Consider the following 64,937-nt stretch of genomic DNA (forward strand, 5'->3'; position numbering starts at 1 on the left):
GGGAGTCCTAACCCAATGTAGTACTGTGCTCTGCTGGAACATTTGAATACTTGAGAGTGAGAGAGATACTTATAGGGTGATACAAGCCCCAGCTGTGGTTACCTGGCTGAAGCTAAGTGTCCGAATCTTTCCGGCTATACCTGCATTGCGAGATAGAATATGTAGACCTTCTGGTAGCTTTGTTCTATCCAGGCTAGTTCCTCTTGTGTAGTAGGATACTGCCCTGACTTTTCTCCCTCTTGTAGTACCTAGCACAGCATAGTAGATCTAGTAGATACACTGTAAGAACTGAGTGTCTCTGGTTGCTTCATATACATGTCTTAACCAACTCACTGAACACACTATCTGAACTTGTCCCAGACAATGGTCCGGCACAGACAGACCCTGGCTTGGCTAAAGCAGGGACATCTGCTCTGTGTGTCCTGCTCCCACAAAAATCTGAGGAGAATTGATGCTACACTTCCTCCCACCCAGTGACTACTTCCTACAGGGATATGTAAGAGACTCTGTGGGTGGTGGAAAGTAATGTGCGCAAAAAAAAAGAAGAAAAGTGATAGATTAGAAAGAGCATCTCCACTGGACAATAAAAGTACATAATACATAAGAAAGGGTATGTTGGCTTCAGCTGTGCAATACATAAGAGCTTACAAATAAAATACTGACATCTTGTGGTAAAACTATAAATTACCTTCATCACTACTTAGCTTTGAGTGAGGGGCTTTTGTGACAGGTGTAGGAAACATGAAAGACCCGTGGTGGAACACCACACTTCCTCATCTGCTCAGTTACCAGATTTATCACTGATCCAGCATTTATGATGAGTAGCGTCACAACCTACAGTGTGCAGGATATACGGGCGGAGTAACATCTGTGTTGACTATGCTGCAGGATGCCATACGGGACCTGTATCCTCCATTCACAACCATTCCTCATTCTGTATCCTTTATGTCCAACAGTATCTCATGTTGTATCCAGGCTAGAGGTGCCCAACCATATAGCATATTGTATCCAGACTAGAGGTGGCCAACCGCATCCCATCTTGTATACAGGTTAAAGGCAACCAACTGTATCTCATCTTGTATACAAGCTAAAGGCACCAACAGGGTCCAAGAACCTCGACTCATTTGTACAGTTTTCCATAATAAACTTGTTTTTTAATCGCTTTCATAGATGACCATTACACCACATGCATGACCATTACATCACGCATTGAAAGCTTCATTCCGTTCTAACACAGATCAAACAAACCAAAAATAAAGTGCCCTAAAGGTAGGTAATCTGGATGGTTCAAATACCAAAACAATTTTATAAGGGCCAAAAGCCCAGATCACATCCAGTAAACCTACCACTAAGTAAAACGTAACTTTTAATAACTTTCAAATAGAAATAATAAGTATAAAGTTGTGCTCATTAAAATCACAGAGCTTCCATAACCTTCTACAGTGAATCAACCTATATCTGTATAGTCATAGTAGCTGCAGACTACTGACTACCTCGTAGTATAATACTATCTAACTGGGCTATGAAAGCAATGAATTTAAAATCAACCGCACAGCCCCTCAACTAGTTTCACCCACACATGGGCTTCATCAGGAGGAGCATGATGAAGCCCATGTGTGGGTGAAACTAGTTGAGGGGCTGTGCGGTTGATTTTAAATTCATTGCTTTCATAGCCCAGTTAGATAGTATTATACTACGAGGTAGTCAGTAGTCTGCAGCTACTATGACTATACAGATATAGGTCGATTCACTGTAGAAGGTTATGGAAGCTCTGTGATTTTAATGAGCACAACTTTATACTTATTATTTCTATTTGAAAGTTATTAAAAGTTACGTTTTACTTAGTGGTAGGTTTACTGGATGTGATCTGGGCTTTTGGCCCTTATAAAATTGTTTTGGTTCTAACACAGAGGCACATACTTTTACTCCTGCATCCAAGGGCGCAGCAAAAGATATGGCATACTCCTTGCAAAGATGACGTGCCCATATACTATGTAGTCAATCACTGGGCTCAGCAGTAGATGGCACCCCTGAATCTAGTGACCCAGGTAATTCTGGGCATGGAGGACCAGGTTGGTAGCCATACACATGGCACAGATAAAAAGGTGAGGATAGTGTACTGTAAAAAATAATTGTGGCACTGTGCCCCTTCAAATCATTTAATGATGCCACTGCCATGCCCAAAAGATCTATACCACTGTCCCCTAATAATGTGCCACCATGCCCAAATTAACTATAACACTGTCCCCTAGTATTCTGTGCCACTATCTGCCCCCTCATGTAGTGTGCCACTATCTGCACCCTCGTCTACTGTGTCACTGTCCACACAGCCCGCTCAGCCAATCACAGGCCACGGTGCTGTCCCGTCCTAGTCAGCCTGAGATTGGCTCAGTGCGCCTTCACCACAGAAGACGCCGGGACAGGAACAAAGGGCCACCAGGAGACCCAGGGGGACCATGGACAGGTGAGAATATGTTTATTTTTAATTTTTTTAACATAAGCTGCCCCATTTTCCCAAACCCCTCTGAACCTTGGTACGGTTTGAGTGGCTCGGTTCGCTCATCTTTAATTTTAGTTTTTTAAAATAGGCCTAAATTTATGGAAAGTGCATCTGATTTGATTTGGATTTATCTATTGCCTTTTGGCAAGTTTATCATCACAGGACTACTATGTTGTAAAATCGTGGCCAATAAAATGTTGGCATTCAAAAGACCTGTGGTATAGTGACACAAGGAGGCTGCTCAGTTGTCCGGAAATTTATCTGTGCTGCTGAACATGGTTGTCTACATGTGCAATGATAAGCACAGCCATGAAAAACATGGATGATTGCTACATAACAATAAGAATAACAAGTCTATAGAGTAGTTGGAAAATAGAAAATTGTGGTCAGTGTCAGCGCTGTATATAGAGATACTACAGGTAATCTGAAAGTCTTGTCTAAACTTACGCAACGTTGTGCTAGTGATGGAAGCGATAGTCATCAGACTTTTAAGCACATGATGACGTGGGTGTATATTAGGAGTTTATATTCGAGTTGGTACATAGGAATACTTTCAGACACTTTAATTTAATGTCTCAGACAAGGATTTAAAAAGCCTGTGCGGTTTTCTCCCTCACATGTACAGTACTAATTAGACATTTCCCGGCCTTCAGCTTCTATTTATGACTTCATCCCAAAGTCTAGAACAGTAAATTCATGCTTACTCACCACTGAGGGAGAATAATAAGCATTCACCTGGCAGAATAGAACATGAACACCGGCCTTTCGGGAAGCTTTGGCATTTTTTTTTCTTTGTTCTTTGTATTTATTCTTGCTAAGAAAATGGCTCCCATACATTGCACTAAAGATTCTCCGGCTGTTACCTATACCATGTGTTATATCATTCCATGTTAATTTAAAGGAAACCTATCACACCGAGCAGCCCCCCACCCCACCCAGGGGGCCCTGCATACATACTTACTTCCGGTGTCGGTCCCGCCACAGAGATCTGGCCACGGCTCATCTGCACATTCAATATGCGAATAAGCGGAGATGTGTCCATGGCCATAGGAAATTACTTCTCCACCAGGAGCGGGTATGTATGCAGGGCCCTGTCCAGGGGTCGGGTGGGTTCAGGGGATCTGTCTAGGGTAAAGGTTCCCTTTAAAAGACCTGGAATTTTATCCAGAAATTGTTCGTGTAACCTTATGTTTGTTACTGAATCCTTGCTGTTCGATATCTTATCTACTTCATGTTATATAAAAATTTTAATAAAAACAAAAAAAGAATAAGAGGGGTTCCTTTATATGGAGGTAACACTTTCTTTATCACAAAACTTTTAAGGTGTTAGTATGATTTCCACTAACTTTTGACATGTCATCAGACATGTCAAAAAGTTACTGATTGCACCAGGTCTCTCTCCTGAGTCCTGCTGTGACCCCTGTGCTCTTCACTTCCTCACCAGCAGGGACATCTGACTTGTTTGCTCCATATTATCTGTCACCTTCAGTTCATGGTCCAAACTGCTGACACTTTTAGATAGCTGTTAAAGGCCCTATTCCACCAACAGATCTGACGACAGATTATCTGCCAAAGATTTGAAGCCAAACCCAGGAGTGGATTTGAAGAGAGGAGAAATCTGTCTTTCCTTTATGACCTGTTCTCTGATTATAGTCTGTTCCTGGGTTTGGCTTCAAATCTTTGGCAGATAATCTGTCGTCAGATCTGTTGGTGGAATCGGGCCTTTAGTCTGTGCTGAGGGTTCCCTCGCCGATCCCTGTCCCTGCTTGAATGACAGCCAGCTGGAAGCGTAGCCCTGTTTCTAAGTCTAGTACAGGTTAAATTATTTGTTTCCACAGCACAAGAATAAGGCCTTATTCCCACCTTCCGTGTTTCATGGACGACATGGACGTGGGAGTAAGGGCTATGTGCTCAGGCATAGGGATGGGAGGGGGAGCAAGGAGGTGTATTGCACCCGACAATAATTTCTTTACATTATGGAAGCACACTTGAATATATTAAAATGAAAAATAAATTAAATAAAATTTTCATTTCTACCTTATTTTATCTCCTTATTGTAAAGTGATAAGACGCTGCCCTGGTTTGAATCTCTTTGTCCTCGTGTTCTTGCATATTTCATATGTCATATTCTGGTAATACCCTGATGAACATTGCCAGCTGGTATCATTGCCTTCTGTATGAACAAGTCTCACTGTAACATAAAATTCCTTTCTGCTTATCAGGGAAAAATACCTTTGTTTTCCATCTAGTCCGCCCTTATATTATTTCCTTTAGTTGTATCTTAGGATAGATATATGTTTATCGCAGGCAGGTTTAAATGTACTTGAATCCCACAAGTAGGGATGAGCAAAGTTACAGTAATAACGAAGCAAATCGCTTCCTTATGTCTGCAATCCACTCATCAGCCGGTTGCTGTTTAACTCACTGCTGCTCTGTATCGATCCTCCCCGGTTGCTTGGAAAAGCTGGATCCGATCCTGGGAAACTTCTCCCAGTTTCCCAGGACTGGATCCTGCTTTTCCCAGCTGGAGAGGAGCAGCCGGGAACAGCAGTGAGTTATTAGATGGGCGGCCCGATGGCGGCCCGACCAATACTGTAAACAAGTGCCGATCTGCTAGATCAACGCCCGTTTACTAGGTCTATTACACGGCCCGATAATTTAGCAAGGGGTGCATCGTTAGCAACGTCCATGCAGCTTTTGCCCAAACAGTTCACATTACCTATCCTCGCACCTGGTCTTCTCCTGCACTCTGCTTCCTCCCTGGTCCCACACTGCAGCTTCAGAGTAGCCTGTCTGAGCTGACAGCCGGGACCTCTGCGGCCAGTGATTGGCTAAGGCCCCTGTCAGCTCAGACAGGCTGCTCTGAAGCTGCAGTGCGGGGCTGGGGAGGAAGCAGAGGGCAGGAGAAGACCTGGACAATAGGTAATGTAAACTGTTTGTTCAATCGTCGGCCACACATCGCTATAACGCGTAGCAATGTGCAGTTGGCACCCAATGATTTTAGGTCTGGGCCTAAAGAAAATATCGTTGTCTCTATTACACGGAGCGACAATGGGTCGACTCACCAATCCAGACAATAACACTCAGTAACACTCTTGGATGTCTACAGAAACACAAAGTCCATGCACCTTTTCAAATGTGGCTCACAATGGCAGTAACTGATAAGTAGCTGCAGCTGCCTGCAGTGGTGCTTAAAGTAACATGTGGAAGAAAGTTCATAATCCATTAGCACAAGCCATAGAGGAAAAAAAAAAAAAAGGTGCACAGAATGCGGCACTCACCAAAGCTTGTTGCACTTTATTCAATTCAAACAACAGGCACACATGGGTCCATGAGATGTGAAGGTGGGCTACAACTTTTTCTCTTCCCCTGGTCATCTACCGCTCTAGCCCGTCTTCACATCTCTCGGACACTCTCTCCCTGCCCCATGTGGGCCTATTGTTTGAATTGAATAAAGGTTTAAATTTACTTACTGTGGATTTACCAACCACATCTGCTGAAAGTTTGTTCCTACTATCTACTACTCTTTCAGTAACATAATATTTGCTCATGTTGCTCCTTATCTCACCCCCAACTAACCTCAGATCGTGCCCCCTCGTTTTTTTGTGTTCAGTTTTGTATTAAAAAAAACAACTTTCTCTACTATTTAACCCTTTAAAAGGATTCCATCATGTCACCAGTTCTTCATCTTTTCTCCAGCTTTAGGCCTTTTCTGATATATTTTACGCCTATTGTCTTTGTAGATCTGTCCATGTACAGTAAATATCTCCTTCCATCTAAAGGACAAAGCAATAGACTGAGACCGAATTCCGTCACTTTAACTGTAATTTCCTTAAAGGCGACCTGATATTTAGGAGAGACAATGTTGTAGTGTGTCTACTATGAAAGCTAATGAAATGTTGGGCTTCTGTGCAACCACATGACATCACCCTGCAAGCTAAGCCCTGGTTGGCTGCTAGTATTCAGAAAAACATATTAACATTCATTTTAAGGGCTCAAATATAAGAGTTTATCTCATGAAGTTCCTCATCTAAACCTCTGGAGACGACAGGGAAAAGGAAAGGTAGGTTAAGAATAGTCCCATGTATTTAGATTTAGTGGAACAGTTTATGTATAACCCAATAAGTAGTATTTTTTTAAATAAATACATTTGTTATAATATTTAGATTAGATGATTAATAGAAGAGCAGGTGATAGACCAATCATATAGTCAAAATTATAACAAATCCATATAAATAAGATACAAATGTTTTCCAACAGAGGCTTATAAGCATGAAGACAGCTTTGGTCCTTGTGCTTTGCATAATAAAGTACAGTTCTGCCTATCCAGTAAGTATTGCATGTTTATATTCTATTTATGTATCCGTTAGTCCCAATTAATTTTCCCTGTATATTTAGGTATAGTGATGTCTATAGTATACAATACATCATAGAACAAAGATCAGTTGCTGTGTGAATGAGGGCCAATTGTGTAGTCAGAGAGTTACCAGGTGACTTTTGTGTTTGATCTTGTTACTTACTGACTGGCAAATGTCTCCCTGACTATAGGAGAGGAAAAGAGGGGATGGCTAGATTTGTTATAGTTCTATCTACTGTACAGTAGGGGCAGCAACCAAGCTCTGTGCAGCACCCTGTACACAATATTTTTGCACTGTATCAATTAAAGGGGTACCCCGGCAAAAATATAAATTAAAAAAAAACTTTCAAATCAACTAATGCTAGAAAGTTATGTGGCTTTGTAATTTACTTCTATTTAAACATTTCAAGTCTTCAAGTACTTATCAGCTGCTGTTTGTTCTGCAGGAAGTGGTATTTTCTTTCCAGTGTGATACAGTGCTCTCTGCTGCCACCTCTGTTTGTGACAGGAACTGTTCAAAGCAGGAGAGGTTTGCTACTGCTCTGGACAGTTCCTGTAGTGGACAGAGGTGGCAGCAGAGAGTGTGTCAGACTGGAAAGAATACACCGCTTCCTGCAGGACATAAAGCAGCTGATAAGTACTGGAAGACTGGAGAATTAAATTACAAATCTATATAACTTTCTGACACCGGTTCATCTGAAGGTTAACATTTTTTACCGTAGTTCCCCTTTACTAAAATAAATAGGCAGACAAAGAAAAATGGAGGAGAAAAAAAAAAAGAGTCCCATGTTTTAATCTAGGATGAAATAAAAGAGATTAATTTATATATTTACATGACTTTTTCCAGCACTATTATTTATTTTTGTTCAGCAATATTTATTATTTTTATACGAGCAGCAGCAGGGAATAGCAGAGCGGTGCCAACCCTGCGCACAACACTGCTCCCTGTTCTATGTATCTCTAAATTTCAATACTGGATTCCATATTTGATGTCCATTATTTCTGGTATCAGTTGCAGCATCTAGTAAAGCTATTAAGAGATACATAGCACCGGGTGCAGGGAGGGAGAGTAGTGCTATGCTACACCCACACACAGCGAATTTGAGCTTTGTCCCTGTATTGTGACATTGCTTTGTGCATTACCACATTATCTGGGTATTGTGTGACATTACTGTGCACTTATACCATCTTCTTCTTTAGATTTAGAGAGACCATGAATGGGGTTAACCCGGATTAGAAAAAAGAAATTTAGATCTCTCCTATCCCTATTATATTCCTCCCCAAAGGAATTTGGAACATACTCTGGCTTTAAAATAAATAAAACAAAATCTAAAATAATGCCTTTAACTTCCCTAACACAAACACAATATACTGATCTTAAACAACTAGGATTGGCGATAGCCACCTCTTATATTACTTATTTGGGTATCAAAGTGGGTAGATCTCCCCATTCCTTATACTCATTGAATACAAAAGATCCAAACTGAGCTCTATAGGTGGAATTCCCTCCCTATATCACTACTAGCAAGATGTCATTTAATTAAAATGGCAAGCTTCCCGAAACTCTTGTATCCCTTACAAACGATCCCATTACTCCTTAGGCGGTCAGATATACACACCCTTACTTCTACATTTACTAAGTTCATTTGGGCCGGTGGGAAGGCTAGAATAGCTTTATCCAAACTTATCTTACCCAAGGAAAAGGGAGGAATCAATTTTCCAGATATAAGGAGCTACAATGTGGCGTGCCTTTTCAGACATATATTGGACTGGAAACGTGATACCTGCGTCCACTCCAATACACCTTTGGAAGGGCAACTAGCGGCCCTGTGGAGCCTTATGGCCATCGTTCATGGTCCCCTACCCAATTTGCCGCCGGTCATCAAACACTCCCTCACCCTGAGGGACACTATTTTGGCCTGGAAAATCATGTGCTTGAAATATGGTTTATCTGTGAAATGTTCTAAACACTTTCCATTGTGGAGTATACCGGATTTCTCACCTGGATATGAGAACCCCATGTTTAGACCTTGGAAAATTGCAGGGATTACTGTTTTTGGGATTACTGACTTTTGGGGACTACTGATTGACCCTACCCAAATTATCTACCTTATATAAAATTCCACCTACGAACGTCCTACCATATTCACAAATCGTGTCATACTTTTCCAAAAGGTTGACCAATATATCCTTAGAGGTACCGGAAAAAAATATTTTCGATGGTCTATTCCAAATACCATCTATTAACTCTATTTCCAACCTCTACAAAGTCGTAGGTCCAATATTTCGGCACTCCCATACAACCCAAATAGGGAAAAAATGGGCCTTGGCACTTAATTCTCCACATATTCTTGCTCATCTCCCTACTAGTATACGCGACTTTAGGAAGCACATCGTGAATGAGAAATGGAGAGAAACCCAACTTAAATTGTTACACCATGCTATATACGCCTTTGAACTTCCTCCATCCCCAAAATTGCCACATAGGAAAGCAGAATGCCCTAAATGTAGTGCGCCTAAGACGAACTTATTACATGGCATTTGGCACTGTCCACGTTTAACGCGATATTGGACAGATACTCTTAACGTAATAAAAAAGACCTCTACTTTTACTATGCCACTAACTCCAGTGGAAATTATTTTTCACATTACCCTAGACACAGATGTTCCAGGGGAATCATGTAACCATCTCTCAGCAATGACACATACTATATTAATGATAGCCAAACTGCAATTACTACAATGATGGTTGTCTAACTCTCCTCCGCAGGTCGCTGACGTATTGTCGGCCCTTAGTTCTCTTTTTTATACTGAGCGACGGTTAGCGTTGCGCGATAAGGAACACTTAACTGGGCCTTTGTTCCGAAAATGGAGATCATTTTTATGTCACTATGTGTCAACAACCGAAATAAGAAATATTATGATTCCTTTTCGCCAAGCGACATGGTACCTGGAAGAGGACCTGAAGGGCACCTTGGGCCCTCTTAAGGTTACATGATTCCCCGGACTGGGACATATTGTGGTATTCATATTGTATGTATCAGCTATTTACTGTAGTGGGAAGAATAGTCAGTAATATCCCAATATACATTGTCATACATGCTTCTGGTCATGGGAGGACTTCTAACTTTTTCTCTTTTTTTTATTTTTTTCGGTAAACAGGAGACAAAGTTTGTTTAGATGTTTAGATGTTTATTTGTTGTTAGATTTATTTTATGTATAGTCACAATTGATCAGGATTGTGAGATTTCCAGGTACCTGTCCAATGACAAGCCATAGGTCTAATTAAGCTATATGAATACAGCCGAAACGAGAAACGTGCCACACTAATATTTTCCTTTCTCCCTTGGCATCTAACCCGAACCTGTAAAGGACACGAATAGCGTTTTACCTTCAGCTCCTGCGCCTGTTACATTCGAGTATGTTACCGGATTTTTTATATGTGACAGATTCCTGATGTACATTTTTGTATATATGTATATTGTGACTTTTGCTGAATGAATAAAATTATATATTCAAAAAAAAAGAAAAAAAAAGAAAAAAGAAATAGCAGTTTTTCCAGGAACAGTGCTACTTTTGTGTGTGTCCAGAAGGGGGCGCCTAAATAGCAAATATACTAAAGTAAAAATACTAACAGTCCGGGCAGTTTCTGTGTTATTTAGCTTATTAGATCAATTTAGATCAATTATCTCTGCTCTAATAATCAGATATTCCGAACGTCAAATCATGTTAAAGCATTATAGACATTTTTACCTCATAAAACTGCTGTATTTATTTATTTGAACGCTATTGTATATGATTTATCTTAATTATTTAATGTATAATTTAAAGCAGTATACTTCAATCATTTTTTCAGCTATGGCAGGTAATGCAACTGTACAATACTATAGGAAGGATTCCACAGCAGTCTCAGGTAATGCATCATATTCTATGGATATACCACTGACTTCCTTACCTAAGCCATATTCTTCATATAACACATAATATATTTGATTTTCAAGCTTGTTAATACTGGCTTTGTGATGACACCAGCCCAAGTCTTACAGAAGCAGATCTCACAGATTTTACCAGTACCTCCATTACACCCATATCAGGTAACTATAAGAAGTAGCTGCTGTGTGTACAGTAAGTAGGAGCTCGTACTGTATGTAAGTACTGTATAGCCCATATGCACAACAGACAGTAATTAAAGGGGAAGTGCATCAAAATTTTTTATTAAAGTATTGTATTGCCTCCCAAAAGTTATACAAATCACCAATATACACTTATTATGGGAAATGCTTATAGAGTGCTTTTTTCCCTGTACTTACTACTCCATCAAGGCTTCACTTCCTGGATAACATGGTGATGTCACTTCCTGGATAACATGATGATGTCACTTCCTGGATAACATGGTGATGTCACGACCCGACTCCCAGAGCTGTGCGGGCTGTGGCTGCTGGAGAGGATGATGGCAGGGGGACACTGACGGACACAGGGCACTGGAGGGACACTGAGCATCCCTCTGCCATCATCCTCTCCAGCAGCCACAGCCTGCACAGCTCTGGGAGTCGGGTCGTGACATCACCATTTCATCAAGGAAGTGAAGCCTTGATGCAGTAGTAAGTGCAAGGAAAAAAGCACTTTATAAGCATTTCCCGTAATAAGTGTATATTGGTGATTTGTATAACATTTGGGGGGCAATACAATACTTTAATAAAAATTTTCATCGAACTTCTCCTTTAAGTCAAGTTACTATATAAGGAAATAGAATTATTTCTCTGTGAAATCTAAACTGATGTTTACTTAGCTGACATATAAGGTGAGGCCTAGTAATGACATTTGATCTGCTGGAAACATTCAGATTGCCTGTCTGCTTTAAACTGCTTAAGTGGTATCCTACTAATGGTAAAAAGCTGTATTGTATTTGGAAATAATAACAGCAAACATGTAAAGTGTACCTGCTGTTCTAGCTTTCAAAATTGAAATCATCAATAGATCTGAAATTAAGCAAGTTCGCAATTTACATTTATGTATTTATTTATTTTTATCATGCTTTATAACAAAGCGATACTTATTTCAGGTCCAGTTTCCTGAATGCAGCTTTTTAGTCTTGTGTTGGTTAAAAAAAGAGACTAAACACGGGAAGTTCCAGTCATCTGCTCTCACAGAGAAGGCAGTCATGTGATTAAAGGGGTAGTGCGGCGCTAAACAATAATTCACTAAATAACACACATTATAAAGTTATACAACTTTGTAATGTATGTCATGTTAGTGAATGGCCCCCTTCCCCGTGTTTCCCCCTGCACAGTTATGCTCAGCCAATCGAGGCTGAGCAGCTGATGACGCGGCAGAGGGCGGCCGGTATGAGGGACGGTCAGAGCGGTTCGGCCGGCCGACCGCCCGAAGATTACATCATTGTCGCAAGATGGCGGACGGGGGTCGACACGCGTCAGATGAGTATAGAGCACTACACTTCCGGGTCTAGCGTGGGTGGGGGGAAACACGGGGAAGGGAGCCATTCCCTAACATAACATACATTACAAAGTTGTATAACTTTATAATGTGTGTTATTTAGTGAATAATTGTTTAGCGCCGCACTACCCCTTTAATGGACACATTGAGCTGTGACTCTCTGTACTGGCCAGGACTTCTTGTGTTTAGTTTTTTTTTCAATCAGCACAAGATTAAAAAGCTAGCTTCAGGAGACTGGACCTGGATACAGGTAAGTATAGCTTTGTTATAAAGCATGATAACTAAAAAAAAATGCATACTTGACTTATATCACATCTACTGTTGATATAGATTTTAAAAGTTAAAGGGGTTGGCCACTTTATAGTAATATAGGTCAGTACAAAGTATTAATAAGTGTACTCACTGTATATACTGACAGCAGCTCCCTGTGTACCTCATAGAGCTAAAATCAGACTCCCCACCTCCAGGCTGTGCTGTCCTGCTCTGTTTTGTTTCAGTCCATAAAATGGCTGACATGGAGGAGCATGTGACCATGCCACACCCCCTGTGTCCTCCATTGACACATACAGGCTCAGTGGTGGACACTGGGGTGCGGGGCCTGGTCACATGCTCCTCCATGTCGGCCATCTTATGGACCAAAACACCACAGAGCAGGGCAGCCCAGCCAGAAGGAGGGGAGCCTGATATTAGCTCTATGAGGTACAAAGGGAGCTGCTGTCAGTACACTTACTAATACTATACACTGACCTATTTTACTATAAAGTGGCCAACCCCTTTAAACAACAGTGAAACTATTACTGCAAAATATGCACAAGCCAAATCTTTTCATGTCATCTTTTCATGTCATGTCATTAAAAAAAAACTTTTGATATGTCAGAGTAACATGTTAAAAGTTTTGATCGGTTGTGGTCTGAGAACGAGCCAGAGAATTCCTGCACGCCATGGGTTCACTCCCGGCTCATTGTCATTTTCCGACCGCATAGACTTTGTTGTCAGATAACACAAGGCTGTGAGAGACAGTGCGCCATGTCGACTTCTCACAGCTTGTTCTCCTGAACGGTAGGGGTATGAACACTCAGACCCTGGCCGATCAAAACTTTTGACATGTCACAAGTTTTTAATCATGGCAAGGATCAGCAGATGTGAAAGCAAACACTGATCATCGTATTTCCACATGTTAAATTAAAGGGGTTATCTATCCAGTGTTAAAAAAATGGGCGCTTTCTTCCAGAGACAGCACCACTCTTGTCTCCAGTTTGGCTGTAGGTTTCACAACTCAGTTACATTAAAGCGACTCTGTAACCACAATCTGACCACCCCAAACCACTTGTACTTTCGGATAGCTGCTTTTAATCCAAGATCTGTCCTGTGGTCCGTTCGGCAGGTGATGCACTTATTGTCCTAAAAAAATACTTTTAAACTTGTAGCCCCGTGCCAAACAGGAGTATCTGTGCCCTAACTTTGCACCACCCCTCCGCCCCCCCTCCGCCCCCTCTTCATCATTAGGAATGCCACTGAAACATTTTCTCCATGCTGAACATTGCACAGGTCCTTAACGATCCAGCCCATGTGCCGGGCTGCCACAGGTGGGGAATAGGAGGCAATCTGCCTGGAGCATTCCTAATGATGATGAGGGTGGGGAGGAGGGACGGAGGGGTGGTGCAAAGTTAGGGCACAGATACTCCTGTTTGGTACATGCTGCAAGTTTAAAAGTATTTTTTAGGACAATAACTGTATCACCTGCTGAATGGACCCCAGGACAGATCTTGGATTAAAAGCAACTATCTGAAGGCACAAGCAGTTTGGGGCGGTCAGATTGTGGGTACAGAGTTGCTTTAAAGTGAATGGAGCTTAATTGCAAACCACACCTGAACTGGAGACAAGAGTTGTGCTGTCTCTGGAAGAAAGCGGCCATTTTTACCCTAATGCTGGATAACCACTTTAAATAATTTCCTTCTTTGTTACAGATCTTATCTCAGTATCTTCTTGCTAATCATCTAATGCAGCCAGGAACTGCTCAGACTGCTCCACAGGTAGAAAACCACATTGTCTATGTCTTATTGTACCTTAAAAGGGTGCTCCGGCGGGGGGGCACTTTTTTGGGGGGACCGGGGAGGAGGTGGCTGAAATAAAAGACGTCCACTTACCTCCCCAGTTCCAGCGGCGGGTCCTGCATCACGGCGCTCTGGTCCCCGATTCCCGGCCGCTTCCGGGTGTCTGACGCGGGCCCGAGACGTGACGTCTCAGGGCCGCTCAGCCACTCAGTGAAGGAGGCGAGATCCGTTTGAAGTCCGCTCGGATCCCGCCTCCTTCACTGAGTGGCTGAGCGGCCCTGAGACGTAGCGTCTTGGGCGGCGTCAGACACCCGGAAGCGGCCCAGAACCGGATCGGAGCGCCGCGATGCGGGACCCACCGCTGGAACCGGGCAGGTAAGTGGACGTCTTTTATTTCAGCCACCTCCTCCCCGTTCCCCCCCCAAAAGTGCCCCCACGCTGGAGCACCCCTTTTAGGGTATTACATAGAGATGAGCGAACCTCGAGCATGCTCGAGTTGATCCGAACCCGAACTTTTGGCATTTGATTAGCGGTGGCTGCTGAAGTTGGATGAAGCCCTAAGGCTATGTGGAAAACATGGATATAGTCATTGGCTGTATCCATGTTTTCCAGACAACCTCAGAGCTTTATTCAACTTCAGCAGCCACCGCTAGTCAAATACCGAACGTCCGGGTTCGGATCGACTCGAACCCGTAACCGCTTTGCTCATCTCTAATATTACATGTTTCATTGGCACCCTACCCTAAAATGGTTCTTTTAAACTGAGCGATAATTCGGGCCAATCGATCGTTTAACAATTTTGAGGCAACGATTTTATTTTTATAACAATCAGCGTTTAGACAAAAAGATAAATCGTTTGAAAAAATCATTATTGCAATCATTGTGAGATCACTTAAGCCCATCTCACACATAGGTGGAATATGTGGAAGACATATGTTTACATGAAGCGATCTGAGAAAACAAAGGAGATGATTTTGGCATCCTCCGCTACATTCTCATTGTATAGGATAACAGCCAAATTCCAAGGTGGGAGGAGGTACTTAAATACAAAAATTGCTAAAGCCAAGAGAAGGAAAAGTAAAAATAGAAAAAATTTATGCGCCCTCCTTTTTTTTTTGTAATAAATAGTAATAATCGTGTAAATAATTGTGTAATTCTACAGCTGTTTTTGAGCTTAAAACATACCACCTATATCTAATAATACAGTGGTGCCTTGGATTACGAGCATTATTTGTTCCGGGACAGTGCTTGTAATCCAAATCCACTCTTAAACCAAAGCAGATTTTCCCGTAAGAAATAATTGTATTGCAGACAATTGGTTCCACACCCCAAAAGTAATGATTTTTTATTCAGAATAACGTGTAAAACAAATAAAACAAACAAATTCAGAAACAGCAGAATACGTGATATTATAAGTTACTGTACAGTAATGGAGAGGATGGGAAACACAAGGGCTGACAGAGACTGCAGGGAGCATGAAGGAATAAGCAGGACATATGTGGGCACAGTATAGCAGTACTCTCTGTCCGGGGAGAGAGGGGTTACAGCTATGAAGAGATTACCTCCACAGTCCTGTCCCCTGATGTAAGCCCCAGCCTGATGTGAATCTGCTAGGATTTGTGAGTTGGAAGGTGAGGGAGACTTCCTGGGTCTGTAGACCCCGCTATGCAGACCATGCCCCTCCTCCACCGGCGCTCCCACCCAGTACAGGGAGCTCTTACACCAAAGCAATGCTCTTGAACCAAGGTACAATTTTTAAAAACTGTGAGCTCTTAAACCAAAACGCTCTTAAACCAAGTTACTCTTAAACCAAGGTACCACTGTATTAGATGTAATGAGATTATTACTTGCTAATGTTTTTTTGTTTTCTTCAGATTTCCTCAACATATCCAGTATTTGGAAACTTGCTTCCAATGTCTGTTCCAAACACCCAGGTACTATACAATATTTACTAACTGAATGATGAGATTCACTAAAAATGAAAATCAAGGGAGGAATACTAAAGATTCTGTTTAATATACTGCACTTTTATGCAGCTCTAATTTCACATTCCTCCTGCATTTGCGCCACTAGATTTATCATGGCTTTGCACAAAAATGTGCAACTTTTTGACAGTCTGCTCTAGGCACAGACCTGGATACATCTGCCCCAAAGTCTGTAATAGGGGAATGGTAAAAAATAAGGTGGAAGATATATCAGTATTTTAAAGATAACCTCTACCCAAATGATTTTGAAAGATTAAAAGGCAAAAAAAACCACAATTTTACAATTCACCCAAGTGATTTATTACGAATGGCTGTATGTTTTTATTCTAGGCCCCACTTACAATAAATGGATTGAGGGATGTCCTGATGCTTAAAATTCAAGCAAACAGCTGTAACCTTAGTCTCTGAAGCCAGTTCTGCATTAGTGAGGGGTTCAAAAGGACCCGACGTCATTCCTGGCCTGTCTGTTTTAAAAAATACATACTAAGCCCATTTAAAAAAAATAATAATAATCTGGTTCACCTATTTTTATAGCACTGTGTTGTGTCTTTTCCCAGTAGAAATGTTTGACTTAAAGGAGAAGGGCAGGGAAAATTTTTATTAAAGTATTGTATTGCCCCCCAAAAGTTATACAAATTACCAATATACACTTATTATGGGAAATGCTTATAAAGTGCTTTTTTCCCTGCACTTACTACTGTATCAAGGCTTCACTTCCTGGATAACATGGTGATGTCACTTCCTGGATAAAATGGTGATGTCACTTCCTGGATAAAATGGTGATGTCACTTCCTGGATAACATGGTGATGTCACTTCTTGGATAACATGGTGATGTCATGACCCGACTACCAGAGCTGTGCGGGCTGTGGCTGCTGGAGAGGATGATGGCAGGGGGACACTGAGGGACACAGGGCACTGGAGGGACACTGAGCATCCCTCTGCCATCATCCTCTCCAGCAGCCACAGCCCGCACAGCTCTGGGAGTCGGGTCGTGACATCACCATGTTATCCAGGAAATTAAGCCTTGTTGCAGTAGTAAGTGCAGGGAAAAAAGCACTTTATAAGCATTTCCCGTAATAAGTGTATATTGGTGATTTGTATAACTTTTGGGGGGCAATACAATACTTTGATAAAAATTTTTTACCTGACTTCTTTAATTAAAAATGGTTGTTACAAAGTGGGTGAGTGCCACTATCCAATCAAAGCTGACATTTCCAGATTGTGTAGCGACACGGCCCCAATTGGTAACACCCACTTGGTCATTGAGACATACATTTCTAGGATGCCTAGCAGAGGAACGGCACATCACAGAGACGTAAGAAAAGTTGTTCCAGATATATTATTTCAAAGGGACTACGGTATTTACTACAGTAGACAGGCCAGGAGTGGTGACCGGTTCTCTTATAGATATTTTATCAAGTACAGAAGGGAGCAGGTGGCAGGGATCAATACAACATGGTGGTGCTGGAATAAATACATTTATTTCCTACTAGACTCCAAATTTATTTTAAATATGAGGCGGTCCCTGCTGAGCAAGTCAGTTATTCCGTCTCATAAACCGGTGAGAGAGAACAGCTGTAATTATTAGTAAACAATGAACATGGGAAAAACATCAAGAACCACAAGACAATAGGTCAGTGTCTGCCACTACAGCGGCTTCATTGTCAGGTGGAGTGTCTGGTGTTTGTCTGGAAATAGATGACCTTTATATTCTGGTAGAACACTGCATCCTGTTTGGGAAATTGGAAAGGTAACATCATAATAAAAAGAAACTTCTCATATGAAATAAACTTTTCAATAGTATTCAATCAAATTAAAGATTTGATGGAGAAATAATCCCTAGAATAAACAAATATAACAGATCACCTCTGAATTTTTTTTTTTGTGAACTGCTTCTTTTTTTTTTTTTTGTCCGTCAAACGGAACATAGCCATGCAGTGGTTAGGTGTGTATGGGATGTCCAAGAAAGCTGTGGGAGCTGGAATGGTGGTCAACAACTTTTCCAGAAATAGATATAGCTGAATTAAGATATGAAAAACATTGAACTTATTATCTTGGAAAACACATTTAGGCCATGTTCACACAACGTAAGTTTCGTACTAATCACGGCTGTTGTTGCAACGGCCGGGATTGGTACGGAACCTAGGTTGTGCTGCAGGCCGAGAGAATCAAGGTGTATCCCTAGCAGCACCATAGAAAACTGACATGTCAGTTTTCTGCGGCCGCTATTTATTGAATAGTGGCCGCAGAAAACCCTGTCAGTGAACACTATGGAGCGAGCGTCTCTGGCCGCATGCTCCATAGTGTGCAGTGGGGAGTTCTGATGTGGGTGCACGGATGCACCCGCATCAGAACTCAGCGGTGCTAAAGATTTTTTCTGAGACCGGCCATTCCGTGACCCGGCCGTGAAATTCCTGCCTTTATTTCCCCTGTACTATGACAAAGTACAGGTATAATAAGTACAGTGGTGTCAGTATGGTTTTGTTTTCTAAACTTAAGTCATTACTTAATTATTGGTATTTGATATTTCAGATGCTCCCTATTGTATTTACACAGCAAGTAAGTATCATTATTATCACTGACTAGTTATATCTTTTCACTGTAGTATGGTTATAGTTATACTTATCTATTCATATCTTACTTAAACAGAACTAATTTGAAACTAATAAAAAACATAACATGTCAGATAGATTCCTTCATTAGACCATGTTCACACAATGTAAGTTAAGTATTAATCACGGCCGTTGTTGACGATATGCAACACGGCCGTGATTAATACTTAACTTAAATTGTGTTGCAGCTAGAGGGATGTGTGAGCGCACAGTGATGTGCCCGCATCCCAATTAATCAGAAATGAAGATCATCCGACCGGGACTGCAGTGGGATGATCTTCTCAAACACCAGCCATCCTGTGACCCGGCAGGGTCACAGAACAGCCGGTCTTTTACAAAGTGTAAACATGGCCTTATACCCTGGTCCTTACATTTTAAGGATTCAGTCACATTACCGCTATTGCCATCTTGAATGTACAAGGTTTGAGTAGAGATGAGCGAAGCAAAACCAGCAAAGCTGGATTTGCAGCAAATTTAGGAAAAAATTTCATAGCTGTTTACTAAATAAGTTAAAATTCGCAACGAAAAAAAAAAAGGCTTATTTACCTGTCATCGCTCAGCCAGTGTCCTCTCTCATGTCTTCAGCTACCTCCAGCCCACTCCAGTAATCACTAAGGGACAGTGCCTTGGCCAGCGATTGGTTGAGCGGGTTGTCACTCTCGAGACACAAGGGTGTAAGCCCACTCAGCCAATAACTGGCTACAGCGCTGTCCCTTCTCAGTCAGTCAGTGATTGGCTGAGCAGAGAGTAACAGCCCACTCAGCCAATCACTGACTGACTGAGAAGGGCTGGAGGTGGCTGAAGACATGGAAGAGGACATTGGGGGAACGCAAAGAGGTATGTACGGATTCCTTAAATTCAGTTTGCTAATTTTTACCACAAAATTTATTAACTTCGTGAACAGTGCACCCTTTTTCAGTTTTAATAGATCTTTTGGATTTAATTTTTTTATAGAAGCATAGCTCTGAAGAGTATGCTGTTCTTGCTATCAAAACCATATGGAAATAGAACAGCTCGCTAGTGTTGAGCAGAGATATCAAACTGTTTGTGTTTGGCAACATTCCCCGAACCCGAACGTTCGCCATTTGATGGCTGCAGGCAGCCTGTGTCAGTTGCTGACATGAGCATTGATGGGAGGCTAGCGGAGGCCTTTGGCTCGGACAATGGATTGCCTTCTGGAGAGTATGAGAGCAGCTTGGAGCCGCCATGTATGGAAAAAAAACATCATGGGTTCTTAAGGGGTTAAACTAGAGCAGTAACTTTACTTAAATATTAACTATGATGTTTCTTGAATTTATTCAGGGTCTGTTATCAGGTTCTGATTCTGAAGAAGGGGTAAGTACAACTTACGATATGTTCACAAGGCAAATGTCTGCGGCTGAAACGGCAGAAGTCCTTTTCTATTTTGACCTGTATATTTCCAGCACATTTTTCCGAATTAATATGTCTCTATTTTTAAGTTTCACTCTTTTAGGGTAGGCAAGACAATTTTTACACTTCTGACATGAACAAATAAAACTAAAATTAAAACATTAAAAGGCAACTGGACATGCTAATAACCCCCTATGGATCTAGGTTTCCTGAGAGGATGTGAATAGAGATGAGTGAATGGAATCTTATGAACCAAGATTTGTTTTGAACTTTACAAAAAGTATGGTTCAACAGCGAACTTTGGGAGTGACAGCTTGCTCAGCCAATCACAGACTGAGACAGTACCATGTCCAGTGCTGTCACTCCTGAGAAGAGAGTGACCGCCTGCTCACTGAGTGTGGTGCTGTCACCTCTTAGTGATTAACTGAGTGGGCTCTAGGCCGCTGCTGGGGATTCTGGAGACTGGAGAAGAAGGACATCAGGGGAGTGCGGACAGGTAAGTATTAATGAACAAACTTCATTTTGCCTTAAAACAAACTTTTGAAAAGTTCGCTCATCTGTAGATGTGAAGAAATACTGCAGGTTAGCTCCCAGCAGCAGAAGAAAGTTTCGCCAAACTGGAAGTCCACAAAAAAGGCCCAGACAGCAAAGGGGCATTTGACAATGCTGCTAGCTTAAACTTAGAGTGTAGTAAAGGAAGAATAAGTCCTTCAGGCCAGGGCAAAGTATATGCAGGATATCTTAGCCAGTCCTGACCTGGAGACTGAGAAAGGTTGCTTTCATATAGGGAGCTAAATATATTAACCCTTTCTTTATACTAAAAAGTTCTAGGAAATTCAAGCAATTTAAAGTGTACCTGTCGTTATAACTTACAAAAACCAAATCAACAGTGGATGTGATAAATTTACATTTATTATTTTTTTTTAGTTATCATACTTTATAAGAAAACTATACTTACTTGTATCCAGGCCCAGTCTCCTGAAGGCAGCCTTTTAGTCTTATGCTTGTTGAAAAGTCTCGGCCAGTACAGAAAGTCAAAGCTCAAGGCATCTGTTAATTAAATGACCGCCTTCTTTATGTGCAGATAACCGAGACTTCCTGTGTTTAGTCTTTTTTTTTTTCAAGAGACTAAACACTGGAAGTCACGGTCATCAGTATTCATAGAGAAGGCAGTCATTTGATTAATGGACACATTGACCTGTGACACTCTGTATTGGCCGGGACGTCCTGTGTTGAGTCTTTTTTTTTTTAACCAGCACAAGACTAAAAATCTTCCTTCAGGAGACCTAGATACAAGTATAGCTTTGTTATAAAGCATGAGAACTAAAAAAAAAATAATGAATGTAAATTGCAAACTTACTTTATATCACATCTACTGTTGATTTAGATTTGGAAACCTATAATGACAGTGACACTTTAAAGTACAATGATGTTGCCCACAAGGGGTGGCAGCAAAAAGCAGTAAATGTGTATGCTAATGGGTTTACTCCTTTGTACCTTCTGCCAGTACATGGTAATATATGTAAAGTCAATTTTATTTTAAGGAAAAAATATACTGTCAACTATAAGGTCACGGTGTAAACCTAACTAGGGTGGTCACACAGTCCATCTTTATCCAGACTTAGAAAGACATGGCTGTTTGGCTCCAAATTTGTCTTCAGTTTGGGTGTGGGTTTTAAAGTTTCATTAAAGTAAATTGAGGTGAATTGTAATACCACACACAACCTGAGGACAGGGGTGGCGCTGTTTTTTTGCAGGAACACCTCATGTAAAATTTTACATAATAATGTATTTCTAACATCAAAGTCAGTGCATTTTCTCACTTTTTTACAGATTGTGTCAGGAGTCCTCATGGTTCCTGTAAATACTGGACTACAAGGAGACGTGATCAGCATACACCAGGCTGGAGTCAGCATCAGTGGTCCCGATAGCGCAATATTAATGGGACAACCAGCAATAAACCCAGTTGGCCAGCAAGGAATTAATATAACTATTCAAACAAATGACTCTGTAACAGTACAAAATGAATTACCAGGTATTAAGCATCAGGAGTGGATAAGGGATGATTCACCTGGAGCTGGTATCATTAAGCCAACTAATTCACCCCAAGATAGATTCTGGAGAACTCCATCCCATGTTACTCCTACAGTGCCATCTGATACAGTCAGGGGGGATATTACAGAGACCCCAAGTCCAACAACAGAAAACTGGATACTTTGTAATTCCTACCTACCCAACCATGAAGAATTTCAGGGCCTGATGAGAGGCGACGGACACATTCCCGTAATGGCTCCAGAATATACCGTCATTAAAGAAATATATGAGAGTCCGAACCAAATGGAAAGTGACACCATCTAGGATTCTGCTAGAGTTTGCATATGAGTGTGCTTTACTTAAAGGGGTTGGTCACTTTATAGTAAAATAGTTCAGTGTACAGTATTAGTAAGTGTACTCACTGTACATACTGACAGCAGCTCCCTGTGTGCCTCATAGAGCTAAAATCAGACTCCTCTCCTCCAGGCTTTGCTGTCCAGCTCTGTGGTGTTCCTGTCCATAAAATGGCTGATACGGAGGAGCATGTGACCATGCCCCGCCCCCCCAGTGTCCATCACTGAGCCTGTATATGTCTATGGAGGACACAGGGGGCGGGGCATGGTCACAAGCTCTTCCATGTCGGCCATTTTATGGACAGAAACAAAACAGAGTAGGGCAGCACAGCCTGGAGGAGGGGAGTCTGATTTAAACTCTATGAGGTACACAGAGAGCTGCTGTCAGTATATACAGTGAGTACATGTACTAATACTGTACACTGAGCTATTTTACTATAGAGTGGCCAACCCCCAAAGAAAAAGCATATCTTAGGCTGTGTTCACACAATGTGAAAAGAAGTGCAAACAACGGTCATTATTAATTTTCAAGTTCATTTATAATAGTTGCACTTATTTTTACATTTTATAATCATAGCCTTAGGGACCGTTCACACTATGGAATTGGCTCTGAACCCCCGTGGACACGTCAATTCTTTGAGCGGAGAGGTATGGAGGCACGCAAGGCCTCAATTGAAAGGCATTTGGCGCGGAGTCCGCGGGTGGGGATTCCGAGTGGAATTTCAGCACTGATTTCGTTGTGTAAATTGGCCCTTAGGGAGTTCTGCTCACCTTAGTGATTAAAGCTTACTCTATACTCCAAGATAAGCTTACATTTTAGATGTGAGATGTGGTCTATCCCAATGATATATGGTGGGATATATAAAAAACTGCATAGTGTACATATTTTTTTTAACTGCTCACTGTTCTATGGAATAGCATAGTCTACTGCACTACTCCATATTTTTTGGTATACAGTTGCATTTCAAACCAGTCCTTTTTTGCCTATGGATATGCTTATGTATATACTGGGAGCTTTTCCCAGCACACATGCTAACCATAAATCACTAACTTGATTTGAACACCCCCTTATTGTGCTATTCTTTTAGTATACATTTGGCTGGTATGCCTTGATAATCTGAGATGCTACAATTTCAATACAGGGAAATGCAAAAACACCAAAATTATATAGAATGCATTTAGGGTCCGTTTACACAAAGATTATCTGACAGATTATCTGCCAAAGATTTGAAGCCAAAGCCAGAAACATAGTATAAACAGAGATCAGGTCATAAAGGAAAGACTGAGATTTCTACTCGTTCTAAATCCATTTCTGACTTTGGCTTCAAATCTTTGGCAGATAATCTGTCAGATAATCTTTCTGTGTAAATGGACCCTTAAAGGGGTACTCCAGCGGGGGGGAGGGGTTTCCGATCTGGCCGGGGAGGAAGTGGCTGAGGGCAACGACGTCCACTCACCTCCCTGATTCCAGCAGCGGGTCCCGTATCGCGGTGCTCCGATCCCCGCTGCCCGGCCGCTTCCTGGTCTGGTCTCTGACGCAGACTCGAGTTGTGAAGTTTCAAGTCCGCTCAGCCAGTAAGTGATGGGGCTGGGATCCCGCCTCCGTCACTGACTGGCTGAGCGGACTTGAAACGTCATGTCTGTAGCCCGCTTCAGAGACCAGGAAGCGAGCAGCAGGGCAGCGGGGACCGGAGCACCTCGATACAGGACCCGCCGCTGGAACCGGGGAGGTGAGTGGACGTTGTTGCCCTCAGCCATCTCCATCGGAAAAAAGCCCCCCTGCTGGAGTACCCCTTTAAGTCATTTAATTAGGTGTTAATGGTAGATCAGAATGGGAGTTCAGAATATTTCACATCACACTACCACAAAGTAAAAGATATACCCCCCACCTAAAAAAAATTCTCACTAAAAATAAGCTTTCACACAGCAGTCAACAGTATAAAAAAAATCATTGCAAGAGGAGGGCATCTAAAAGCCAAGAAATGTAAAAATAGAGGAAAGACTTACAAGGTGTGTTTACACAGACAGATTATCTGACAGATTTCTGAAGCCAAAGCCAGGAATGGATTTGAGAAGAGGAGAAATCTTAGTCTTTCCTTAGTCTTTTTTCCTCAGTTTTTAGTCTGTTCCTGACTTTGGTTTCAAACATCAGATAAATCTGTCTATGTAAACTCACCATTACATACATCTAGCCTAGTGTTTCTTTGAGAATTTATTGGTGATAATAATAAACATTATAGGGCAGATTTATTAAACATGGTGTAAAGTGAAACTGGCTCAGTTGCCCCTAGCAACCAATCAGATTCCACCTTTCATTTTCCAAAGAGTCTGTGAGGAAAGGTGGAATCTGATTGGTTGCTAGGGGCAACTGAGCCAGTTTCACTTTACACAATGGGGGAGATTTATCAAACTGGTGTAAAGTTGTCTTAGTTGCCCCTAGCAACCAATCAGATTCCTTCTTTCATTCCTCACAGATTCTTCAGAAATTGAAAGGTGGAATCTGATTGGTTGCTAGGGGCTAGAGATGAGCGAACCCACCGGATTTCTGGTTCGTATGAACCAGAACTCTCGGTTCCTGATCTCTGATTCCTGCTGTCTGTAATAATATTACTGATAATTCCTTCAGTTCACCCAATGCCTCATCCCATTGTAAATCATTATTTTTTGGTTCTAAAAGATAATAAATATGTCACTTTCCAGACTTGTGTTTTTTTCAATCTAATAAAGATATATTGTAGTTTCCACGCAATAAGAACTAATAAAATGGACTAGGCGACTAGATTAAAAACTATCTATATTTTCATTGCTCAACAACATCAGGTAGTATGGGGTAATTCATTTATTGGAGACCCCCAGATAACAAGAGGCCCTCCCACCATTCACCGGAGCCAATATCATCATATGAAGTGTATAATAAGGCCATGTTCACACTACGTACATTTTCATAAAACTGCGGACATTGTTGCATATACGTAAAATTGATGCCTATGGAATCCCGACTGGAGTGTCAGTGTCAGTTTCAGTTTTCTGAGGCCGCTATTCAGTGAATAGCCTGCTCCATAGTGTGCTCCATAGTGTGCTGTGGGGAGTTCTGATGCAGGCGCGAATGTATGCACCCGCATCAGAACCCTGCGGCCCTAAAGATCATCAGGCCGGTACTGCAGTATCGGCCGGGATGATCTTTTCGGAGACCGGCTTCTCCGTAACCTGGTTGGGTCACGGAACGGACGGTCTCTTACGCAGAATGAACATGGCCTAATAGTGTATCATACACAGTGCCGGACTGGCCCACCAGAGGACTAGAGAATCCTCCGGTGGGCCCCCAGCTATAGAACCTGTACTAACATTGATCAACATGTCAGTTCTCACTGGTTCTTCATTGGTGGGCCCCCAGGATCATTTCCTCCGGTGGGCCCCAGATACCCCAGTCCGACACTGATCATACAAGTAATTTTCAATATGGAACTCGTGTCATTAGATTGAAAGATGAACACAGGACACCATTTGCTGCAGAAAAGGTGTCACACAGTAGAGTGACTTACTATGCAGGTTGTATTTTTTACTTAAAAAAATATAAAAAAAAAAACACTGATTATAATGGCATTAAAGGACAAGTGCCATGAAAACCCTTTTCCCAGTAATTGAAGCACATTACAAAGTTATATAACACTGTAATGTACTTCAATCACCTATCTGCCTCCCTTCCCTGTCTTTTCCCCCCTCCACCCCCCACCAGGAAGTGTCCTAACTCACACAGACCTCATTACTGTCGTCACTGTCACCAGGCAGCTCCTTCTTGTGAGGATAAGTCATCAGCAGGAGGGCTGGTCTAGCTCCTGTTACATCAGCCCACCCTCCCCAGTCCAAGTGATGGCTTGCAGTTGTTCAGCCAATGGGAGCTGAGCAAGCTGAGTCACCTGACAAGGCAGGGGAGGGGGGGCTGCTGTAACAGGAGAAGGAGCCGAGAGAACAGCTTGGTGACAGTGACGTCAGTCATTAGGTCTGTGTGAGTTAGGACACTTCCTGGTGGGGGGAGGAGGGGGGAAAAGACAGGGAAGGGAGGGAGATAGGTGATTGAAGCATATTACACAGTTATATAACTTAGTAATGTGCTTCAATTACTGGGAAAAAGTTTTTCATGACACTTGTCCTTTAACCATCAACCAAGTACAAAGGGAATGAAAACGGAATATTATACCTATAAGAAACAGTGTATTGTAGAAAAATTCAGCACTATGTATTCCAACATATCTTGCTTGGGCTGTTAACAGCATTTAGTGATATGCTTTACAGTAAGGACATACTCAAGGACATAGACGACAATAGACAGGATCTGTCCCCTTGAGATAAATTTTACATTCTGGGCATGCTCTGTGACCTTTAAGAGGTCATTCCACATGGAGCAGCTATTGTCTTCTCTACTGGTGTCACATGTGGCTGCAATGCTGCACAGATCACTTTACAGCTGCCTCTACTTATAACTACAGGCAGAACAGGAAGTCTCAGCTTAGTTTTAGCCCTAGTGGAAAGAATGAAAACTGCAAGTTATGAGGATTATTTTATAATTTAAAGCGTAACTATAATTTCAGTAGCCAAAAAATGAAATTCCTCAAATAAAAAGCCCACGTGTTACCCTTTAAAAAGAGCCCTAAACTGTGTTGATAGCATGTGCGCTCGCTGAGATATCCCCAGTTGTTTGGCTCAGAGGAATAAATTAATTTTTCTTCTGGCTGAGAGAAAGTGGGCGTGGCCTATCCCTTATCTCCCTGAGTGACTGAAAGTGGGCGTGGCCTATCCCTCATCTCCCTGGCTGGGTCTCTCCATTCACTGACCAGCACCTTAGCAGATGTATCACACATAGCAGGATCAGATACAGCCCCAGCATACAGTATCACAATGTAAGATTAGATACAGAGCCCCAGCAGATAGTATCACACACAGTGGGATTAGATACAGTCATCTGCTCTCATTACACTGTAGGATATTGTCAGCCATGGCGGTGGGGGCACCTGCTGCAGACATCTGATAGGGAATGTAATATGTACTATGGAAGGACTACAGCTGTGTTGTGCTGGGACTTGTAGTCCTCCCCTCAGTGACTCACCCACTCTCCCTCATGCAGTACATTCGAGTGATGGTGGCACTGGATACACTTGTCCCTCCATCCATCTCCTCCCCTGCGCTGCTCCTCACACACAACACCCTCAGCTCTGCTCAGCTGGCCTTATTTTACGTTGTTTACAAATAATTTTTATTTTCATCGTCCTTTCACCATTATTTATATAACATTTAATAGACATAAAAAAAAGGTTGTTAAAAGCGTTCATCTTGAACCTAAACTTAAAATAATGTACCCACAGGCATCATTGTAACAACAGCCAGAGTCAAAACAACGACCGTATGTAAAACAGCAAGAACACTAAGGCCTATAAGTGGGATATTTCTAAAGAGTACATGAACGGGGTAGTAAATATTGATTTTAACTTTTTCTGTTATAACCTACTGTGTAAAAAAAAAAAAAAAAGTGAATTATAACTAAAATTGACCCCAAAAATTGCAACTTTTAAATTGTACCCCCACTATGCGTTAAATTCTGTGACCCAACTAAAGTGTTAACAAGTTTTACAAATCATGTTCTTTATTCTTTGAGGGGTATCGTTTTTAAAATGGGGGGGTTTATGGAGGGGGGTAACCTACAGCGCTTTGATTTTATTATTAGCTGCTAAACTTCTACACCTTCTGACGTAAAATGATGATTATTGGTTGATACAAACATAAAGTAGACAAACTGTCAATGTGAATATGGCGTGGTGTGATCCAAATTTATCATGAAAGTAAAATGTTGAAATTATCAACAAAAATACACAACGGGCATAAAGTACTATATATTACAAAAAAACAATCTCAGAATCACTGGGATACTTTCTAATTTTTACAAAGTAAAGTGACACAGGTCAGACTTGCAAAATGGGCCTCGGTCATTAAGGCCAAATTTAGCCTGATCCTGAGGGGGTTAAAGGGGTTATCCAGTGCTACAAAAACATGGCCACCTTTCCCCCTCTCTTGTCTCCAATTCAGGTGCAGTTTGCAATTAAGCTCCATTTACTTCAATGGAACTGAGTTTCAAACCCCACCCAATCTGGAGACAACAGTAGGGGGAAAAGTGGCCATGTGTTTGTAGCGCTGGATAACCCGCTCCAAATTTTTTACATAGGTATACATTGAAAAGATAAGATGCTAGCTGCCTGCAGTTGCCAATTGAAAAAGTGTTAAAATAATTTATATTTAAGAAAGCATTAAAGTGAATCTGTGACCCCCTGACTGCCTACTGAGCTGGTGGCACTGCTGGATAGATATAAATAAGAGCATTCAGAACATACATTTGTTGCCTTAGTCTGTGTTTTTATTTCCATTAATAAAAAAACTTTATTTGGGCTGTGAATAGTGTCAAAGTTGTGAATGGGCCCTAGTGCCGCTACACCACACTGTGCGGTATGCCCGCCCCTGCATAATCAGTCAACTACACTCTGCATACAGCATAGTGAGGTGTAGTGGTGGTGGGACATTACGTAATAGTATTTAGCCCAGACATGTCAGCAGTTCTAATCAGACCTCACGCTCTCCTGCACTCACCCATTATAAGATGGCGACACACTCACTTCAAATCTCGACACATGTTTTGGGATTTTGCTTCCTCGAGGAACTCATTCCTAAAGAGGCAAAATCGTGAAAACGAACCTCAGGACATAGAGTGAGTATGTCGCCATCTTATAATGGGTGAGTGCAGGAGAGCGTGAGGTCTGATTAGAGCTGCTGACATATCTGGGCTAAATGCAATTACATATGGGACAGGTACCTATACCAGATAAAGTTGTTCCCAAAAAAACTTCTTCTTTTTTTTACCATCCTCTTACTATCTTTTCAATTAATTTGAATGAACCTTTTAAAATTAGCCCCACCCAAATGGGTCATCATTAACCTGAACTAGAATAGTGTACCATCGGCTGCCATTGTAATGACGGCCACCAAAGTATGTTAAACAACGGCCATCATTTAATACTCAAGATAACAGCCGTTAAAAATGGGTGTGTGAATATGGCCTTATACCGTTTTGCACAGTAATCAAATTTTTCTCAGGGTTATCAGTAAGCAAAGGTTTAACCTAGGTAATCCATGATAAAAAATCATTTTTTTTTTTTCTATTACCCTTCTAAATACTAAAGGAAGTAAATAAAATTTAGTGTTATATCAACCCCAAAATGGTGGCATTAGAAGTACAAACTTAAGTCACAAGCCATTCATCAATCTATAAGCATGAATAGAATCCTTCGGACTCCAAGGTAAGTATACTTCAAATGGATCAACTCCACACAAATCTTCAGCTTTCATTAAAATACATCAACTTTAATTCATATTCTGTATAAAATTAATGAAGCATTTCAGACCCAAATGGTCCTTAGCCAAGGCTCTTTACAATCCTGTGAATCAGTACTTTAAAAAAAAACTAGAAAGTCATCATCCCGTATGTACCAGAGTCTTCAGTATGGTGTGTGGCAATACATGATTTTATACAGAATATGAATTAAAGTTGATGAATTTTAATCAAAGCTGAAGAGTTGTGTGGAGTTGATCCATTTAAAGTATTAAAAAGTACAAGTTGTCCTCCAAGAAAGCAAGAGCTCATGAGAAAAATATAAAAAAAAAAAAATGCACAGCTGGAAGGCGATGATGGAAAAACAAAGAAAATTGCTTGGGCATTCCAGCTCAACATGTATCTGGGGGAAAGGGTTAATAGTAGAACAACATTTTTAAATATTTTGAATTAAATTATATAAAAGTGCATATTGTTAGCTGTGAAAGTCAGGCCCCAAAGGTATTCAACAGTATACGGGGGCACACACCCAGCTGAAACTATTCTATTCTGAATCTATTTTAAGGCACTGAAGTAGTCTTATAGTGACTAGGGTCTATTTTTCATATATTTTGAAAATATTCTTATTTTTTGGAGTTAAAATGTAGTCTACTATACTCTTGAGCCCAACAAAAAATTTATAGATTTGGGAAACAGACCAAACAAAGCCATTGGTAGACTACAATTGAGCTATGAAAGTAAATGAGTCGTGGGATACGTTAAAATTAAAGATATGCAAACCCCCGAGCACGCTTGGGTTAGTCTAAACTCGAACTCTTGGCATTTGATTACCAGTGACTGAAGCCCCATATTTTTCAGGACACCCAAGGGCTGCATTCAACTTTTTCAGCCACCGATTATCAAATGACAAGATTTCGAATTTGGAGGAACACAAGCATGTTGAAAGTTCGCTCATCTCTAGTTATAATATCTCTGAAGGTATTCTAATTAGAGATGAGCGAACCTCGAGCATCCTCGAGTCCATCCGAACCCGAACGTTGGATATTTGATTAGCGGTGGCTGCTGAAGTTGGATAAAGCCCTAAGGCTATGTGGAAAACATGGATATAGTCATTGGCTGTATCCATGTTTTCCAGACAACCTTAGTGCTTTGTCCAAGTTCAGCAGCCACCGCTAATCAAATACCGAATGTTCGGGTTCGGATCGACTCGAACCCGAACCCAGTTCGCTCATCTCTAATTCTAATGTATACTTACACAACAGCAGAGAAATGTGATGTCATTGAGCTTAGTACAGCACTTTTCTTACATATAATGCCTTATATCGTCTAGTCACTGGAACGTCTGCTGAGAAACTATATATTAATAAATACAGTATTCATATATCCAACTTAAATTTTGACCAGTGCTGAACACCTTTTAATGCGGTATCTGGATCTCTCGAGAAGACATAAAATATAGTTTCTTAAACCCAAAAATATGTAAAGGAGAAGTCTAAGGTCAGACCATTTTTGTGATTTAGTTTTCTCATATAAATGTAGCAGAGGGTAAGTACATGTAATTGTTACCTTCTACTGCTGAGTCTCGGTCTACTGTGGGCTGGATATATGCACACTGCTACACTTCAGAAATCTAGTAATTTAGAGAAGGTCTACCACCAGACAGGTATCTGTGTATTAGGACTCGCATTAGACACCTGTATACCATGAAAGGGTTGTCTGCTTTGGGCAATTTGTTTTCATTGAAGGGGCACTAGGTGATACAGCGTAGAAAAAAAGATTAGAATAGAAAATAGATTATGCCATGAATAAGTGGCTAGTCCCCGAAACGCGTCGTCATGTTTTTAACCTGTATGTGAACTTTTAAGATGTTTTTGAATAAAGCCCTAGGGGGAGATTCATCAAAGGGTGTTAATTTTAGACTGGTGCAAACTGCCCACTGCAACCAATCACAGCTCAGCTACCAGCTCTGGTAAAAGGATAGAGGAGCTGTGATTGGTTGCTGTGGCAAGTTTGCACCAGTCTAAATTTTACACCCTTCGATAAATCTCCCCCCTAGTCTTCTATAATCTCCAGAGCTGTGGACTTCTCTGCTATCTTTGACTTGGATTACCCGGGAGATGGCCTGAGACCGCCAGTCCTCTTTGCTCCTAACCTGGGGAACCAGCATTCTGTTTAGGTCATTATTCATATGGTGAGCTGACTTTTATATATCTAGGGATTTATCAAGACCTTCATTTTCGGCACTGATCTTAAAAATCCCCCCAGCAGCGCACAAGCTCACAGGATCCTTGAAGAGGCACAATACATTGACATGAATCCCATGTGCACCAGAGCCCCAATGTGCGTACACAGTGAAAATTATGCCAGCACACAGATTTTATTCTCTTTTTTTCTGACAAAATAATGGTAAATATTGCGCACGAAGAGGCCACAAACCAAGACCACTGTTCCGCCCTCCCTCCACCTCTTTGGCGTTAACGGTGCAGAGGGCAGAGTTGCAAATAATATATGCACAAAACAAGCGTTTGGCATAAATTCACTGGTCAACAGCCAAAAAGGTTCCGACTTGAAAACAGTTGAACCGAACTCATTTTGGGGTGCTAAGATCGAAAATGATGTTCAAATTTTGAAATTGGCTCTAAATTTCAAGATATAGACGTACTTTCTATACTTCTCACAGCCTGTGATACAATACTAGGAAAAGTTTGCATCATCAACTGGTATATTGCATCATCTTAGAATGACCAATAGTTATGGTATAAGGCTAGGTTCACACTGCGTTTTTGCTATCTGTGTTTTTCATCTGTTTTTTGCGAAAAACGGATGAAAAAAACAAATGCATTTGTGTGCATCCGTTTTGATCTGCTTTTCCATCAACTACCATTATAAAAAAAAAACGGATCCTTTTTTTTTAGAGGACACAAAAGTAGTGTCAACACTACTTTTGTGTCCGTTAAAAAACGGATCCGCTTCGATCCGTTTTTTTTATTTTTTATAATGGAAGTCAATGGAAAAACGGATCAAAACGGATGCACACAAATGCGGATTGCAAAAACGCTGTGTGAACCTAGCCTAAGGTATTGGGGTAAATGGAACCCATCAATGCTTGCAGATTACTGTTGGACAGTTATCAGAGACAATCCCATGTATGAATACAAAAGACATGTGTAAATGCACCGAGAAGCCATTGAATAAGGACCTACATTCCAGAGTTCAATAAACATAATTAATTTGTATAAATTATTGGATATGCCTGTAAATTGTAGTTGATTTCAGATAGAACTAAGTTTCCTATGAATATATTTCAAAAGTTTATGAACAGTAAACTTGCTTCCTTATGATTGCAGAAGTAATAAATATGTCGTTTATTATACTGTATTCTATACAATTCACAAAACAGTAACATGAGAACTCTTCCATATCATAGAAACTAAAGCCAATTCACATTTTTCCTTGTGATATTTAAATTCAGCACATAACAATCATTAAGAAATGGATAATTTTATTTCTGAACCAAACAACTTTTGAAAATTTGTTGACCAGTGTTATATTAATATTTGTCACCTGAGCCGCCCTTGCCAGATAATAAAATCCACCCAAGTGTTCAATTCTCCTACATTATCCTCTTGGGAAAAATGGGGCTTGACATGGCTCCAAAGGAAATGAGCTCCCTTCTATTAAAGAGGTACTCTGGGCAAAGTTGAAAAATTTAAGGGGGACAGGATTGGGGACATAATAAAGAAGTACTACTTACCCCTCCCTGTTCCCCCATAGCGCAGCGCCATCAGTTTTCTGATAGCGTCCGGTCTCCTGTATCTTCTGAATTTCTGTTTCGTTATGGCCCCACAGGACCTACCCCCTCAGCCAATCAGTGATTGCAGCAGTGTCCTGTCCAAGTTACTGATCACATCAAACAGCTGATCAGTGAGGTGTTGGGAGTCACTCAACCCACCAAGGATTTAATATTGACATCCTATCCAGATGATAGGCCATCAATTCTTACAGGTTAAATAATCCCTTTAAGCTAGTCAGGCCTTACTTTCCCAAATAAGGCTATGTTCACATGTTGTATGAGACCGGCCGTTCTGTGACCCGGACGGGTCACAGAATGGCCGGTCTCAGATAAGATCATCCTTATCTGTGTAGTGCAGTTCCCAGATGGGGTGCCGTGAAACCCTGCCAGGTGTGCCACGGCATTCCGGTTGGCATTTTCCCTTTAAAGGAAACCAATCAGTCCAACAATTGATATGGCGCTAAGTAAATGTGCCTGTACATCACCAAGCACACTTCCTAAACATATACCTATGCCCCCAGTATAATCAGAAAACGTACTTAGAAAAAGTCCAGCGCTGTATGCAGGCCAACTAGTCATCTGGGCGTTGTGGCTGAGGCGAGCAGTCACGGTCCCCTTGGGGATGCTTGTGCTGTAATCCGCATAACGCATTATTCACAGAGCTGTATCATACGTAGCAGCAGGCGATCTTACAACTGGTGTCATCATCACATGTATCAGCCATACGTAGCAGCAGGCAATCTGGTGTCATCATCACAGTAGACTTGCTGCTGTACTGCGCATGTCCGCAAGTTGGAAGATCCCCTCCTGCAATGTATTGCAATGTATTGCTTGATGAGCAGAGCGCAGATCAAACGAAGTGCTTCGCTTCATTTAGATGAGCGTTTTGCTCATCTCTAATTACCGCAATTGTTTACTTCATCTGATCCCAGCAAATGAAGGAGCAACATGGATTTACACCGCACGATTAGTGAACAAATGTGGAACGAATAGCGAACGATTAACAATGACTTTCTCGTTGGTCGTTTAATTACCTGCATTTACACGAGACAATTATCGTTTAAATTCTAATGATATGATGATAATTTGCACGATAATCATCCCATGTAATAGGGTCCTTAGTCTCACCATGGGCAGTAACATATGAAAAGTTACGTTTAAGTGGAATCCCCCTTTAAGAAGTTTGTCTGGCAGGTTTTGAAGAGATGAATTGTAGGTGGAAGAAATCGTCAGATGAATGATGTCACCTGTGAGTCACGGAATGACGTATTTTGTACAACATTATTTAGTAGGGCTGCTTAAGTAAAAGATTTTTCTAAGGGGGGCCCCGAAGTGGAAATGGTTGACAAATACTGGTATAGTGCATGGAATATTCCAACATCAGAGATGTTACTGAAGAATCCTGAATGCGAGACCCCCAACTGTAAAATCATAATTAGAGATGAGCGAACCGGGTTCGGGTTCGAGTCCATCCGAACCCGAACGATCGGCATTTGACTAGCGGGGGCTGCTGAACTTGGATAAAGCCCTAAGGTTGTCTGGAAAACATGGATACAACCAATGACTATATCCATGTTTTCCACATAGCCTTAGGGCTTTATCCAACTTCAGCAGCCCCCGCTAATCAAATGCCGATCGTTCGGGTTCGGATGGTCTCGAACCCAAACCCGGTTCTTCTCATCTCTACTCATAATCCCTTATATGCAGATATACTCTTAATAAAAATCCTGTCTCTTTAAAAATACTAATGAACATACAGACTTCTTAAATTAGAATGTAACTATGTGTTGTGAAACTGCATATTACATGGAAAAACTGATTATAGTAATGAGACCGTGTGAAATGCTTGGCACGCATGAAAATTCACCTCAACCAGTTACGTCATGAAGTAACAGCTTCTTCCTCTCCCTATTGGCTGTTTTGCGAATTTAAAATGGTTTAAATCGAAGTCTTGGCAGAGAATCTTATGTATTGATGATAGCCCTCACTGGACAGAACAGTACAGAATAGAGACGTAGAAGGAATCGGGAAATTGTACTGTAAGTTGATTAGATTTTCTCCATGCATGAGCTAGCGGACAAGTCGGAGTAGTTTTATATACATCACACTCTTTACATAGAAACTTTTCTGTATATTTGTGTTGCTCATTCTTGACCACTTTTTGACTCCGTCCTAGTGTGTTGTAGTAGACAAATGTTTCATTTGGTATAGCCCAATGTTATTCTCTATTCTATCTGTGATTCTATATAGAAAACCGTAAACAAATCTTCTCTAAAGTCATACCAGTGTAGTCTATTTGTGGTTATTTTGCCTTTCATATTTTTTCTATATAGACACTAAGGGGGAGATTTATCAAACTGGTGTAAAGTAGAACTGGCCCAGTTGCCCCTAGCAACCAATCAGATTCTACTTCTCATTCCTCACAGATTCTTTGGAAAATGAAAGGTGGAATCTGATAGGTTGCTAGGGGCAACAGAGCCAATTCTACTTTACACCATATTTGCCAAATCTCCCCCTAAAATCATATATAGTGATCTGACTCCCACATGTTTGAGACGCGCAAATCTCTAGTTTTAGTCGTTGTGCTATATTAAATAACTTGGTTGTATTCGTATTCATACAAAATCCTGTCTGTGGTCATCACTGGTACATAAAGCATTGTATAATTTATATAAATCTTACAGATATGGCAGAGGTATGGGTGAATATTTAATAATTTAGTATCACGTCACATACATCATCAAATTCTGACCACTGGGATCTGGCCAGGGAGATTCCAATTAAACCTGTGGGGAAATGGTTTGGTTTCAGTTGGTTAAAAGGGTTTTTCCATAAACAACACTCATCACCTAACAAGAGGGACAAGTAGAATGTGTCGTAGTAAGTCATGTGTACAGCCACTATGTATGCCAGCCTCATAGAGGGTAATGGAGGGGTAGTGTGCATGCATGACATCTGCAGCATTTAAACAAGTGGATAAGGAACCCTGTTCTTGTGATAAGTGGGGATGCCACTGATCCGACATGGCCTTATTCATTAAGCAATATGGTTTCTCAATGACTACAGTTCTGTGAAACAGATTCAGTGGAAAACTATGTTAAAGGGGTTCTCCTGGACTTTGGGACAATAACATGAACAACAGAAAATGTATTACTCTGTTATTATAATTAGAGATGAGCGGAACTTTCAGACTTTCGGTCCGAAAGCGGCTCACTCCAGTGCGATGCCTGCGATCTCGGGTGTATAGTTGCGCTCCCAGGAATCTGCGGCCTGGATCTTCCAGGGAATTCAAGATACATTCCCTGGAAACCCAGGGAATGTATCTCGAATTCCCTGGAAGATCCTGTCCGCAGATTCCAGGGAGCGCAACTATGCACCCAGGATCACAGGCATACTAATTGAGTGATTCGCTCATCCCTAATTATAATCTATTACTATAATTATAATCTATTGTTATAATCTGCCAAATGTCATGATGGTGGTCTATGTCGGCCATTGTTTATTTCCTTGGAACAATGACATTCTGTGCTTGCACGTAACACTGGCTTCAGTGGTCTTGTGAGGTACTGTACATGCAAGCATCACAGCTGAGACCAGTGGGTGTAGGATATATAATCACTGCTGAGCCCAGGGGGGGTAGGGTATATAATCACTCTTGAGGTCAGTGGGTGTGGGGTATATAATCACTGCACTGTATATAATCAGTGCACCAAACTGCCTCATTTATATATAACTTAATTGAAAATTTCCCTAAAACAGCACTAAGGATGAAGGTAAGAAAATTCATCCTCAGCACCCAGTGTGCTATGGAAACATAACAGCACTCTAGAGTCTTTTAGTTTCCCTTTAAGCATACATAAGACCATCTAGAGACCATTTAAGACTAACCTATGCAGCACTATATTGGTAAAAGATGAATGGCTGGAGACAGTATTTCTCTAAGGCTAATAGCGTCTGGCTCACCCAATAAGGAGTTTGTATTTAATGTAAACTACAATAATAGTAGCTGACTTACACAATAATAAAAGATCCTGTTAACACTGATTCTAAGAGTTGTGACTGTTGTAGATGTCATCCACCATATAACATCATTGTTTTAATTCTATGCATTTCCTCATATAGATACCTCAAGAGAATGATGGAGGAACTGGCACTGGTTTTGTGCATGTTAGGAACTGTCTTTACCTTTCCAGTAAGTAATTTGGTTGAAAAAATATCTTTTCTGCCATAGGCTATAGGCTTCCTTATGTCCATATGGTCTTAACTATATATTTTGATTCTCAAATGTGCTTCAAGTTCACTTAAAAAAAACTAGTACGTTATTCTCTAATTTTGTAGTTTTGTTGAAGAAATTAATTAGATTGGTTACACTATACCTTCATTGAAGCTGTCTCGTCCACTCTGACATTAGGCGTGGAAAGTAGACTGGTAGTATTGTGCTTGGTCCAATTTCAATTAATAGGACTTACAGTATGTAGGATACTCCCCAGACACAACTCAGACTGTAGTATCGTCTCTTCATGCCCAATGGTTGTGGAGCTTCGATGTAAGTATACTATAAAGCTATGTACCCACAAGGTAAAAATAAGGACAAATAACGTCCATTGATCACAATCATTAATAAGGGCCATTGTTTTGCAATATTGGCTGTTATTTGCCCTTATTTTCGCACTGTGGGAGCATAGCCCAAGGCTAAGTTTACACACCGTCGAAATGACAGACATTTTTATAGGATGGTCCTGTTTAAAAACTGAAGCTGTGCGAATCTTTCCTTTATAATTTTGCCCTGTGAGTCCCACTCCTGATTTTGGTTGAAAAAAGACTGACAGAAATACTATGTGTGAACATAGCCTTTACTTGACATAAAATGGCGGCCATCCAATAAAAATGACCGTCATTTTGACGGTGTGTGAACATAGCCTTAGGGTATGTGCACACTACGGAACCCCGACGGATCACCCGCGGTGGATTCTGCAGCTCGCCCCCGCTCACATACGCCAGTATCTCCGCTGGTCCCATAGGCTTCATTTTATGGTTTGGCAGATTCTACCGCCTGAAGAATGAGAATGGCGGATGATCTGCCAGGATTCCAGAGTGTGGACATACCCTAAGGCTCCATTCCCACAAAGTAAAACGTCGGAATAGAACTAGCTGTAGTCAGATTGGAGCTACGGCACTGTCTCTCCACCGTCTTGCAGAGTGGTAGGATCTGGTTCACCTGGTTTACATCCACAGACTCACGGTGCTCTGCAACTCACAAGGATAGACCTCGAAACATCAACCAAGCAGTGAAAGGAAGCTGCGGCACTTGTGTCCAGTCCAATAATTCTTTATTTAGCCATATTGAAAGGTCAGAGAGTGCACAAAGTAGGCAACTGTCGGAATAGACATGTCCATCCTTCAGCGAGGAGAGAGGAGGCGCACGAGCCTCCCATAGACTCCCAGTATGACACGGAGGCTGAGGGGATTCTCCGCTGCATAATTCCGCCAGTTTTACTTTGTCGGCAGACGACGGGCCTCTTGATGCTTTGCCTGTACACAGCCGCAGAAGGATACATTAGGGTCTTATTTTCAGGGAATCCGTATTTATCCCGTCAAACCTTTTACAAATGAGCATCTTTCTGAATTAAGCCCAAGTCTATTTTTCTTTAATACAGTGACAAACTATGTAAAGAGCTGCGGAATCAGTTGGCACTATACAAATAAAAGCATTATTACAAAAATATTCTTAATTTAACAATTTTTGTATGTATGTTGCCATCTTTTCTTATTGTACCACACAGTTTTTTACAATTTTGGCTGGTCACATGGTCAACATGCTTCCCTGATTGTACTGTATAAAAAAAAATCTTAATTCCAGCAATACTTTTTTTTCTGGATTTTGAATCTCTCTAGACCCAAAATACGGCCTAACAAATATTGTATTTAAGAGCCAAGAATCCAGATGTAATTCTAGTCTTTATGTTGCCTCAGATGTACCCTCAGTCAGCGGGAACACATGGAATGGCCAGTGTGAGCCTAGAGGTAAGTTTATTCATGACGTACAATAGTATATAATAAACTCTAGAAACATATGTTCACAGGAAAAATTCTTCCAGAAATTGCCTAGCCATTGTGTGTCTAGTGGCAAAGATGTTGTCCTGGAGGAGCGATCTCCGTGACTGGTGCCGACCGGGGTCTCCGCCAAAATGGCGCTGATCTCGGCTCGGCATTTGGATGCTTTCGGCTGCAGCAGCCGAAAGCATCCGAGTGCCGATCTCATTGATCTTTGCTGTACAACTATACAGCAAAGATCTCAATGAGAGATCAGAGTGCATATACTAGAAGTCCCCCAGGGGGGCTTCTAGTATAAGTGTAAAAAAAAAAAAAAGTGTTATTAGTAAAAAGCCCCCTCCCCTAATAAAAGTCAGAATCACCCCCCTTTTCCCATGTTTTTAATAAAAGTAAATAAATAAATAAACATGTTTGCTATCGCCGCGTGCATAATCGCCCGAACTATTAATTAATCACATTCCTGATCTCGCACGGTAAACAGTGTAAGTGCAAAAAAATCCCAAAGTGCAAAATTGCGCATTTTTGGTCGCTTCAAATCCAGAAAAAATGTAATAAAAAGCGATCAAAAAGTCGTATATGCACAATCAAGGTACCGATAGAAATGACACCTCACACAGACCCATAGACCAAGGTAAAAAAGCGCTATAAGCCTGGGAATGGAGCGTTTTTAAGGAACATATATTTGTTAACAATGGTTTGAATTTTTTACAAGCCATCAGATAAAAGAAAAGTTATACATGTTATATATCGTTGTAATCGTAACGACTTGAGGAACATGCATAACAAGTCAGTTTTACCCCAGGGCGAATGGCGTAATAACAAATACACCCCCCCAAGTAAAAGAAATGCGTTTTTTGTTTAATTTCACCACACATTAAAAATTTTTCTGGTTTCGCAGTGTACTTTATGCAAAAATTAGACTGTAATTGCAAAGTGCAATTAGTGACGCAAAAAATAAGGGCTCATGTGGGTTTCTAGGTTGAAAAATGCAAGTGCTATGACCTTTTAAACACAAGGAGGAAAAAACAAAAATGCAAAAACGAAAAGTGGCTCCGTCCTTGAGAGCTTAAAGTGTAACTGTCACTGAAAATATTTTTGCTGAAATGAATAGTACAAGCGATTTTAAGACACTCTGCAATAGGTTTTATTAGGTAAAAAAGCCTCTATCTGTACTCAGAAAGCTGTTTTGCAGCCTCCCCCCTCCCTTCTTATCTCTTTATTATCAGGCAAAGTCGTCTACATTAGTGCTTCTCGACTCGACCAACAGGTCATGTTTTGAGGATTTCCTTAGTATTTCGCAGGTGATATAATTATACTCGGTGCATCAGGTATTATCACAGGTGTCCTTTGTATGGGATATCCTCAAAACATAACCTGTTGGGCCATGAGGACTAGAATTGAGAAGAACTGGTTTACATTACAGAGGAGCAAAATGAAGACGGGTTTGCTGTGTCCATTACAACCTAAGTAGGGGAAGGGGCCAAGAGGAAGTGAGCAGGAAGAGGAGACAAATAGCCTTGCAGTTGGGAGACTGTCAGGGAACATAAAAAACTGGATTTACAGGTCAGAAAGGTCAGTGCTGGTCTGGGAACTTGGTGAGATAAGATTGCAGGATGATGTACTGTGCAGGGCTGTCTTTTCTCCTCTCCATACTAACTCATTCCCCTCAGCACCTCCCCCCCTCCATAGACCATAATGGACACAAAACTACTTCTTCTGAAGTGAGGGGGGAGGCTGCAAAACAGCTCCTTGAGTAGAAAGGGAAACTCTTTTGCCTAATAAAACCTATAACAGAGTTTCCTAAAATCGCTTGTACTATTGGTACTTACTTGGTATTTATTTCTGCAAAGTGACGTTTAAATGACAGTTATGCTTTGAAGTGTTTGTGTCAATGAGGATTGCCATAAAGCATGTCACTAAATGCTGTTAAAAACATAATAATGCACTAAAAATAAAAATTTTTAAATTGCAATAAAAAAATAGAAACAAATTATGTGGTGGAATTAAAAAAAAAATCTAGGCATACTGGGAATCTCTATGGTTTTGTGGTTTTCTTTTTTACTATATTTAAATAAAAGAATAATTGTGAATATTGTAATTTATTTTCAAGACACTGCAACAGCAGCAGACTGCCAACAAGCTCACGGCTTTGCCTCAGGTAAGAATTACATGTTTATGGATACGTAAAGGTGTCTATGGAGCCAAATGTTAATGGATTCCCTATAGGGAGGGGAGGGGTAAGTCATGGCCACACAGCTCTATCACCGCCTCATCCCGACACAAAAGTGTTGAACTGCAAAAATCCAGCATGTCCGACCATTTTTTCCACTGATATTACTGACATCATCTGTCAGTGGAAAGTCTGGAGGCTTCATATATCTTATACTGTCGCCCTTCTCTTATCCGTTTATTGACAAAGCTTTTTATGTCAGGCTATATAGGGACACAACTATTGGTGAACTAGCAATTAAATTAAGTATTGTATTGACCCCAATATATACTTATTACGGGAAATGCTTATAAAGTGCCTTTTTCCCTGCACTTACTACTGCATCAAGGTTTCACTTCCTTTATAAAATGGTGATGTCACTTCCTGGATAACATGGTGATGTCACTTCCTGTTTAACATGGTGATGTCACGACCTGACTCCCAGAGCTGTGCGGGCTGTGGCTGCTGGAGAGGATGATGGCAGAGGGATGCTCAGTGTCCCTCCAGTGTCCTGTGTCCCTCATTGTCTCCCTCCAATCATCCTCTCCAGCACTCCCCGGCTGCAGATAGCACTCCCCGGCTGCAGATTGCACTCCTCAGCTTCAGATAGCAGCCGAGAGCGTTGCCGTTCCGAGTGGGGCCCCGGTGGGACCCCTCTCTAAACACCCCTCGGGCCACCATGACGTACCAGGTACGTCATGGGACACTAAGGGGTTAAACGCACTAGTATATGTTATCTAATAGCAATACTATTATAGGATTACAGGATCAGCAGCACATGTTAATAACGAGATGATCGACCAATGAAAGTGGCCATTTAACAGGTAAAATCCCAGTGTTAGTGAAGTGGATGCAGTGACTGCCTGTCGAGTATCCCCTCCCTACAGTACAGAGTGATACTACATGTCCTATACTGCTCTCTCTCTGTACCATAATGAGCTGCTCTTTTGGGCACCAGGTGAGAGCGGCTTCATTTTGTTTTTCTGGGACCCTGTGTGGTCTGTACAGAACCCTGAAAACACTCCCATCTTCCACATAGAAAGTAATTTACAGCTTTCAGTAGCTCTTTCTGACTGTTACATGTAAGGACTTGCTTAATCCATATTAGTTAGCTTCTTGTCTTCCTTTAAATTTTAATTTTTTTCTTATTTTGGAATGACATTTTAGGGGTTCAGAACCAATTATCAGTTTTCCATAGAGTTTTGGTCTCAGAATACAATGGTTGTCCTGGAACCAATTAATATCATATGTTGAGGGACCACTGTATATGTATATATGTCTCATTTTTTTCTCTAGTTTTCAAGATTTGGCTATAATGATCCCTATTCATCTCTGTGGCTGCATGGTCTATTACCGACACATTCCACATTTCCTTGGCTACATCAAAGACCACAAATGCCAGACAACCAACAGGTACCCTTTCTTGTGTTTTACAATAAGTATGATTCTAATGAAATAGTAACTTAGTTTATAAGACTAAAATATGGGACTTCAGCCTGTGAGACAAATCCTGACCCTGACCCTGAACCTCTAATAATGTGACTGTAGTCCGTGAGACAGACCCTGCACCTCTAATGATGTCACTGTATCCTGTGAGACAGACCCTGCACCTCTAATAATGTGACTGCAGCCAGTGAGACAGAGCCTGCAGCTCTAATAATGGGACTGCAGCCTGTGAGACAGAGCCTGCATCTCTAATAATGTGACTGCAGCCAGTGAGACAGAGCCTGCAGCTCTAATAATGGGACTGCAGCCTGTGAGACAGAGCCTGCAGCTCTAATAATGGGACTGCAGCCTGTGAGACAGAGCCTGCATCTCTAATAATGGGACTGCAGCCTGTGACACAGAGCCTGCATCTCTAATAATGTGACTGTATCCTGTGAGACAGACCCTGCACCTCTAATAATGTGACTGTATCCTGTGAGACAGACCCTGCACCTCTAATAGTGTGACTGCAGCCTGTGAGACAGACCCTGCACTTCTAATAGTGTGACTGCAGCCTGTGAGACAGACCCTGCACCTCTAATAGTGTGACTGCAGCCTGTGAGACAGACCCTGCACCTCTAATAATATGAGGGCAGCCTGTGAGACAGACCCTTCATCTCTAATAATGTCACTGTAACCTGTGTGACAAACCCTGCGCCTCTATTAATGGGACTGCAGCCTGTGAGACAGACCCTGCACCTCTAATAATGTGACTGCAGCCTGTGAGACAGACCCTTCACCTCTAATAATATGACTGTAGCCTTTGAGACAGACCCTGCACCTCAAATAATTTGACTGCAGCCTGTGAGACAGACCCTTCACCTCTAATAATTTGACTGCAGCCTGTGAGACAAACCCTGCACCTCTAATAATGTGACTGTGGCCTGTGAGACAGACCCTGCACCTCTAATAATGTGACTGCAGCCTGTGAGACAGACCCTTCACCTCTAATAATATGACTGTAGCCTTTGAGACAGACCCTGCACCTCTAATAATGTGACTGTAGCCTTTGAGACAGACCCTGCACCTCTAATAATGTGACTGCAGCCTGTGAGACAAACCCTGCACCTCTAATAATGTGACTGCAGCCTGTGAGACAGACATTTCTCACTCTCTCTTTTAATGAGCTACCAGATTACAAAGGATGTAAATAATATAGATGAACAGTATTATCTTTATTGAGATGGAAGGGGCATTTTTGTCAAACAATAAACAAATTATTGCTTTGGTAGTATTAGTAGTATTATTATCATTTCTTGGTTCTTATGTTGTAGTTTGAATATGCTGTGCCCATCCACCCTCCACCTTTACCTGGAGTAGCTGATCCAGCTAAACCAAACCAGGATACACAGGCTGGAACACAGAAGCAACCAACTACAGAACAATTCATGCAATCTTTGTTACCTCTGGGTTACCCAAATCCAGCAGATCCGACTCTGACTCCACCAAAGGGAGGTCCAGCTGATGGTCAAATCCAAACGGTAGCATTGTTTATGGTAATCATTACCACTGGAAAGTTTAAGCATACTTTTTATTTAATGCATTTCTAGATACACATACACACAAGCCTATAGAACTTTTAAAGAAAAAGTCCCACGAAAAAAAAAATCATAGGCAGGGGGTGTGGCATTATAATAAAGAAAGCACACTTACCCATCCCTGTACCCCGGCAGCACTACCTTACCAATCTCTGACAGTCGCCCACCTCTCGGAGCTTCTGCTGCTGCAATGTCACATACCCAGCTGATTGATTGCCCAGGAGGCGAATGAGTGATTGGGGTGGGACACTGGCTGAGTGAGCAATCCAGGAAACTGGCCGAAAATGACATCCAGCGGCTGTCTGAGAGCAGTGAGAGTGACGCGACATGGACACAGGGGCGGGTAAGTATACTTTCTTTATTAGTTTCAAACTGAAGAAAAAGTGGTGGGCATTCCCAGATTTAGGGATTACCAATAAGGGGGCAGGGGATTAGGGGATGAAGACTTGCAGGGGTGATTTCTCTCTTGTCAATACAGCCCTAGTAATCCAAGTAAAAAAAGAAGAAGAGAGTGCACTCACCCTAAAAACTTCCTTTATTGTAGTCTTCAGATCTCACCCACAAAAACACCAAAATGGCTGAACACCGGCACCTTCACCTGTTTTGTGTAATCAATACATTTCCTCTCACCGCTGGGCTCTGGGATCTCTTGAGCTGATACGTCACAACCCGGCTGATGGACTGGCCGCTAAGCCAGTCAGTGACTGGGGCGGGATGGGGTGGGCGGGGACAGGCCTTTTCACCCCTGAGTTGTGACTTTACGACTACTCGGAGGAAAATGCCTTCTGGTTGGGTCCCACAGCCATTCCCGCAGGCATAGGGAGAGGTAAGTTAGTGTTTCTCAACTCAACAGTTAGTGATTCTCAGTTCTCAAGCACCCCCAACAGGTTATGTGTTGAGTAGTGCTGAGTGGACTTGAGGAAACTGCCAAGGTTCGGCAAGTTCTCCAAACTGGGCATTCGGCATTTTATTCCAAGCCCTAGGGAGTTTTGGAAAACAAGGTTATAGCCTATGGCCTATGGCTGTTGCCCTGTTTTCCTGGCAGCCCTAGGGTGGCATCCAACCTCTTCAACCACCGATATTCCAAGCATTTAAGTTTGAAGAAGTTTTCTCAATTACACTCAACACTAGTCCTAGTACACTAATACACTAGTATTTCACAGGTGATATATTCAAAGTCAGTGAATCAGGTATCACCATAGGTGTCCTTAGTGAGTGATATTCTGAAATCATTCGGAGGAGTGGAGCAAATGATCACTTATCTGTAATAACAGTATATAAAAAACAAATGATAAATGTAATTACGTTGTATTTTCTTATATATCACTTATTATATTTCATTCGTACGTGTTTAGCCGTAACATCTAATGTCATTTTGAGGAACTCGAACGGAGAAGATGTGATTTAGTGGATGATCATATAGAAAAAAGACATATCTTTATATTTGTACATGACACAAATTTTACTTCTACTTATTTTCTGTCCTCAGTACCAAACAATAATGAATAAATTACTGCAACAAGGAGCAGGAGATCCTGTGCCAGATCCAGCCGCTGGGCCACCCACACAACAACAGCATGTAAGCCTGACCTGTTAAATACGTCAATGAACATCAGGGAAATGTTATGCAGGTCTTGTAGTTGTCAGTTAAAGGAGAAGTCAGGCAAAAAAGTTTTATTAAAGTATTGTATTACCCCCTCAAGAATTATACAAATCCCCAATATACACTTATTACGGGAAATGCACATAAAGTTCTTTTTTCCCTGCACTTACTACTGCATCAAGGCTTCACTTCCTGGATAACATGGTGATGTCACTTCCTGGATAACATGGTGATGTCACTTCCTGGATAAAATGGTGATGTCACTTCCTGGATAAGATGGTGATGTCACGACCTGACTCCCAGAGCTGTGCGGGCTGTGGCTGCTGGAGAGGATAATGGCAGAGGGATGCTCAGTGTCCGTCCAGTGCCCTGTGTCCCTCAGTGTCCCCCTGCCATCATCCTCTCCAGCAGCCACAGCCCGAGAAAAGTCAAAGTTATAGAATTGTATTAAATAAATGAAAACGAAAATCCCCTTTAATATAGGCGCCATCACAACAAATAGCTGGTCAGGCCCCCAAAAAGATGAGTCTGCCAGAGCATTACAAAATGGCATCCACAATGGTAGCCTCCTACTCAGGACAATTAAAATGAATAGCATCTATTCTCCACCTGTCTTTCTATTTAGGTAGTTAGCCATCTAAATATAATATATGGATGTTTCTTATTTTAGCTATACCCTGGACTTTTCTTTATGAATTACGGTGGAGGACCTGGAGTAAGTAAAATGCTTTATTCTTATAAATAAATAAATAAATATATATATATATATATATATATATATATATATATATATATATATATACCAATAATGACATCTGTGGTGCAAATTAGTTATAAATGAGATTAATGTTTGTATAATGGATGTAAGGCTGGGCTCGGCACTCTATTGCTTTCGGCTGCTGCTGCCTATCTCATGGATCTATGCAGTATATCTATACTGCATAGATCTCAATGAGAGATCAGAGCAGAGATACTAGAATAGTATAGTGAATAGTATAGTATGTGTGTAAAAAAATATATATATATTTTTTTTTTATTAATAAAAAAAATCCCCTCCCCTAATAAAAGTTTGAATCACCATTCCACATGGTGGAATTGCCAAAAAATTCCAAAGTGCAAAATTGTGCATTGTACTTTGTAATAAAAAGCGATCAAAAAGTGCAATTAAGGTACCGATAGAAAGTACAGATCATGGCGCAAAAAAGACACCTCACACAGCCCTATAGACTGAAGGATAAAAGCGTTATAAGCATGGGAATAGAGTGATTTTAAGGAACATTTATTTTTTTAAAAAGGTTTTAATTTTTTAAAAGCCATCAAATAAAATAAAAGTTACACAAGTTACATATCGTTGTAATTGTAACAACTTGAAGAACATGCAAAACAAGTCAATTTTACCCTAGGACAAACGGTGTAAACACAAAACCTCCCCAAATTGAAAAAAAAAAGCGTTTTTGTTTTTTTCTCAATTTCACCACACATTAAATTTTTTTTCGGGTTTCACAGCGTACTTTATGCAAAAATTAAGCTTGCCATTGCAAAGTACAATTAGTGGTGCAAAAAATAAGGGCTCATGTGGGTCTGTAGATGAAAACATGCAAGTGCTATGGCCTTTTAATCGTGAGGAGGAAAAAACAAAAGCGCAAAAACGAAAATTAGCCTGGTCTTGAAGGAATTAAAAAAACTGATCCGTTTTGATCCGTTTTTTATAATGGAAGTCAATGGAAAAACGGATCAAAACGGATGCACACAATTGCATCTGTTTTTTTCATCCGTTTTTTTGCAAAAAAGGGATGGAAAAAAAATCGGATTGCGAAAACGTAGTGTGAACCCAGCCTTATCCAGATCTGTTCTACATAGTGACAACTATCTAGCAATGTGGCTCAGTAGCTGTAAATGATGTATTCTACTCATCCACATTTATCTACCCACTATTATTTTAATTAAATAATTTACTATTCAAACCCGAACGTTCGGTATTTGATTAGCGGGGGCTGCTGAACTTGGATAAAGCTCTAAGGTTGTCTGGAAAACATGGATACAGCCAATGACTATATCCATGTTTTCCACATAGTCTTAGGGCTTTATCCAAGTTCAGCAGCCCCAGCTAATCTCATGCTGAAAGTTCGGGTTCGGATGGACTCGAGCATGCTCCAGGTTCGCTCATCTCTATTTAGGATCAATGAAGATACATAGATATTTTGTTAAGCAGTCAATTTAATGCCACCATTTAACTCTAGGTCTAACTAGATCTATAGTGATACATTATGTTAAAATAAAAAAATATTTCATATGCACAAGCATTTTTTAAAATGTATAGTTAGAAAGCTATAGGTTTACCAATCCTCCATGTGCTACTTTGTTCGATAACCTGTTGCCTGACGCGTCCACTAGGTTGGGTCACTCATGACCAATTCAATTGCAGTCACCTGATCTGTCCCATTAGTACTGGCAGTTGGTTTTCACTTTACATTCAAGCCAGGAGGATTGTGGGAAAGTGTCTGCACTGTTACATGGAAACAGCAAAGTCACAGTTTAGAGAGGAAACCAGGAAGTGAATAGATCCATGGGTGAGGAAAATGGTACAGGCATGTAAGTTCCTTTACTAAACACAGCACATGTGATCTCCTTTACATATATGTGGCACACGGCTGATGTTACCTTCTTTGCTTCCTGACACAACCCCTTTATGTTTATTTCCTTACAGGGACCACCTGCTAGGCTTGGAGTCATGAGTTCAGAAGAACTGCAGGTAAAGTACTGCTGGTGAAAACATGCTGTATACTTACATCTGTGCTCACAATTGCACTATAGGGTGAGAGAGATAGAGTGGGACTGAGCTTCCGATTTAACCCCTTGAATCAAAATGATGTCCCGGGACGTTCTGAAAAGCAGTTCATAATGTGCAGGAGCTCTATGATGCGAGCTCAGGAGCTGGGTTCCGATCATGCTGCCGCCCGCCATTAACCCCTTAAACGTTGCAGCATTTAAGCGTCAGTGACCTTTCACTATCTAATCAGGACCCACACAGTCACACTCATTTTTCCTGGCTGCCGCAGATCTGGTACTCCATGCAGTCAGCTCAGTGTTCATCTCAAGATCTCAGATTACACTGATCAATGCTATGCAACAGCAATAAGTGATATAATCTGTCCAGTCTGACACAGTGCTCTCTGCTGCCACCTCTGTCCAAAGCAGAAATAGTTTTCTATGGGGATTTGCTACTACTCTGGACAGTTCCTGTCATGGACATAGGTAGCAACAGAGAGCATTGTGTCAGACTGGAAAGAATACACCACATACACCAGCTGATAAGTACTAAGACAGGATGATCTTAAATAGAAAACATTTATAAAGCTGTGTAATTTTCTGACACCATTTGATTTGAACAATTTTTTTCCCTCCAGAGTACCCTTTTACTGAACATAAAATTATCTTATATATTGTTTATTTATGATAATCCTGTGGTTTTATGTATTTTAGGGTGGACGGGCTGGGGCTGCACATGCCCTGAATTCCTTGTATACAAGTCTTCTAGGAGCAGGGTCTGGACTTGGAAGATTACCGCAGAACCCGGCCTTTGCAGGAGACTTTACTATAGAAGATGATTCTCCTGGAGCAGGAGTGAATCCAGCTGGTCAAGGAGCAGCAAAGAACCCAGCTGAGAATCCTTCCGTTGTAGGGTCGAACCCTCCTATACCTGGGTTAGAAGGGGTACCCCCAGGCCAAGGGGATGCCATGTTATTCCCCAATATGAATCAACCTAACATGGCATTTAATCCCTTAGGACAAAGCATGTTCCCACCAGCCGTCACCCCAGCCTATACCCCCAAAGTAACACTAGATGCAGCTCTGGGATTTGCTCCATATGGTATCGATGAAACCTTAACTTTTGGCGGTCAAAGAGAAATCCCCACTAATGTAGACATGACTCACACAAACAGTGTTATAGATTCCCCCATAATGCATAGTGACATCCACCTACAGCATCATTATTTCCAGGAGCCGTAATTTATTATAAAACACATTCGGAAGGAATGCTCCACCTTAAATGATCCATATGCAGGGCCTGAGGGGGCGATGCCTGACTCAAGGGTTAAAAAACATAACAAATGGAGAATCCCTGCGTCATACACCAGCCCCTTAGGCCCTGAACATTGGTTCTATCTGAAGTGTTCCTTTAACACGTCTCAGCTGCTTTATACTATGAATATGTGCAGTAATTCTAGTTAGTAGTAACTTTAAGCACCTTTTAAAATATATTCTACAAGCCATCAAATGGAATAGTTTGTGTAACATCAGGACTGAGGTACTTAAAGGGTTTTTTAGGTAAAACATATTGATGAGCTATCCTCAGGATCAGTCACTGATGGGCGGAGTGCTGATACTTCTCCGACAATCAGCGGTTTACCATACACAGTGAATGAGGCCGGAAGCAGTTGGCTCTGTTCACAGTGTAGCGGTGAGGATGTGATATTGCAGCTCATTTATGAATGGGATCTTAAGGATAGCATATCAGTATGTTATGCTTGGAAAATCCCTTTAAGATGCATGAATTGAATTTCTAAATATTTTATTCTATTCAAGGCTCTGTTCCCACTGTATTTGAGGCTTAGGCTAGGTTCACCTAACGTTTAACAGCGTCCGTTGCATAGCAATGGACGCTGTTAAACAGCCGGCCGTCGGGCTGCACTCAGCCCGTTCCTGGCACGTTCTTTCTTCACAATTGATTTGCGGGCACCGGCGGCTGTGCCCACAAATCAATTAGCCATTCACTCCAATGCAATGTGCGGCCGCCGCTGCACATTGCGTTCTGTGAACAGCTGATGTTTCCGGACGCTGTTCAGTGAACAGCGGCCGGAAATAATGGACAGGCACATTATTCTAACCCCCGTTCTAAAGATAAGGCGTTAGAATAACGATGTGAGAACACAGCGGGCAGCATTGCAATGACTTCAATGCAATGCCGCCCCTGCAGTAAAGAACGGACGCTAAGGCAATTGCAATCAGTGTCCGTTCTTTACTTAAAAAGAACATTGTGTGAACCTAGCCTTATATTGGAGGTGTAGATTCTGAGTATTTTCAGACCTGTACATCCAACTGGAGCCATTTTTACAGGATGCACCCATATTGAATAATGTACTCAACTATTTCATACAGATGTAAATAAAACCTTGGATTGGGTCGGTTTTGTCTTGTGCCAGGAGATTTCCCAGTGTAGGTCAAACATATATTTTAAAAAAGTTATGTGAACAGTAAACCATAAATACAGTACCAAATACAGTTCATCGGCACTCATAGCACTCACCAAAAGAGATATCACTGGCCCAGATTTATCAAAGGTGTAAAATAAAGACTGGGTAGTTAACTGCCCATAACAACCAATCACAGCTCCTCCTTCATTTTACCAGAGCTGAAAGCTGGGCTGTGATTGGTTGCTGTGGGCAGGTTACACCAGTCTATATTTTACCCCCATTGACGAATCTCCTCCATTGTTTTTAATCCTAATTGCTTTGTCTTGTTTGTGCCAGTCAGTTTATCAGAAAACAATAAAAGTAAATTGGTGAGTGCCACACATGTTTTTGCTCTCTTGTATGGAGTAAGGAAGCAGGGCCTATATTTGTTGGTCTATAGGTCATACAGACATAAGTAACTGGAGCATTCATGCTGATAAATACCCGCTCTGTAGTTTGCTTCAGCATAGACATTAGAAATGTTGCATGATCTAACTATTTATCTGACAATCAGAAAGAAATCGATATAGACTGGCAGAACATTTAGGTCTAGAGTTAGTTATTTTTCATGACATAATATGCCAAATGTGTATATGAAGGGGGCAAGGCAGGGTTAAAGGAGAAGTCCGACAATTTAAAAAAATTGTCAGACGGCAGGGGTGGGGGGAACAAAATAAACAATCATTACTTGCCTCTCCCCGTGCCCGCAAAGTGCCACATCACAGGCCCTGATACCACCTCCAGAAAGCATTTTCATCGAGTTCCACTGACTCAAGGCAAAATGCCTGTCATGGCTGATGGACTGGCCTCTCAGCCAATCAGTAACTGCAATGGCGTCCCTCTCCAGTCACTGGCTGGCTGAGCAGGCAGTCCATCAACCGGGTCGTGACATTGGCTGCAAAGAAGATCCTGGAGCTCCATGGGGGTCCCGGAGCTTTAATCCAGCAATGCAAAGGCACGTAGAGAGGTGAGTAGTGATTGTTTATTATGTCGTCGTCCCCGTCCCCCCCCCCCCCCCCCCCCCCCCGCCCCTGCCATTCACCAGTCTACTCCTTTAATATTTGACACGTGGACACCAGTTTGGCTGACAATAATGTAATCTCTTTGCCCACATTTTAAGAGTCTAATGTTGTGACCATGTAACAAATGGCATCTGTGTGTATGTATTAGTCAAGGCCATGGAATCTAGGGGGCACACATAATCCCACTGCCTATATGACTAGACCAGAACTTTAAAGACACTTAAATGCCCCATACAAATCTTGCATTGCTGCCCAAAAGCTTTAAATCACATCTCTTCTCCGAGCAATATCTCAGCTAAGAATAGGGGAATATGCTTCTGTCTCATCAGCCATTGTACATATTCCAGCAGTGCACACAATGCAAAGCAAATGCCGACTTCATATGGAGAAATTCAGTGTGATCTCCATGCAGATTTTCTTCTTCATAAAGTCTGCAATGTCTGAATATAGTTTTCAGTTTATTTAAAATCTCTCTTTATGGAGAAGTAAGGTGATTGGCGCTGTAGAAGTCTAAAGTAACAAAAATATGAATGAATAGTATTTTCAACAACTTTATAGAAGAGGTAAAAAATACATATTTATTGGAGTTTTGGCTTTTTTTCTCTTGCTTAATTATGTAAAACACTTCTTATCAATGTGATTATGAATGCAATGTGTGTAGTTTTCTGTCCTTACCTTTATATAATGTATCACTGTTTGTATGGGGATTGCTCTGCTTACTAATAAATACACTGTTGCATATAGAGGACTGTATTGCTTGGTTTGTTTTCTTTGTGACCCAATCACCTAGTTATTACACACTTTACATTCTAGAAAGGTACAAAGGGTATTGTATACAAATTGTATTGTTTTTTTATAGGCACTGCAGTTCATGGCTATGTTTACACAACGTCAAAAAATGAGAAAAGACGGATTTAAAAAGACGTCCGTTATTACCGCAATTTAATTGACTTCAATGCAATGCACTGAAGTCAACGGAATGACAGACGTCCACTGCACAAAATGTATAAAGTGACGGACGTTGTCTGTGCAGACGTCAAAATAACGATCATGACAATTATTTTCAAACGTCTTTTGCAAACAGAGGACATTGTTTTTTTGTTGTTCACTCACAGTTTTTCTTTTTTCACCGTGTTTTCACCATTTTTACTATTAAATTCAACTGACTTTTCAAGTTAAGACACAACCAAAGGCCAATTAGTAACCCAAGCTAGAATAATGTACCAACAACCGTCACTGCACTGACGGACAGCCAAACAGCGAAATGACGGATGTGATTTTTTCTTTTCAAAAATGGAGAGGCAAAAACGTTGTGTGAACATAGCCCCTGAAGGCGTATATATATATATATATATATATATATATATATATATATATATATTTTGCTGAGAAAATTTTTTTTGTGCAGTCAAAACTTGCTTGTGTGAAGCTCTGTGCTGAGACTCTCTTTGAACAAAGGGGTTGGACAGCCTTGAAGCAGAACAGGGAATACCAGAGCATAGAAGAAGTACCTAGAAAGAAGTGTTTAAAAGTTTGCTCCTTTCTGGGATGGGTTAGGGTATGTTCATATAGTCGACTACGCTTTTGAGTCCCGCACAAAAGCCATGTACCTCCGGCAAATGAGCAGCACACAGTCACATAATGACTCCGTCCTGCTCATTTAAGTCAATGTGGCCGTCGGCCGCACGGCGGGCTGCACGGCAGCATCCTTTTCTTACTGATTCCCGACGTGCAGCCCGACGTGTGGACAAAAACGCAATATGAACATACCCTTAGAGGGGCAACAATTTGGTGAAGACCCCGCTATATAGATACTCCAGTTTTGCTTATTTCCATCTTTGGTGCTACAGACCATTGGGGTTGCAGGGCCATTCCGTGCCCCCCTTCCCTGCTTGCGCACGATTTGCCGGAACAGTGTTGTTTGTTTGGGGACTCATGTGTATCAGAGACCTGCACGTGGTACATGAGGCAATATGGTTTGATCAAATTATATACTAACTTCTGATGTTGGTTTTTAATGTAGCTGAACAAGCTTTTGTATGAACCATGGGTGCGATGTGCAGCCATTTCTGTCCTTTAGGCTTGTCCAGAACTAGTATACACCTGCATAATTTACCATGCCAGGGTAGACGAATGGCAGACCATTAACAGGCAAATAAATTACAGTATATCAGAAAGATATATTGATAGCAAAAATAGTCCATTCTGATCGATGGTAGATCACTAAGATATGTGAGTGCGGATTGATTGCTAACCTGATCCATTATTGGAAAGCTTGAGATCTGCTATATATCACAGGAGGAATGCCCCAGATCACAGACAAACCAAACCAAACAATCTCAGTCCAAGTAATTTTTAAAGGGCTCCTCAAGTTAGGAATTTCCGTAATAAGAGAAATAACTTTATAAAGGAAAACTTTATATTTACTCAGGTTAGCTGCTCTTTGCTACATACCATGCAATACTATTATTCCCTGTACGGGGCAGTATTCATTGCCTCTCTGTATCTGGACTGGAACCTCTTCGGCCTACACTATCCCAGCAATAGTCTATGTAAGAGTCTTTTCTCATAGTCTATTAGCTGAGTGATTGGCACTGTTGCTTTGCAGCACTGGGATCAAATCCAACCAAGGGCAACATGGGCAAGGAGATTGTATATGCTCACTGTGTTTAGGTGGGTTTCTTCTGGTTAGCCCCTGTACTTCACAGATAGCTCAACTTTGAATTTAAATTGAGAATCTGACTGCGGATATATACGTTAGTGTTATATAAATGGAGTTATTATTAGCTGTCATCTACTCATAGACAATACTGCAATACTGCACTGCTTCATTCAGGCTCTCAGCCAGTTGCTTTAGTGGTTGGCTGTGGGCCCACTTTGGCACTTCGAGCAGTCACCTTTGGCATCTTGTGTGGCTACGCAGGACACTCCCCTAGGATATTACACTTAAAAAAAAACTCCTGTGAACACCATCAAGCCTCTCAATGTATGCACCACTAGATTGTTCTAGGGCTGTCTGGGCCAACACTAAGGGCCTATTCACAATACGGAATTGGCACTGAAATTTCGTGCGATTCCAACTTGGCGCCAAATCCTGCTTCTATCTGCTTGAATTGGAGGGCTTGCATGCCTCCGCTCAAAGAGTTGACATGCCAATTCTTTGAGCGGAGAGCAGAGGCACAGGAGCCCTCCCATTCAAACAGATAACCAAGGGGTAACCAAGGGGTAAAAGGTGCACAACAGAGTGGAAAAACAGCATGACTTGGCAAAAAAAGGAAAAAAACACTTACAACAATAATAATAATCTCATGGTAATTTTTGTAAGGGCAGATGCCAAGATGTTTACTTATCATGGAAGTTGGCTCAGGAGCTCCACTCCATGCTTGGCAGCTGGTGTCATCTAGCTTTGATGTTGGTCAATTAACCCCCTAGATGCAGTTAATGGTGACACATCTATATTAGTTCCCAATCACAACTAAATTTCAGGGTGCATATCGGTTTGCCTTGGCAATCTGAGGCCTTCTGAAGGTCTCTGTGGCTACCATGGTAGAACTCTTATATAAAATATCAACTATAAAAAAAACAAAAAAACATTCTAATTACCTCACTTTTTCCATTATTTAAATCACACTGTGCTCACTGTGCTCATCAGCCTGCTGCCTTTTAACTCTTTGCTGCTCCATGCCGCTCCTCCCCTGATGCTGGGAAAAGCTGGATCCAGTCCTGGGAAACTGGGAGAAGTGGTAAAAAGTAATAAAAAAAAGGTCCAAAATGACAATAAAATATACAGCTTACACACAGCTGTCACTCATTCAATTGTGTGTCCATCTTGAGGCTGGGTTCACACTATGTATATTTCAGTCAGTATTGTGGTCCTCATATTGCAACCAAAACCAGGATTGGATTAAAAACACAGAAAGGCTCTGTTCACACAATGTTGAAATTGAGTGGATGGCCGTCATATAATGGTAAATATTTGCTGTTATTTTAAAACAACGGCTGTTATATTGAAATAATGGCCGTTATTTACTGTTATATGGCGGCCATCCACTTAATTTCAACATTGTGTGAACAGATCCTTTCTGTGTTTTTAATCTACTCCTGGTTTTGGTTGCAATATGAGGACCACAATACTGACTGAACTATACGTAGTGTGAACCCAGCCTAAAAGGTACATACATGTGAAATGGAGCACTCACTCGAGAGTCCAGGACAGGTGTGTTTAATTCACTGGAGGGCCCTTCAGCAAAGATGTCAAGCTGTCTGGACCCACTGGAAGATCCCGATCCGAAGATCCAATGCTAGCAATCTGCAAAATGCGAACAAAGGGTGTTTCTTATTCCACACCTGTCGCAAAAGCCATTTCACTCAAAGTTCAGTGGTGATGAAGGTAGTCTATTATTTTGCCACTAGATGTCAGTATTTTATATGAATGCTCCTCTTTTTTTCAAATCTGTAGTAAGCAAAGGGTTACTGCTCCTCCTGTATTATGTATTTTATTGACCAATAGAGATACTCTTCTTGCCTAACCTATCCTTTCTCTCTTTCCTTTTGCACACATTCTTCTCCACCACTCACAGGGGCTTTCACATATCCCTGCAGGAGGTAGTCACTTGGTGGGAGGAAGTGTAGCTTCAGTTCTCCTCAGATACTTATGGGAGGAAGACACACACAGAGTAGGCATCCCTGCTGATGTTAAAGGGGTACTCCGGGCAAAATGTGTTTTTAAATATGTTATTACATAAAGTAAGTTATACAAATCCCTAATATACACTAATATACACAAATTTCCCTCAATTTTAGTAGTAAAGGCAGGCTCACTTCCTCAAAAAAAAATGTGACGTCACGTCTCAAGTGTATGCAGCAGCAGGGGGCGCATGTAGAAGTATAGAAAGGGAATAGACGTCTATTCTCCATTCCTCCCTCCCTCCCTGGGCTGGTAATGTCCCCCTCCCTCTGTCCCACCCCCCGCCCGGTCCTATTATAGTTGCTGCAGTGGCTCACCCCAACTAGCTGCCCCCTCTGAGCCCATCTCTCCCCTGGCCGGTCCCCTGCAGGAGCACTTACCCGCTGCCCCGTTCCAGCGGGGTGAGAGCTCATGCACGTACCCCCAACTTGCCGCCCCTCATCTGAGCACTGTGCCCGGTCCCTTGCACGAGTGCTCACCCGCCGCCCATCGGGGGGAATGCTCATGCACTTCCTCCTCCGAGTCTGCTCCCCTCCATCACAGCCCGCCGTCTGGCCCCGTGCAGAGCGCTCACCCGCCGCCGCCCTGTCCCGGCGGGGTGAGCGCTTATGCACCTCTTCCCAAGCAGCTGCACCTTCTCCCAAGCAGCTTGCTTCACTGTGCACGGAACCGGGTGGCCGGGTGAGCGATGAGGCTGGCTCAGATTGCTTCATCTTAGCGCTCACCCAGCCGCCCGGTTCCGTGCACGGTGAAGCAAGCTGCTTGGGAAGAGGTGCATAAGTGCTCACCCCACCAGGACGGGGCGGTGGCGGGTGAGCGCTCTGCACGGGGCCAGGGCTGTGATGGAGGGGAGCAGACTTGGAGGAGGAGGTGCATGAGCGCTCACCCCAAAGGGCGGCGGGTGAGCGCTTGTGCAAAGGACCGGGCACAGGGTGCATCAAGTTGGGGGTAGGTGCAGGAGCTCTCACCCCACCGGAACAAGGCGGCGGGTGAGTGCTCCTGCAGGAGACCGGCCAGGGGAGAGATGGGCTCAGAGGGTGCAGCTAGTTGGGGTGAGCCACTTTAACAACTATAATAGGACCGGGCAGGGGGGTGGGACAGAGGGAGGGGGACATTACCAACCCAGGGAGAGGGAGGGATGGAGAATAGACGTCTATTCCCTTTCTATACTTTTACATGCGCCCCCTGCTGCTCCATACATTTGAGACGTGACGTCACATTTTTTTGAGGAAGTGAGACTGCCTGACCTTCTAAAGTGAGGGAAATAGCACTATATGTGCATTTCCCATAATTAGTGTATATTAGGGATTTGTATAACTTTCTTTATGTAATAACATATTTAAAAACACATTTTGCCCGGAGTACGCCTTTAAGCCAGGGCCTGGCTCTGCCAGGACCCCTGTCCGGGACAGTCCAATTGTGTTGGAGAGTCTTAGACACACGTATATGAAGCAGCCAGAGATATTCAGTTCTTCTAGTCTATCTACTTCCACTATGCAGTGCTAGACACTACAACTAGGACAAGTCGGGGATAAACCCAGCCCATGCCGAGAACCACTCTACAAAGTGCAGAGCAGTATCCTAAGCTACAGAGGAACTAGCCTGGATAGGACAAAGCTACCAGAGGGTCTACGTATCCTATCTTGCAGTGCAGGTGACACTGGGACACGCTCGGACACTTAGCTTCACCCAGGTAACCACGACTGGGGCTTGTGTCACCCTATTAGGGCAGGTAACGTGACACTGTAGGGCAGAAGGTGGCCAGACAACACAGTCTAAACATAGGCACAAGTTAACTTCTCACTCTCAAGTATCTTTCAAGTATTCTTTTCTCAAGTTCCGGCACATTACTACTTTTAGTTGGAACTACCGACGCTGCTTCACTTTACTCTAAACTCTAACCTATACAAGCACCTCTACAACTACCTCTCTTATATTCAACATTTGCAAGTATCTCTCAGCACAGATTCAGTGAAGCACTTTAGTCTGTACCCAGATCAACTATCTATTGCCAAAGTGTTTATATTCTTAGAGAGACTGTTCAGTAAAGTCATTTTATTTATTCTACTGGGACTCTGTCTTCCTTGCACCTGTACCTATACACCTCCGCTACACGCCTTGGGTCATTTTTCCCTTTCTGTGGGTGGCAGTACCGATAGTCCGGGTGGGTCATTTGCCACTCAAGACTACCGTGACAGGAGCCCAAGGTTCCCATCACAACCCAGCAGGTCACCATCCATTGTTAAGCAGTACAGCCAGCCATACCATAAAAACAGGTATAACACCACACCTGGGTGGTGGATTGGCACTGGTGTCACGACATTACCATCACTGACTGAGCTCTACCCCTACACCGACTTACCACCATAGAAGTGGCGTCCCAACACTCCACCAGTCAGGAAGTAGAGTTACCACAGGTACATGTCAAAGTAACACCCATATGAATGACAGGACTAAAGTTTGTTCAGAAGAACATTGCCCAGAGCATCATACTGCCTCTGCCAGCATTTATTCTTCTCATAGTGCATCCTGGTGCCATCTGTTCCCCAGGTAAACGCGACACACACTCACCCAGCCATTCACAAGATTGATCTGACCAGGCCACCTGCTTTAATTGCTGCAGGATCCACTTGTGATGTTCGTATGCCCATTTTAGGCACTTTGAGCATGAGCATGACTGTTTTACTGTTTTCAGACCTTGGGGGGGGGGGGGGGATTTGCACAAAACTTATGTTTTTTGACACAACTTTGTGCAAATCATAGCAGAATGGAGATAAATGTATAAGCAAAATTCAGGGGCCCACCAGGGCATCCACCTGCATTGCATATGTTCTGACACCTTTCTATTGTAGCTTGTTCAGTAATATGTCTTATGGCAGCTCTTCAGGGCGATCAGACCAAACAGTATAGCCTTCCCTTCCTATGCACATAAATATTGGGCAATTGGGCAAATCAATTACACTTTGACTTCCTTGGACCACTTTTGGTCCATACAAACCTCTGCATACTGGGAACACCTCACAATACCTTTTGGAGATGCTCTGACCCTGTTTCCTAGCCATCATAGTTTGGTCCTTGTCAAACTTGTCAAAGTCACTCAAATCCTTTACATCTGCCCATTTTTTCTGCTTCTAACAAATTCACTTTGTTAACTGACCGTCCACTTTCTGCCTAATGAATCCCACCACTTGCCATTGGCGTGCCAGAAGCAATGTTATTCATCTCACCCGTCAGAGGTTTAATGAATGTTATGGTTGATTGGTGTAGATACTGCTACCAGCATTTCCCATGAAGTCTTAAATGTTGACTGAAAGCGTCGTGTGTACAAAGTCCAAATGGCCCTGTAATCTGCACAAGTAATTAACATTATGTGATTTGATCCTGTTTTTAACACGATGTCCTGAGGATCAGCAAAATTCTCCATCGTAGACATATAATTACCCTATCTATGTCTACAGACATCAAAGCAGTATTGTTTTCACATAAGGACTCTTATTCCTTTAGTATGACATCTATAGCAAGTTTCAGTAACAAAAAAAAACGAAACATGCCGAAATACATTATGTAACCAGGAGCTTAAAACTATGTTGTAAAATGACGCCCGTCCAATCAAAAAGGATCGTCATTTCACCAATGTGAACATAGCCTAATACTTACCATATTAGCTTTGAACGTAGAATGACCACATTCATTAGAGTTATCTAATGCAGAACTCACAGATTGTTTGTAAAAAAAAAAATAAAAAAAATAAAAAAAAGGAAATGTCACTTATTTTTCACCCCAGAAAAAAACCTTTTAGAAAACTGCAGGGCTGGTTTCCATTGAAGACATGCAGATGGGATGCAGTTTCCATGCAGCTTTCTTCACACAGATTCCAATGTGGAACATGCACCAGAATCCACATTGAATTACTCTTTGTTAATGAGGCCTAACTGCCCCAATTCATTATAGGAAGGAACTGTTTGCACTCTTTCTATCTGTAAAGCAATTCATGGTCAGCTCACCAGCTCCTCCAAATATTGTGCCGGAAATCCCGGATAGGAGTTTAACAAATGCACATAGTAAAGTCCAAAACCCCAGGTGGTGTAAAATATGACTTCTTTATTCAATAAATCTGAGACTATACAAAGGACAGGAACACTTGGTTGACGCGTTTCGGCTTTATGCCTTGCTTACAACCTCTACCCCGGCATAAAGCCGAAACGCGTCAACCAAGTGTTCCTGTCCTTTGTATAGTCTCGGATTTATTGAATAAAGAAGTCGTATTTTACACCACCCACCTGAAGTGCTGGACTTTACTACATGCATCTTTCTATCTGTAACCTGTGACATGAGGTTTATTCTTTATTATTATTAATCAAGAAAAAAATATGTGGCTGTCGCCAGTCCCCACTGCTCCTTATATGTCTATGTGATAATGGCAACCAGTCATGGACTGGCCACTGGTTTCACATAACGCCAGATGGACATCAATGCATATAGTTTATCAAGAAGAGAGACTGGAAGCAACTAGATACAGAGCAGGCATCGTCAGACTGGTGTCACTGCTCTTTGGCCCACCAAAAAACATCAATCCGAGGGGCAATCCTCCATCTATACAGAACCTGTGTACGTCTACTTTTACTTGCATGCTAGCCTTTATTATTGTAATTGCCCAATAAAATATATTAGGGTATAAATCCTGGTCAAGTGATTGAATCCAAGGTCAGCTCCAAGTGGGGTTTCCTTCGGCTAAACCTTTGGGACCCATAACTGCATCAGATCCATGGCCCACTGGAGGATTGTATGGTGCTCTGGTGGACTAGTTCAGTGATTTTCAACCAGTGTGCCGTGGCACACTAGTGTGCCGCGACACATGGTCGGGTGTGCCGTGGGGAAAGTTCCCCAAACTATGGTGCCCCTGTGAAACAGGAGAAAACAATGGGGGAGAGAAACCTGGGGATGGGGGAGAAACAGGAGAGAGAAGCAGGGGGGAGAGAAACAGCGGAGAGAAGCAGGGGGGAGAGTAGTTTGGTGGAGAGAAGTTTGGTGGAGAGAAGCACGGGGGAGAGAACACAGGAGAGAAGCATGGGGGAGAGAAGCACAAGAGAGAAGCAGGGGGGAGAAGTATGGTGGAGAGAAGCACAGGAGAGAAGCAGGGGGGAGAAGTATGGTGGAGAGAAGCAGGGGGGAGAGAAGTATGGTGGAGAGAAGCACAGGAGAGAAGCACGGGGGAGAGAAGCACAGGAGAGAAGCATGGGGGAGAGAAGCACAGGAGAGAAGCAGGGGGGAGAAGTATGGTGGAGAGAAGCACAGGAGAGAAGTAGGGGGGAGAAGTATGGTGGAGAGAAGCACAAGAGAGAAGTAGGGGGGAGAAGTATGGTGGAGAGAAGCACAGGAGAGAAGCAGGGGGGAGAAGAAAACAGGCCCAGGTTTCACACTGAGTGAGTTTAAATACATTTAGAATCTATATTATTAACTATATGTATAATATGTACTGTTTTAGTGTCATTTTGTGCCATTTTGGTTGGTGGTGTGCCTCGGGATTTTTTAAGTATAAAAAGTGTGCCGCGGCTCAAAAAAGGTTGAAAATCACTGGACTAGTCCATTCTTGAGAGCAGGAAATGCACAGAATCAATGTTAGAATTTGGGCCATTCACGTATCCTCTTACACAGCAAAGAGTGAAGCAGCAGTTGTAAAGAATGTGACAAGCGTAGTCCATGTGCTCTTGCTCAAAAGATAGGAGCAATGATTTAATGCACAAAAGGAGTATACAAAAATAATGAGCATACAAAAGTTATAGGTACAGATAAGAATAACAAGTTATCTTACAAAGGTTGTTGTTTCAAGCAGAGTCCATTATCTGGAGTTGAAGAATGTCCTTGAGTTCATGTGTCCAGTGCTAGATGTTCCTGGGAGAGGTCTTATTAACCATGGTGTGCAGAGGTGTAGCTGTCCCACGGCCTCCCTCCATCTTATCCTATACTCCCTGCTTATATAGCTGAAAACTCCCCCCTCCCGTCTCTGAGCCTCAACTTATATGGTGACTTCTAAGGAGCTACTTGACATCCCAGAATATACTTCTGCTTCTCCCTACAAATGTATATATATCTATATGACTGATGCTAGCATATGTTACCGCAATGCAGTAAACAAGTTATTCTCAGAACTCCTTCCCTGAGACAAGATGGCTGTAAAGTGGTTCATACCTTATTCTATATATCTACCCTCTTACTACCAACTATAACTTTAAACTATGTCTTATGCTTTAGATTGACATGGTTATACTATGTTAATTGGAGACTAGTGATGTTAGTATATTTTACAATCAATAAGTATATTACATTTTTTTTTTACTTAGCTTTCATTTGCTGAGACAACATAAACAGAGTATAAGAAAAGTTTGACTTGCAATCTTGCTTAAAGGAATTTTTCTTCTAAGCAAAATTTTCTGACTAGTAATTACCTATAATAGAAGATGTAGAGTCTGAACATATTTGATTACTAGTTTGTGTTGTTGTTAAAAATCCTGATAGTAAACGTCTCTCTGTATCTGTGATTGGCCGTTATTACATCCAACACCTCTTAAATGCTGAAATCAACTGAAGACTGGAGGGACCGATGCATTTGTCATTCAAATCTCTGCAATGCACTTTACACTTCCTCCGCACATGTAATCTTCAGTTTCTCCATTCTACGCAGGTTAGGTTTAGGTTCAACCATCGAGAGGAATGAGAAGATTACTGAAGAAATCATGAATTCCCAGGAACTAAAACATATAAGACGAGGAGGAAGAGAGCAAAGAACATTGTAAGTTTAATGTTACAGAAGGTAGATTGGGCATCCCCACTTGTAGTATTTAGAAACAGTCTTTAACAATGTATTTTTTTTTAATGAATTTACTTTCTTAGATAACAATGACAGAGTTTATTTTATTTCTTAACATTCACTTGTATTCCTGTATACTGATGTTACTGATACTGATGTTGGGGGTATTCCTTTTATTATCTGTCATGGAAGCCTAGAGCAAAATGTGATTATTAATTGTCATGATATAATAGTTTGACCTTATAACTTGGGCTAGTAAACGTTTTTCTAGATTGCCCTGTAAGTTTGTTGGTCTGAAAAGTTGACATCATAGACATTATTGACTGAGATTAATTTGTTTTGCCCAATTCAACTGAAAAAAATGTGGCACTCACCCAACAAAGCTCCAATTTCAATAAAAAGCTCCAATTT

At 41.7% G+C, this 64,937-nt stretch overlaps 1 protein-coding gene across 1 annotated transcript; it reads left to right on the forward strand.

The window, feature by feature from the left end:
- Positions 1-38,024: 38,024 nt before the first annotated feature.
- On the forward strand, positions 38,025-51,005 carry AMBN (ameloblastin). Its single transcript, XM_069976760.1, has 9 exons — positions 38,025-38,078; positions 39,860-39,910; positions 42,051-42,098; positions 43,446-43,562; positions 44,909-45,130; positions 46,662-46,751; positions 47,446-47,490; positions 49,483-49,527; positions 50,259-51,005. The coding sequence occupies exons 1-9, from the start codon at positions 38,025-38,027 to the stop codon at positions 50,784-50,786; spliced, it is 1,200 nt and encodes a 399-aa protein (XP_069832861.1). The 3' UTR covers positions 50,787-51,005.
- Positions 51,006-64,937: the final 13,932 nt, after the last annotated feature.

This window comes from Dendropsophus ebraccatus, chromosome 7 (assembly GCF_027789765.1).
Source record: "Dendropsophus ebraccatus isolate aDenEbr1 chromosome 7, aDenEbr1.pat, whole genome shotgun sequence".
In the NCBI taxonomy this organism is placed as follows: domain Eukaryota; kingdom Metazoa; phylum Chordata; class Amphibia; order Anura; family Hylidae; genus Dendropsophus; species Dendropsophus ebraccatus.

What these genes read in the sequence shown, in the direction of transcription:
- AMBN (XM_069976760.1), top strand. Translation starts at nt 38,025, where the DNA reads ATGGAGGAACTGGCACTGGTTTTGTGCATGTTAGGAACTGTCTTTACC. An exon ending in AGCTCACGGCTTTGCCTCAG is followed by an intron (nt 42,099 to 43,445) that starts GTAAGAATTACA and finishes TTTTTTCTCTAG; the next exon opens with TTTTCAAGATTTGGCTATAA. An exon ending in AAACGGTAGCATTGTTTATG is followed by an intron (nt 45,131 to 46,661) that starts GTAATCATTACC and finishes TTCTGTCCTCAG; the next exon opens with TACCAAACAATAATGAATAA.